Source organism: Pseudophryne corroboree, chromosome 2 (assembly GCF_028390025.1).
Source record: "Pseudophryne corroboree isolate aPseCor3 chromosome 2, aPseCor3.hap2, whole genome shotgun sequence".
Taxonomy (NCBI): domain Eukaryota; kingdom Metazoa; phylum Chordata; class Amphibia; order Anura; family Myobatrachidae; genus Pseudophryne; species Pseudophryne corroboree.
In genome coordinates this window covers 964,581,482-964,653,570 of record NC_086445.1, presented here as the reverse complement: position 1 = coordinate 964,653,570, position 72,089 = coordinate 964,581,482, and the positions used below count along the sequence as shown (strand labels likewise).

Genomic DNA, 72,089 nt, shown 5'->3' with positions numbered 1-72,089 from the left:
AACTGGAGGGAGGCAGGTTCAGGGGAATTTTAAGGAAAAATTACTTCACAGAAAGGGTAGTGGATAAGTGGAATAGCCTCCCATCAGAGGTTGTAGAGGCTAAGACTGTACAGCAATTTAAACATGCTTGGGCTAGGCATATGAATTTCCTTACAAAGAATTAACAAAGAATTAAGGTTCAAAAAGGGTTGAAATTACCTAAAGGATAAAAAAAAAAGGGGGCAGACTAGATGGGCCAAGTGGTTCTTATCTGCCGTCAAATTCTATGTTTCTATGTATGTATGAATCTGTGTGATACAGTGTGTATATATATATATATATATATGATTATACATCTACAGTATATCTAGATATATATATGTATCTATCTATCTATCTATCTATATATATATATATGTATCTATATATATATATATATATATATACACACACACAGTATATATATATATATATATATTTATTTATGGACAGGGGATGAGGTAATGAAAAGCGACCACTGGTGCAAAAACCATTTGCAAAACTAGGCAGTTATATAAAAAATTACATTTATTACAATATACAGCACTAAAAACAAACCGGGTATTTATGAAGTAAAAATAAGTAATAGAAGTACCATACATAAAAATACATATATAAAAAACGCATGGAAAGGCTAGAAAGCATAAAAGGGGTACATAGGACATAAAAATATGTGAGAATAAAAAAAATCAAAAAACAATTAAAAAGAGAGGAGTGAAGTATCTTAACTTAGTCACTGAGGTTAGATCAAGGCAGCACCCAACGCGTTTCGTCCTGTCTGGACTTCATCAAGGGGTGATTTTAGACTAGAGACAGATCCTATATATATACTCATCCTAAGGGGGAAGTGGTGGCTACATCACTTCCTGTAATTAATTATTTAATGTGATCATAAAACATCAAAGTTCCAGTATAATGAATCTCTATTGTGGCTACATTAGTAGAAACCTTGTGGCACCCAGCATGTTAAGGAATCCGGAAGCAAGAAACATCATGCCGAAATGTGTAGGCAGCTTCAAGTGTGGTAGATGTAATATCTGCAGACACCTTCATCAGAACAGGAAATCATTTTATAAGACCGACACCAACAAAGAATATTGCATCAAACAGTTTATCAACTGCAACACACCATCAGTGATATATCTCCTAGAGTGCCCGTGTAAAATTAAGTACATCGGCAAAACCAAGAGGGTCTTGAAACTCTGCATCAAGGAGCACGTAAGAAATATAAGGAACAACGTTTTAACACATACAGTTTCAAGACATTTCCATCAATACCATAATTCAGACCCAGAGGAACTAACCTACAAAGGCATCGAATTGGTATCCTTGGGAGACAGAGGAGGAGACCTTTCCAAACTCCTCTCCAGGAGAGAGATGTTCTGGATTTACAAACTGAACACCCTTCACCCAGATGGCCTCAATGAAGGATATGAGATAGCACCCTTCTTATAACATAAGCCATTCCATACATTTGCTCCCTCTGTCCCTCATCATGAAATGAAGTCCCGTCTCCTTATTAATATTACAGCCATATTCCGGCCGATCTTGGAAGCGAAGCAGTGTTGGGCCTGGCTAGTACCTGGTTGGGAGACCCCCAGGGGAGACCAGGTGCTGTAACCAATTAACTAAGGACGGGTTAGAGAATCCAATTCTGAACTACACAACTTAGGGTTCCCCACCCCCCACTCTCTCTTGCTCTTCACAGACGAAAGCAGGTTCTCACTGAGCACATGTGACAGACGTGACAGAGTCTGGAGTCGCCAGGGAGAATGTTCTGCTGCCTGCAACATCCTCCAGCATGACCGGTTTGGCAGTGGGTCAGTAATGGTGTGGGGTGGCATTTCTTTGAGGGGCCGCACAGCCCTCCATGTGCTCGCCAGAGGTAGCCTGACTGCCATTAGGTACCGAGATGAGATCCTCAGACCCCTTGTGAGACCATATGCTGGTGCGGTTGGCTCTGGGTTGTTCCTAATGCAAGACAATGCTAGACCTCATGTGGCTGGAGTGTGTCAGCAGTTCCTGCAAGATGAAGGCATTGATGCTATGGACTGGCCCACCCGTTCCCCAGACCTGAATCCAATTGAGCACATCTGGGACATCATATCTCGCTCCATCCACCAATGCCACGTTGCACCACAGACTGTCCAGGAGTTGGCGGATGCTTTAGTCCAGGTCTGGGAGGAGATCCCTCAGGAGACCATCTGCCACCTCATCAGGAGCATGCCCAGGCGTTGTAGAGAGGTCATACAGGCACGTGGAGGCCACACACACTACTGATCCTCATTTTGACTTGTTTTAAGGACATTACATCAAAGTTGGATCAGCCCGTAGTGTGTTTTTCCACTTTAATTTTGAGTGTGACTCCAAATCCAGACCTCCATGGGTTAATAAATTTGATTTCAATTGATAATTTTTGTGTGATTTTGTTGTCAGCACATTCAACTATGTAAAGAAGAAAGTATTTAATAAGAATATTTCATTCATTCAGATCTAGGATGTGTTATTTTAGTGTTCCCTTTATTTTTTTGAGCAGTGTATATATATATATATATATATATATATATACAGTGGGGTATATTTACTAAGATTCGTATTAGTACCGATTTGGAGTGAGAATCATCACGAATGACATCGAAAGTGTATTTGTGCAACTTTTTGAATTTGTTACGCCTCATTTACTAAGCTGTCGTATTTGTATTTTTCGTGTTTTACGATTTCGATGTCATTCATGGTTTTGTAAGGTATAATGCGGCCGATTTAGAGGTTTGTCGTCCGTGTTCTGAGGTTTTTGTTACGACTGCGTCACAGTTTGGTTATGGCAGTGTTTGTCCGTTCACTGCCGCGTTTTTTTCCTAAGTTTCGTTTTTGTCACTCGTCCGTGATTGGTTTGATTCGTGATGGAGGAGTGTCTGTGCACATTACTATAAAAACGCCCCAAACCGGCCGCACCTCGTGGGTTTAGCTAGTGGAGAGGAGAGAGGAAGGTGTGTTAGGAGTTGGAGAGTTTTGTGGAGTTTGTGGAGGATTTGAGGCGGAGTTTTGCGATTGTTGAGTGCTGTACTGTGTGTGTAAGTAGTCTTGTCATACTAGTTGTGTAGTTATTTAAAAGTCTCTCTAGTTTTTTTGTCTGTTTTTTTTGTTACGTCTATTGTCATTGTTTGTGAGTGAGTGAGTGTGTGTGTGTGTGTGTGTGTGTGTGTGTGTGTGTGTGTGTGTGTGTGTGTGTGGTGTGTAGTGGTAGTGGAGGAGTGTGTTATTTGTTTTATTTTCTCAGTGTTATTTGTTGTTTGTCCTGATTATGTCCCAGTCAAAAGTGAGTGTGGTGGAGGAGGTGAGTGAGGTGGAGGAGGTGAGTGAGGTGGAGGAGGTGAGTGAGAGGGAGGAGGTTAGTGAGGTGGAGGAGGTTAGTGAGGAGGAGGGGGAGGTTGCTGCAGCGGCTTCCACTAATAGTGATAGTGATGGTGTTGTGGCTCCGCAGCCACGCACCACTACAAAGACGGGCCGCAATGTTAAGTTCAGTTACGCTGAAAATATGGCTCTGGTGCGGGAGCTGATGAGGCATCATCGCCAGTTGTTTGGGTCTGATGCAGCAAAGGTGTCGACACGCAGGAAGACTGTTCTGTGGGGGAAGGTTGTTGCTGCTGTGAACAGTGAGGGTGTGGTGAGGCGGACCGAGGACACCTGTCGTAAGCGCTTCTACGACATCAAGCGCCGTGTGAAGGCAAAGATGGCGAAGGAGGCAAAATCTGTCTGCCAAACCGGGGGTGGACACCCCTTCCGAGCGTCTTATAGAGATTGGGAGGAGCCTGTTCGTACGCTAATTCCGCCTGAAGTGGTTTGTGCAACTCATGTCCGGGATTCGGACCGCCCAAGGCAGGATGGTGAGTTTTATCATTTTTTGCCATTATTTGTAACATCTGTGCTTTGTCCTTAGTTGTGTGAAATGTATTTGCGCTAATTGTGTTTGTTATTTGGTTATTTCTTCTAATGTGTTGGTGATGTAGTGCAGGCCTGGGCAACCTGTGGCTCTCCAGCTGTTGGAAAACGACAAGTCCCATCATGCCTTGCCACAGTTTTGAACTTAGTGAATGACAAATGTGTTGGCGGCCATGCTGGGATGTGTAGTTTCACTACATCTGGAGAGACACAGGTTGGCCAGGGCTGATGTAGTGTTACTCTTAATTCTGGTTTTTTTGGCATTATGTATTGTCAATGTTTCTGGTTGTGTTGGCCTTTTTCTGCTGTCTGCTTTTCCAAGTAAATGTTAGTCGGGGTTTTTTAATGAAGTGTGATGACTGTGTTTTATGCATATGTTTTCATATAATTTCATTTTCAAACGATGTATGCTTATTTTGTGGTGTTCTGGGTTATCATTTGTGTTGATTATGTGTATTTGCATGCATTTGTAGGTTTGATGATTTCATTTTAGGGCAGATATTTGTGGCTACTGTATTCTTGTTAGCGTAAAAAATTGGTAACTGAGCATGCAATATTGTGGCTGTGTAAAGCTACGACGTATGTGTTTTAAGTAGTTTAATATTGCGCATTATTTGGCTTTGTGTATGTATTGTATGGTTAATTTGTTTTGCATTTAAAGTATACACACCCAATGTAGTCATGCATTCAAGGCTAAGCATAGCTTAGCTTAAGTCACAGCAGCTACCACATATGTTTTCATCCCAAAAAGTTTTTGGCATAAACATAACAACCAAAGAGTATGTTCATATCGACATTTTTCATCTTTCTACAGTACGCCAGAGAAGCAGCACAGCCAGGCCACATTCAACACTGCCTAGAGCTGCAGATGGTGGGAATGCAGGTAAGATTTAACTGTAACCACATATTCTGCAAACACATAGAAACACAAAATGATAATGAAGATCTTATCACACAGGTTCTTCGTAGAGATGAGCGGGTTCGGTTTCTCTGAAACCGAACCCGCACGAACTTCATGTTTTTTTCACGGGTCCGAGCAGACTCGGATCCTCCCGCCTTGCTCGGTTAACCCGAGCGCGCCCGAACGTCATCATGACGCTGTCGGATTCTCGCGAGACTCGGATTCTATATAAGGAGCCGCGCGTCGCCGCCATTTTCACACGTGCATTGAGATTGATAGGGAGAGGACGTGGCTGGCGTCCTCTCCATTAGAAATTAGATTAGAAGAGAGAGAGAGAGATTGTGCAGAGTCAGACAGAGTTTACCACAGTGACCAGTGCAGTTGTTGTTAGTTAACTTTTATTTATTTTAATATATATCCGTTCTCTGCTATATCCGTTCTCTGCCTGAAAAAAAACGATACACAGCAGCAGCCAGTCACACAGTGTGACTCAGTCTGTGTGCACTCAGCTCAGCCCAGTGTGCTGCACATCAATGTATAAAAGGCAAAGCTTATAATAATTGTGGGGGAGACTGGGGAGCACTGCAGGTTGTTATAGCAGGAGCCCCCAGGAGTACATAATATTATATTAATTTAAAATTAAACAGTGCACACTTTTGCTGCAGGAGTGCCACTGCCAGTGTGACTAGTGGTGACCAGTGCCTGACCACCAGTATAGTAGTATATTCATTGTTGTATGTATTGTATACTATCTCTTTATCAACCAGTCTATATTAGCAGCAGACACAGTACAGTGCGGTAGTTCACGGCTGTGGCTACCTCTGTGTCGGCAGTCGGAACTCGGCAGGCAGTCCGTCCATCCATAATTGTATTACAATATATACCACCTAACCGTGGTATTTTTTTTTCTTTCTTTATACCGTCATAGTGTCATACTAGTTGTTACGAGTATACTACTATCTCTTTATCAACCAGTGTACAGTGCGGTAGTTCACGGCTGTGGCTACCTCTGTGTCGGCAGTCGGCAGGCAGTCCGTCCATCCATAATTGTATTATTATTATAATATATACCACCTAACCGTGGTTTTTTTTCCATTCTTTATACCGTCGTCATAGTGTCATACTAGTTTACGAGTATACTACTATCTCTTTATCAACCAGTGTACAGTGCGGTAGTTCACGGCTGTGGCTACCTCTGTGTCGGCAGTCGGCAGGCAGTCCGTCCATCCATAATTGTATTATTATTATAATATATACCACCTAACCGTGGTTTTTTTTCCATTCTTTATACCGTCGTCATAGTGTCATACTAGTTGTTACGAGTATACTACTATCTCTTTATCAACCAGTGTACAGTGCGGTAGTTCACGGCTGTGGCTACCTCTGTGTCGGCAGTCGGCAGGCAGTCCGTCCATCCATAATTGTATTATTATTATAATATATACCACCTAACCGTGGTTTTTTTTCCATTCTTTATACCGTCGTCATAGTGTCATACTAGTTGTTACGAGTATACTACTATCTCTTTATCAACCAGTGTACAGTGCGGTAGTTCACGGCTGTGGCTACCTCTGTGTCGGCAGTCGGCAGGCAGTCCGTCCATCCATAATTGTATTATTATTATAATATATACCACCTAACCGTGGTTTTTTTTCCATTCTTTATACCGTCGTCATAGTGTCATACTAGTTTACGAGTATACTACTATCTCTTTATCAACCAGTGTACAGTGCGGTAGTTCACGGCTGTGGCTACCTCTGTGTCGGCAGTCGGCAGGCAGTCCGTCCATCCATAATTGTATTATTATTATAATATATACCACCTAACCGTGGTTTTTTTTCCATTCTTTATACCGTCGTCATAGTGTCATACTAGTTGTTACGAGTATACTACTATCTCTTTATCAACCAGTGTACAGTGCGGTAGTTCACGGCTGTGGCTACCTCTGTGTCGGCAGTCGGCAGGCAGTCCGTCCATCCATAATTGTATTATTATTATAATATATACCACCTAACCGTGGTTTTTTTTCCATTCTTTATACCGTCGTCATAGTGTCATACTAGTTGTTACGAGTATACTACTATCTCTTTATCAACCAGTGTACAGTGCGGTAGTTCACGGCTGTGGCTACCTCTGTGTCGGCAGTCGGCAGGCAGTCCGTCCATCCATAATTGTATTATTATTATAATATATACCACCTAACCGTGGTTTTTTTTCCATTCTTTATACCGTCGTCATAGTGTCATACTAGTTGTTACGAGTATACTACTATCTCTTTATCAACCAGTGTACAGTGCGGTAGTTCACGGCTGTGGCTACCTCTGTGTCGGCAGTCGGCAGGCAGTCCGTCCATCCATAATTGTATTATTATTATAATATATACCACCTAACCGTGGTTTTTTTTCCATTCTTTATACCGTCGTCATAGTGTCATACTAGTTGTTACGAGTATACTACTATCTCTTTATCAACCAGTGTACAGTGCGGTAGTTCACGGCTGTGGCTACCTCTGTGTCGGCAGTCGGCAGGCAGTCCGTCCATCCATAATTGTATTATTATTATAATATATACCACCTAACCGTGGTTTTTTTTCCATTCTTTATACCGTCGTCATAGTGTCATACTAGTTGTTACGAGTATACTACTATCTCTTTATCAACCAGTGTACAGTGCGGTAGTTCACGGCTGTGGCTACCTCTGTGTCGGCAGTCGGCAGGCAGTCCGTCCATCCATAATTGTATTATTATTATAATATATACCACCTAACCGTGGTTTTTTTTCCATTCTTTATACCGTCGTCATAGTGTCATACTAGTTGTTACGAGTAAACTACTATCTCTTTATCAACCAGTGTACAGTGCGGTAGTTCACGGCTGTGGCTACCTCTGTGTCGGCAGTCGGCAGGCAGTCCGTCCATCCATAATTGTATTATTATTATAATATATACCACCTAACCGTGGTTTTTTTTCCATTCTTTATACCGTCGTCATAGTGTCATACTAGTTGTTACGAGTATACTACTATCTCTTTATCAACCAGTGTACAGTGCGGTAGTTCACGGCTGTGGCTACCTCTGTGTCGGCAGTCGGCAGGCAGTCCGTCCATCCATAATTGTATTATTATTATAATATATACCACCTAACCGTGGTTTTTTTATACCACCTAACCGTGGCAGTCCGTCCATAATTGTATACTAGTAAACTATCCAATCCATCCATCTCCATTGTTTACCTGAGGTGCCTTTTAGTTCTGCCTATAAAATATGGAGAACAAAAAAGTTGAGGTTCCAAAATTAGGGAAAGATCAAGATCCACTTCCACCTCGTGCTGAAGCTGCTGCCACTAGTCATGGCCGAGACGATGAAATGCCAGCAACGTCGTCTGCCAAGGCCGATGCCCAATGTCATAGTACAGAGCATGTCAAATCCAAAACACCAAATATCAGAAAAAAAAGGACTCCAAAACCTAAAATAAAATTGTCGGAGGAGAAGCGTAAACTTGCCAATATGCCATTTACCACACGGAGTGGCAAGGAACGGCTGAGGCCCTGGCCTATGTTCATGGCTAGTGGTTCAGCTTCACATGAGGATGGAAGCACTCAGCCTCTCGCTAGAAAACTGAAAAGACTCAAGCTGGCAAAAGCACCGCAAAGAACTGTGCGTTCTTTGAAATCCCAAATCCACAAGGAGAGTCCAATTGTGTCGTTTGCGATGCCTGACCTTCCCAACACTGGACGTGAAGAGCATGCGCCTTCCACTATTTGCATGCCCCCTGCAAGTGCTGGAAGGAGCACCCGCAGTCCAGTTCCTGATAGTCAGATTGAAGATGTCAGTGTTGAAGTACACCAGGATGAGGAGGATATGGGTGTTGCTGGCGCTGGGGAGGAAATTGACCAGGAGGATTCTGATGGTGAGGTGGTTTGTTTAAGTCAGGCACCCGGGGAGACACCTGTTGTCCGTGGGAGGAATATGGCCGTTGACATGCCAGGTGAAAATACCAAAAAAATCAGCTCTTCGGTGTGGAGGTATTTCACCAGAAATGCGGACAACAGGTGTCAAGCCGTGTGTTCCCTTTGTCAAGCTGTAATAAGTAGGGGTAAGGACGTTAACCACCTCGGAACATCCTCCCTTATACGTCACCTGCAGCGCATTCATAATAAGTCAGTGACAAGTTCAAAAACTTTGGGTGACAGCGGAAGCAGTCCACTGACCAGTAAATCCCTTCCTCTTGTAACCAAGCTCACGCAAACCACCCCACCAACTCCCTCAGTGTCAATTTCCTCCTTCCCCAGGAATGCCAATAGTCCTGCAGGCCATGTCACTGGCAAGTCTGACGAGTCCTTTCCTGCCTGGGATTCCTCCGATGCATCCTTGCGTGTAACGCCTACTGCTGCTGGCGCTGCTGTTGTTGCCGCTGGGAGTCGATGGTCATCCCAGAGGGGAAGTCGTAAGCCCACTTGTACTACTTCCAGTAAGCAATTGACTGTTCAACAGTCCTTTGCGAGGAAGATGAAATATCACAGCAGTCATCCTACTGCAAAGCGGATAACTGAGTCCTTGACAACTATGTTGGTGTTAGACGTGCGTCCGGTATCCGCCGTTAGTTCACAGGGAACTAGACAATTTATTGAGGCAGTGTGCCCCCGTTACCAAATACCATCTAGGTTCCACTTCTCTAGGCAGGCGATACCGAGAATGTACACGGACGTCAGAAAAAGACTCACCAGTGTCCTAAAAAATGCAGTTGTACCCAATGTCCACTTAACCACGGACATGTGGACAAGTGGAGCAGGGCAGGGTCAGGACTATATGACTGTGACAGCCCACTGGGTAGATGTATGGACTCCCGCCGCAAGAACAGCAGCGGCGGCACCAGTAGCAGCATCTCGCAAACGCCAACTCTTTCCTAGGCAGGCTACGCTTTGTATCACCGCTTTCCAGAATACGCACACAGCTGAAAACCTCTTACGGCAACTGAGGAAGATCATCGCGGAATGGCTTACCCCAATTGGACTCTCCTGTGGATTTGTGGCATCGGACAACGCCAGCAATATTGTGTGTGCATTAAATATGGGCAAATTCCAGCACGTCCCATGTTTTGCACATACCTTGAATTTGGTGGTGCAGAATTTTTTAAAAAACGACAGGGGCGTGCAAGAGATGCTGTCGGTGGCCAGAAAAATTGCGGGACACTTTCGGCGTACAGGCACCACGTACAGAAGACTGGAGCACCACCAAAAACTACTGAACCTGCCCTGCCATCATCTGAAGCAAGAAGTGGTAACGAGGTGGAATTCAACCCTCTATATGCTTCAGAGGTTGGAGGAGCAGCAAAAGGCCATTCAAGCCTATACAATTGAGCACGATATAGGAGATGGAATGCACCTGTCTCAAGTGCAGTGGAGAATGATTTCAACGTTGTGCAAGGTTCTGATGCCCTTTGAACTTGCCACACGTGAAGTCAGTTCAGACACTGCCAGCCTGAGTCAGGTCATTCCCCTCATCAGGCTTTTGCAGAAGAAGCTGGAGGCATTGAAGAAGGAGCTAACACGGAGCGATTCCGCTAGGCATGTGGGACTTGTGGATGCAGCCCTTAATTCGCTTAACAAGGATTCACGGGTGGTCAATCTGTTGAAATCAGAGCACTACATTTTGGCCACCGTGCTCGATCCTAGATTTAAAGCCTACCTTGGATCTCTCTTTCCGGCAGACACAGGTCTGCTGGGGTTGAAAGACCTGCTGGTGACAAAATTGTCAAGTCAAGCGGAACGCGACCTGTCAACATCTCCTCCTTCACATTCTCCCGCAACTGGGGGTGCGAGGAAAAGGCTCAGAATTCCGAGCCCACTCGCTGGCGGTGATGCAGGGCAGTCTGGAGCGACTGCTGATGCTGACATCTGGTCCGGACTGAAGGACCTGACAACGATTACGGACATGTCGTCTACTGTCACTGCATATGATTCTCTCAACATTGATAGAATGGTGGAGGATTATATGAGTGACCGCATCCAAGTAGGCACGTCACACAGTCCGTACTTATACTGGCAGGAAAAAGAGGCAATTTGGAGGCCCTTGCACAAACTGGCTTTATTCTACCTAAGTTGCCCTCCCACAAGTGTGTACTCCGAAAGAGTGTTTAGTGCCGCCGCTCACCTTGTCAGCAATCGGCGTACGAGGTTACATCCAGAAAATGTGGAGAAGATGATGTTCATTAAAATGAATTATAATCAATTCCTCCGCGGAGACATTGACCAGCAGCAATTGCCTCCACAAAGTACACAGGGAGCTGAGATGGTGGATTCCAGTGGGGACGAATTGATAATCTGTGAGGAGGGGGATGAACACGGTGATATATCGGAGGGTGAAGATGAGGTGGACATCTTGCCTCTGTAGAGCCAGTTTGTGCAAGGAGAGATTAATTGCTTCTTTTTTGGGGGGGGTCCAAACCAACCCGTCATATCAGTCACAGTCGTGTGGCAGACCCTGTCACTGAAATGATGGGTTGGTTAAAGTGTGCATGTCCTGTTTTGTTTATACAACATAAGGGTGGGTGGGAGGGCCCAAGGATAATTCCATCTTGCACCTCTTTTTTCTTTTCTTTTTCTTTGCATCATGTGCTGATTGGGGAGGGTTTTTTGGAAGGGACATCCTGCGTGACACTGCAGTGCCACTCCTAGATGGGCCCGGTGTTTGTGTCGGCCACTAGGGTCGCTAATCTTACTCACACAGCTACCTCATTGCGCCTCTTTTTTTCTTTGCGTCATGTGCTGTTTGGGGAGGGTTTTTTGGAAGGGACATCCTGCGTGACACTGCAGTGCCACTCCTAGATGTGCCCGGTGTTTGTGTCGGCCACTAGGGTCGCTAATCTTACTCACACAGTCAGCTACCTCATTGCGCCTCTTTTTTTCTTTGCGTCATGTGCTGTTTGGGGAGGGTTTTTTGGAAGGGCCATCCTGCGTGACACTGCAGTGCCACTCCTAGATGGGCCCGGTGTTTGTGTCGGCCACTAGGGTCGCTAATCTTACTCACACAGCTACCTCATTGCGCCTCTTTTTTTCTTTGCGTCATGTGCTGTTTGGGGAGGGTTTTTTGGAAGGGCCATCCTGCGTGACACTGCAGTGCCACTCCTAGATGGGCCCGGTGTTTGTGTCGGCCACTAGGGTCGCTAATCTTACTCACACAGCTACCTCATTGCGCCTCTTTTTTTCTTTGCGTCATGTGCTGTTTGGGGAGGGTTTTTTGGAAGGGACATCCTGCGTGACACTGCAGTGCCACTCCTAGATGGGCCCGGTGTTTGTGTCGGCCACTAGGGTCGCTTATCTTACTCACACAGCGACCTCGGTGCAAATTTTAGGACTAAAAATAATATTGTGAGGTGTGATGTGTTCAGAATAGGCTGAAAATGAGTGTAAATTATGTTTTTTGAGGTTAATAATACTTTGGGATCAAAATTACCCCCAAATTCTATGATTTAAGCTGTTTTTTAGGGTTTTTTGAAAAAAACACCCGAATCCAAAACACACCCGAATCCGACAAAAATAATTCGGTGAGGTTTTGCCAAAACGCGTTCGAACCCAAAACACGGCCGCGGAACCGAACCCAAAACCAAAACACAAAACCCGAAAAATTTCAGGCGCTCATCTTCTTCGTCTAATCCGCCTCCACTAAGGCGCCCATCACAGGGCACGGTTACTGTGGCTCCGAGGCCACCCAAGAGGCTCCGTGTTGAGGCTCCAGCTCCAGCACCAGCATCACCACCCCAAAGGTGCATCTCCGCAGTGTCTGCCGTGCCACCACTCGCACTTTTGGCCAGCCCCCAAAGTGAGGATCCACAATCCCCACAGTTGTCTGGTGAGTAAACCGAAAATTTTTGTGTAAATAAGTTAAAAAACAGTGGAGTAGATTTAATAACCTGGAGAAGGCATAAGGAAGTGAAAAAACACTGTTATGTGCAAGATGATAAAGGCAGCAGTACAAAAATCAAAACACTGTTAATGTACATTTTGGACCAGCTTGCCTTGTGCCTTTAGCACCTTGCACATATCACTGGTTTCTCACTTCCTTATGCCTTCTCCAGGTTTATACATCTGCACCACTGTTAGTACTGTAAAAACAAAACACAAAATGACCACTCATACTTGCAATAATAAACAACTACAAGCAGATGGTGTTAACGTATTTTTAGGATGTTAATTGTCAAATTTGATGTTGCCCATATCAACACATTTTCGCAATTGTTTTTTTGCAACCTAAAAAACAAACAAAAAAAAAAACAATTGTTTGACATGGGCAAAAATACCACTTCAAAACATAGGGCACCTTAAAAATTACAATAACATTGATAATGTGTACATTTTATTCCACTATATTAGTTAACGTTTTGGCCAGACCACTGACTGCCTTGACCAATGTTTGAGTGTATTGTTCCACACATTTTTTGATTTGTGTGTGTTGTTCCAAAGGAAGCTTCATAATCCAAATGAAAATGTAGTACTTTGATTTTGTTAGAGTTCATGGAGTTTAAACAGTAATTATGACTCGGAATCCTACTATTTCCACAAACTTTAAACAACTGAGTAGTATACGTTTGAAGCCACATCATTTAAAAAAAAGGTGACCAACATAGTTAAGTTTAGTCCACAATCTATTTAGCTATTACATTAATATTAAGAAGTAATGCATGTTGACGTAAAACTATCGTAAGACCAATGCGACATATGTACTAAATATTGCCTGTGTTCAACCCCATACAGACCCAGCCATCATGACCGAGGATGTCCAGCAGGACCGTGACCAGGAGACCTTCACACTCCACCTGCAGCCCATCGATCCAACACAGCCAAACATGCCTCAGGACATACCCCAACCACCACAAACATCCAAAAGCCCCCAAATGAGCACAACACAAGGCCCAACACAAATGGGCCCAGAGTTTTGGTCCAGTTGGTCCTCACAACAGGCACAACACTACGCATGCCTCACCACCCAAACCCAATACCTGTCAAGTCTGCCCCATCATTTGCCAAGACTGAGTCGCAACTCAGGCAGACTCATAGTGCAGGTGGGCCGAATTGCGAACTCTATGGAGCAGATGAGGGCAGACAACACCCAAATGCAGGCTAACCTACAACGCATCTTGGATGATCAGCAGCGGCAGCAACAAACACTTATCCAGATGATACAGCATAATCAATTGATCAATGACAATCTGTCTAGAATGATTGGAAACAACACAGCCGCTAATACGCAGCTAACGGCAAGTCTGAACATTCTTAGCCAAAGTCTAAGTGTGTTGGGCTCACACCATGTGACCTCGAGCTCAGGGACAACAACCCCAAGCCACACCCCAGTTCAATCACCAGTTCGACGCTCAAGTCGAAGCCGCGCCCACGAGCCAGCACAATCCTCCGCACCCAGCACCCAAAAAAGAAAAAAAATAATAATGACTGGCCAGAATATGGTGGCCATTTAATTTGTTTAATTTTCTGTTATGCCAAAATTGGTGTGTTCTTAAAAATAAATTGTTAACACCAAATATGTGTATTGCTTAATTAGCAACAAAAACAAGCACCACATTAGTGTCTAGGGCAGTGGCGTAACTAGAAATTTATCTCCCCCAAGCCAAAAAATTCTTCGGCGCCCCCCCCCCCCCCCCCCATAATTGGGAGCAATAAAGGGGTGAATATGCGCGCGCCTTCGGCGCGCGCAGCAAAAAAAAGGGTGTGGCTTCGTTGGAATGGGCGTGGCTTCGTTTGAATGGGCGTGGCATTGCAGGAAAAGACTACCTTATACCCCAGTTTTGCAACCTGCATGCCCAGACGTTAGCCACCACAGGAAAGAAAAATAATCCTGATTCATGCCCCTTACATTATTTGTCATTTTTCCTCCTTATAGTAATGCCCAGTATACATTATTCCACATACTGCAATGGCCCTTAGACATTATGCCGCACACAATAATGCACATGACACAATATGCACACACCATAATGCCCCCGGCACATTATGCCACACACTATAATGCCTGTGACACATTATGACAGGAATCGCAATGCCCGTTATACATTATGCTACACACTGCACTGCCCCTGATACATTATAGCACATACAATGTCTGTGACACATTATGACACACACTGCAATGTCCGTGATACATTATACCACACACTGCAATGCCCGATACATTATAGCACATACAATGCCTGTGACACATTATGCCACACACTGCAATCACCTTGAGACATTATACCACAATGCCAGTGATATAGTATACCATACACCGTAATGCCTGTGACACATATCGCAATGCCCGTTATACCCTATGCCACACACCGCAATGCCCGTTATATATTATGCCACACTGCAATGACCCTGAGACATTATACCACATACCACAATGCCCGTGATATAGTATACCACACACCGTAATGCCTGACACATTATGACACACACCGCAATGTCCGTGATACATTATGCCACACACTGCAATGACCCTGAGACATTATACCACATATCACAATGCCCGCGATATAGTATACCATACACCGTAATGCCTGTGACACATTATGACACACACCGCAATGTCCGTGATACATTATGCCACACACCGTAATGCCCATTACACATTAAGTCCTACAGTAAGGCTTCTAATTACTTTTCAATTACCTGCTCGTTGTCAGGGGTTTCATGCACTGGGTGTCATGCTCGTTGCCAGGGGTTTCATGCACTGGGTGTCATGCTCGTTGCCAGGGGTTTCATGCACTGGGTGTCATGCTCGTTGCCAGGGGTTTCATGCACTGGGTGTCATGCTCGTTGCTAGGAGGTAGTCCTTGTTGCTAGGGCTGTGCTCCCAGTGCCACATATGTCCCCAGTGCCAGATATTCCCCCACGGTGCCAGGTACTCACATGCCCCCAGTGCCAAATATAGCCCCCCCCCCATGTGCCAGGTACACATATACCCCCCCAGTGCCACATATGCCCCCAGTGCCAGATATTCCCCCACAGTGCCACATATGCCCCCAGTGCCAGATATCCCCCCCCCCCAGTGTTATATATGCCCCCAGTGCCACATATGCCCCAGTGCCAGATATTCCCCCCAGTGCCACATATGCCCCCAGTGCCAGATATCCCCCCCCCAGTGCCACATATCCCCCCCCCAGTGCCATATATGCCCCCCCAGTGCCAGATATTCCCCCCAGTGCCACATATGCCCAAGTGCCAGATATTCCCCACAGTGCCATATATGTCCCCAGTGCCAGATATTAACCCCCCCCCCTCCCTGCCAAATTTGCCCCCAGTGCCAGATATGCCCCCTCAGTGCGTCCCCCCCCCCCCGCTTCCTCCGCCGCCGCTCCCCCGCTGTTAGGAGGGACACGGAGGGCACAGCGCACGCCTCCCTGTGTCCCTCCTGGGTCTCCGGCGGCCCACGGCCACGGCTGCGCTGTGCCCTCCGTGTCCCTCCTAACAGCAGGGGAGGGAACGAGACCGCAGACTGACATGCGGACGCTCGTCCGCATGTCAGTCTGCACTAAATCAGTGGCGCCCCCGCAGTCCCTCGACCCCAAGCCACCGCGAGGGCTGCGGGGGCAGTAGTTACACCACTGGTCTAGGGCCAGATGAGTATTGGTATAAATATATTGCCTGCCCCTAGGTGTCCTCAGCTCACCGTATGTCTAATCTATGACACCCAGCACATTGGCCATGGCCGCAAGATCACATAAAGCTACCCTGACTGCAGGCCACTGCGACTCCTGGGTAGTGAAGCAGAGAGAGGCATCTATGTAGCCAGCCAAGACATCCAAATCCTGAGTGGCCCTTCAAAAATTAAAGGTGAGTGTCATGACCTGTAAGCAAGTCAAAATTGTGTTAAATTACATTACAGAAGCAACACTTAGACGTAGACGTGTATGTATGTTTTCAATCACCTGAATTACATATTTCTAGTAGGTGGCCTGTGAAATACTAATTACTTCGCCAGTCACAGGCTGGAAGCTGCCAGTAGCCATAAAGTGCAACACAGGAAGGAGTTTGTGCAGGCCTAAGACAGGGTGAGAGCGTGCTGTCTCAGGGTCTAGGGTCAGTTTGACCAGATCATACAGAGTGCAATTATTTATAACATTTAGTCTGAGCATCTGTATAACATGGTCATCAGCAATTTTGTTCTCGTTTAAACTACCACTAAAAAATAAAGGCATGCCCAGCCTACGCGGAACATGTACAACCTGCTGACCCTGTTGTTTTTCCTGGCCTGGGTTTATTGTAGCCTCATGGAGCAGTGTCAGGTATCCCCCAGCAAACAAGACAGCAGTACGACACACAGTAGCAGCCATTTCAGATTGAGAGTGTTGAGAAATGTGTTGGGGCCCCTTTTAAAGGGCAAAAACGTCAGGTGTGAGTAATATAGAATTGACAACACATGTAAACACGCTTCTCAAAAGCAGGTCTACTTTTTTTTAGGCTTTTTGTACGATTAGTACATTTTTACGACCGCAAAAGCATTTTCACGGTAGAAAATACAAATACGAATGCTTAGTAAATGACCGAGTTCTAAATCTAATCAGCCGCGTTTGACCGATGGTGTATTCATTCGTACTTTTACTACACAGCCGTAATAAAAATACGAATGCACTCTTCACTGCCGTAATTTGAGTTTAGTAAATTCCCGAGATGACACTTTGAAGAAAAAACACCATCTCGGTCAAAATCGGGAGCTTAGTAAATATACCCCAGTGTGTATATATATATATATATATATATATATATATATATATATATATACACACATATACACATAGTCATACAGTATACATGTACATATACATATATACATACATATACACACAGAAACCCCCCTGACTAAATCCTGTGTTTGCCCCTAGATGGGATGCTAAGGGGACCACCTACCCTTTCTCTCTCTCCAAGGCTTTATACATCTCCCCCCATAAAGTCTTAAAGATGTAATCGAAGACTATAACAAGACAAGCACATAAATATATAGTAATGCACTGACGTTGTGTTGGTGTCTACTGAAGAGCAATGACTCAGTAGTGGTGGGATAGCGGACTGGGCTCAGAAAATGAATAAAAGTAGCTAGAGTATGTAGACAGTCACCTGAAGACGTGCATTTTGTAAAGCGCATTTCCAGCTGCGTTTCAAGTGAGACCAGCACTTGAAAAGTTTTGCATAGAAATTATTCACGCAGCGGTTTGTTTTCACCATTAAAAACATCCAAATCAATTCAGCAGACCCTGTATAATTTGCTTATCCATCACCTTGTAGTGACAATGTTACATCTATTATCTAAAAACCTCTAAACATTCATCCTGCTCCTCGCGACCAGTCTCAATGTATTATGTCCTAGGAAACAAAAATGACTGATGTTGCTGAAGGCCGGGAAATCGACAGCACTGCTTCTTATAAAGAAGAAACCACGGAGTACACACCCAACCAACCCCCCTATCTCCACCACCACCACACATAGGGCATGATTCATTAGGGAGGCATTTGATATGCCGGCTGTCGAGATCCCAACAGACAGTATGCCGACAACTATTCTCCCTTTTGGGGTGTCCACGACACCGCTGGAGGGTGAATAAATAGCGCGGTGCGTGTAGTGCGCCACCGTTCCCGCAAGGGGCTGTTTTGCGCTCGCCCCACTGCCTGCATGCTGGTAGTCGGGATACCGATGCCTCTATGCTGAGCGCCGGGATCCCAAGCGCCGGCAAAACGTAGTAGACCCCTATCACTGACCTGGTTGGCGAGTGTTGTGGACTCGGGGCTTCTTCCGGTGACCGGGAAGAGGAACCGCTACTGGGTCGCAGTAGAGATGGCCGGATGTAGGTCTTCCTCATACAGGATAAAGATGGTAGGCAGGAGGCACGGAGGAATGCTTGAAGGTCTCCTGAAAGACAAGACTTGTAAAAGTGTTGAGTGCTGAGGCACAGAGGTGCTGGAGATATTGAGGTGCTGGAGGCACTGAGGTTCGTGGTGGCGCTCGGGCGCTTGGAGGCACTGATGTGCTTGGAGGCACGGAGGTGCGTGGTGGCGCTCGGGCGCTTGGAGGCACTGATGTGCTTGGAGGCACGGAGGTGCGTGGTGGCGCTCGGGCGCTTGGAGGCACTGATGTACTTGGAGGCACAGAGGTGCGTGGTGGCGCTCGGGCGCTTGGAGACACTGTAATGCTGGGAGGCACGGAGATGCTTGGGAACACTGAGATGCTGGAAACACAGATATGCTTGGAGACACAGAAGTAGCAGGAACAAGGGAGCTCTGGAGATCACGGTTTCTGACAGGCAGAATTGATGATACACAGGCGCCAGATCTCTGCCCGGCGTCTGACTTTAAACCTCCCGCCTTTGCCTGATTGGCGGAGCGGGCAGGTGATGTCAGCCCCGCTCCGCCTACCTGACCTCAGTCAACATGGCGGCGCCCTCGCTCCGGGAAGCCGCCGAGGAGACCCACCGACCCGACGCCGGAACCCCGAGACCGCCGGAGGAGAGAGGCGCCAGGCCATCCAGGACACCCGCAGAGGCAAGCGCGGCCGCCGCTGCCCGCGAGGTGTGACAGTACCCCCTCCTCCAGGAGTGGCCCCTGGACACTTTCCGGGCTTAGTTGGATGTCTGGAGTGGAAGATCCGAACCAGTCGGGGAGCCGTTACCTCAGTAGCATTGATCCAACTTCTCTCCTCAGGACCATAACCTTTCCACTCTACCAAGTACTGTAGTTTTTTATGAAGATAACGAGAGTCAAGAATAGCTTTGATTTCAAATTCTGTCCCAGCTTCAGACACTAAAGAAGTTGGCCTAGGGGATGCTGAGTGGAACCGATTCAGAATGAGGGGGCGGAGGAGAGAGACGTGAAAGGAGTTTGGAATTCGAAGGTGGGAAGGCAACCCTAATTTGCAAACGACCGGGTTCAAGACTTGCAGCACTGAGAAAGGACCAATGAACCTTGGGGCAAATTTCATAGTAGGTACTTTCAAACGAAGATTGCGGGTAGAGAGCTATACCTTGTCGCCAACCTTATATTGAGGAGCTGCTCGTCGCTTCCTATCCGCAAAGAATTTATAGCGACCGGAAACTCTCTTGAGATTGGCATGAACTCGACTCCAGATTTGGTTAAAATGTCGGAGAGTAGAGGCTGCAGCAGGAACTTCTTCTGGAGGACAAATGGGCAACTCCGGAACTTGGGGATGAAATCCATAATTAATAAAGAATGGAGACTCACCAGTTGAAGAATGATATAGATGGTTGTGGGCAAACTCGGCCCAAGGCAACAACTCCACCCAGTTATCTTGAGAAGGGGAAAGGTAAACACGGAGAAAAGTCTCTAGATCCTGATTGACACGTTCAGTTTGCCCATTAGTCTGTGGATGGTAAGCAGAAGAGAACTTGAGTTTAATTTGTAGAGTTGAACAGAGGGCTCTCCAGAATCTTGCTGTAAACTGTACCCCTTGATCTGAGACTATTTCTAGAGGTAACCCGTGCAGGCGGAAATGCTCCTGGATAAATAACAGGGCCAACTTGGAAGCGGATGGTAATCCGGTCAACGGAACAAAATGTGCCATCTTAGAGAATCGGTCAATAATCACCCAAATGGTGTTATGACCCTTAGAGAGAGGTAGTTCAGTAACAAAGTCCATCGAGATATGAGTCCAAGGCCTTTTAGGAATGGATAAAGGATGCAACAAGCCCGCAGGTGGCAGACGTGGAGTTTTGTGCTGAGCACATTGAGGACACGAATTAACATACTCTTGAACATCTTTTTTCATAGTGTCCCACCAGTACGATCTTCGCAGAAATTCCCACATTTTCTGAACTCCCGGATGACCAGAAAACTTAGAAGTGTGAGCCCACTGCAACAGTCTTGGTCGAAATTCAACTGGTACCGACATTCTTCCAGGAGGAGGGCCCAACCCAGTGGGAGCTGCAGAAATAGAGATGGGACTAAGGATTAATGCCTTCTCCATTGTATTCTCCTCATCCGAAGCCATCACTGAACGGGATAAGGCATCCGCCTTGGTATTAAGAGTTCCAGCCCGATACTTGATGATAAAGGAAAATCTGGCAAAGAAGAGCGCCCATCTTGCCTGACGGGGATTCAAACATTGGGCCGTCTTTAGGTACAGTAAATTCTTGTGATCCGTAAAAATTGTAATTAAGTGTTTAGCACCCTCCAGAAGATATCTCCATTCTTCTAAAGCAGATTTAATTGCCAGCAGCTCTTTGTCTCCAATGGTGTAATTAAATTCGCAGGGGAGAACTTGCGAGAATGGAAACCACACGGATGCAACTTCCCATCTGAGACGTACTGCGAAAGTACAGCACCTATGCCTACCGTGGAACATCAACCTCCAGAAAGAATGGTTTTAGGAAATCTGGCTGCTGAAGTACGGGAGCGGACATAAAGGCTGTCTTCAGCTGTTTGAACGCTGCTACTGCTTCAGAAGGCCAATTGCTTGGGTCAGCCCCTTTCTTAGTCAGAGCAGTAATAGGTGCCACGATAGTAGAGAAACCTCTTATAAATTTTCGATAATAATTCGCGAATCCTAGAAATCGTTGCACTGCTTTCAAGGAAAGAGGTTGAGTCCAATCTCGGATGGCCGAGAGTTTCTCCGGATCCATACGCAATTCAGTTCCAGAAATAATGTAGCCAAAAAATGAAATAGAAGGAACCTCAAAGGTGCACTTGGAGATTTTGCCATAAAGATGGTTCTCGTGCAACCGAAGGAGTACTTCCTTAACTTGTAGTCGGTGCTCAGAAAGATTCTTCGAAAATATCAGAATGTCATCCAAATAGACTACTACATTCAGATACAACATGTCCCGAAAAACTTCATTAATGAATCCCTGAAAGACGGCGGGAGCGTTGCTGAGGCCAAATGGCATTACCAGGTACTCGTAATGCCCATCTCTAGTATTGAAAGCCGTCTTCCACTCATCCCCTTGTCGAATACGTATCAGATTGTATGCTCCCCTTAAGTCAAGCTTAGTAAACACTCGAGCTCCACGCACTCTATCAAAAAGCTCTGTGATGAGCGGCAGAGGATACTTGTTCTTAATGGTGACTTCATTTAAACCACGATAGTCAATACATGGTCTCAGGCCTCCATCTTTTTTCTTTACAAAGAAGAAGCCAGCTCCCGCTGGGGAAGTGGAGGGACGGATGAACCCCTTCTGCAAATTCGACTTAATGTACTCTGACATAGCTTGTGTCTCTGGAACCGACAAAGGATAAGTGCGACCTCGGGGCGGCATTTTTCCAGTAATAAGCTCAATAGGACAGTCCCAGAGCCTATGCGGAGGTAATTTATCAGCTGCCTGTTCCGAGAAAACATCTAAAAATTCTCGGTAAGCCTCTGGAATAGACTCCACGTCCAACTTGGCCGATGCACGGAGTGGAACGACAGGAGCAAGACAATTCAATCGACAGAAAGGGCTCCAAGAAATTATTTGTGTCGACCCCCAGTCGACATGAGGGTTATGAAGCCTGAGCCAGGGAAGACCCAAAACGAGATCATGAGACATCTCCTGAATAACCAGAAACTCCAGTTGTTCTCGGTGCAAAGCTCCCACTTGTAGCTGAATTGACTCAGACTGACTCGTAATCAAGGCGTTAGGAATTTGAACACCGTTAATAGCTGTGATCGTAAGAGGTCGCTCGACCAACTGTAACTTCAAGCCCAAACTCTGGGCGCAGGAGAGAGAAATAAAATTCCCCGCAGCTCCTGAATCCAATAGAGCCATAACAGTTTTGACTTCTGTTTCAGTAGACAAAGATACTGAGAGTAAAGAATCCACTACTGGAGAAGATTGAGAAACCACACCCAGCTTGACTTCCCCGGAACAGGCTAGGACTGCCCGTTTCCCGGGCGAGACTTGCAAAGCTTGAGAAAGTGATCCGCGGCTCCACAGTAGAGGCAAAGTCTATTCTCACGCCGACGCTGTCGCTCCTCTGGAGACAGTCGAGACCGATTAATCTGCATGGGTTCGTCTGGAGCTGTCGTAACCGATTGTTTAGACGGAGGAGCCCGGAATCTGCATCGATCAGACCGAGAACGTTCGCCGACTCGTTCCTGCATGCGGAGATCCACTTTCACACAGAGCGAGATCAACTGTTCCAAAGAATCTGGCAAATCCCTTGTAATCAATTCGTCTTTAAGACGGTCGGACAGCCCGTTCCAGAAAGCGGCCCGTAAGGCATCATTATTCCAGCGCAATTCGGAGGCTATGGTCTGAAAATGAATCACATACTGACCTACTGAACGGGAGCCTTGTCGAACTCGGAGTAGATCTGAAGAGGCAGCGGTCGTTCTGCCAGGCTCATCAAAGATCCTGCGGAAAGATGAGATGAAATTGGTGTCGCTGGAAACCAAAGGATCCGATCGCTCCCATAACGGAGACACCCATTCCAGCGCTGACCCATTCCGTGGGGAAGTTGTGTGCGAGGAGTTCAAACTGTACCTCGCACTGGTTAAGAAAACCACGGCAATTCTTCGGGTTGCCGTTGTAGCGAGAGGGAGTGGGAAGCTGAAGGCGTGACCTGGTTCCGGACACAGCGTGAGCATTATCGGGAGCGAGTACCGGAGCGGGCCCTGGAGCTGGAACCGGAACTACTGAAGCCAGGGAAACCTGAATTTGATCCAGCCTGCCGGATAGTTCTTGGAGATACCGCATCACCTGGTTTTGCGCCGCCTCTTGACTCTGAACACGGGAAGCCAGATCTTGGATGGCACTCGCTTCTGGGTTCCGATTCCCCGGGTCCATGTGGCCTGTGTATACTATCACTGACCTGGTTGGAGAGTGTTGTGGACTCGGGGCTTCTTCCGGTGACCGGGAAGAGGAACCGCTACTGGGTCGCAGTAGAGATGGCCGGATGTAGGTCTTCCTCATACAGGATAAAGATGGTAGGCAGGAGGCACGGAGGAATGCTTGAAGGTCTCCTGAAAGACAAGACTTGTAAAAGTGTTGAGTGCTGAGGCACAGAGGTGCTGGAGATAGTGAGGTGCTGGAGGCACTGAGGTTCGTGGTGGCGCTCGGGCGCACTGATGTGCTTGGAGGCACGGAGGTGCGTGGTGGCGCTCGGGCGCTTGGAGGCACTGATGTGCTTGGAGGCACGGAGGTGCGTGGTGGCACTCGGGCGCTTGGAGGCACTGATGTGCTTGGAGGCACGGAGGTGCGTGGTGGCGCTCGGAGGCACTGATGTGCTTGGAGGCACGGAGGTGCGTGGTGGCGCTCGGGCGCTTGGAGACACTGTAATGCTGGGAGGCACGGAGATGCTTGGGAACACTGAGATGCTGGAAACACAGATATGCTTGGAGACACAGAAGTAGCAGGAACAAGGGAGCTTTGGAGATCACGGTTTCTGACAGGCAGAATTGATGTTACACAGGCGCCGGATCTCTGCCCGGCGTCTGACTTTAAACCTCCCGCCTTTGCCTGATTGGCCGAGCGGGCAGGTGACGTCAGCCCCGCTCCGCCTACCTGACCTCAGTCAACATGGCGGCGCCCTCGCTCCGGGAAGCCGCCGAGGAGACCCACCGACCCGACGCCGGAACCCCGAGACCGCCGGAGGAGAGAGGCGCCAGGCCATCCAGGACACCCGCAGAGGCAAGCGCGGCCGCCGCTGCCCGCGAGGTGTGACAACCCCATTAGGGAGGCATTTGATGCTCATAATAAATGACTTTTCATACAGTACGTTTTGATTACATTAATATTTTGTTGACAAAGAGGAGTTACTGATGAACTAGTGTTTGCCAATCTGGGATTATTAACATGATTCAGTAGATGTTTTCTGCGCCTGCCCCAAATATATTCATCAGAACCAAAGTTGATCAACACGAAGGCAAGTACAAATAAAAAGAGGCGCAGGAGACCAAAGAAAGCCAAACCCTCTGTACACTGGCCAACCAAAGGCGAAAGTCTGCAAGGCCATAGGTGGAAGGAGTATCTTCTACAGATGTTCCTTACATTAGGTACCATAGGGGTCATTGTATTATCATGCCTCCTTTCTCAGTGCTAAGAGACATTCTGCCTCGCCGTTTATTATTTACAGTTTCTTATATATAGCAGCATATTCCATTGTGCTCTACAATTGGAAACAGTGATAACACACACTGGCTAATAACAGACAGACATAGAGGTAGGAAGGCCCTGCTCGCAATCTTACAATCTATAGGGAATAAGGAAGAATACACAATGATAGGCACTATCTATAGCATAGCGGGCCCACAAGACAACAGAGACAGTCCTGATGGGATGCAATTAGATATGACTGCTTCTGAAGGTCATGTGGGCGGTTCAGGAATTTGATAGGCTTGCCTGAAGAGGTGAGTTTTCAGGGAACGCTTGAAAGTTTGGAGGCTAGAGGAGAGTCTTATTTTTGTCCCTTAGGGGTCTATTTACTAAGCCTTGGATGGAGATAAAGTAGCTGGAGATAAAGTACCATCCAATCGGCTCCAAGCTGTCATTTTTCAAACACAGCCTGTGGAATAGCAGTTAGGAGCCGATTGGCTGGTACTTTATCTCCAGCGACTTTATATCCATCCAAGGCTTAGTAAATAGAGCCCGTCTGGAATATCAGTTTAAAAACAGATGAATGTTTCCACTTTACAGGACTTGGCTTCATAATATAGGAAATAAATATACATTTCTAACACCAACTCACATTCATAATTAAAAAGCGTTTATTAGCCGAGAAATACCGAACAGATCCCAGGAGCCGGGTAACCATACATCTTCATTGTTTTTGTTAGCCAACATTTGGGTTTCTTTGTAGAAATTGGAATCAATAATTAACTCAATCGGCTGCATAACGGCTGCTAGTTACTATCACTGTGGAGAAAGATAAAGTACCAACCAATCAGCTCCTGTCATATCACAGGCTGTGTTTGAAAAATGACAGGAGCTGGTTGGTTGGTTGGTTGGTTGGTTGGTAGTTTCTCTCTCTCCAAGGCTTAGTAAATCTGCCCCTTAATTAGTTGGGCTCTTTCCATTTTGGATGCATAGGAAATTGCAAAGATTTGAGCAACCACCAGATATTCATGTGTTCACAATGCCTGACACACAGAAGACATTACAGTCCTGTCTCCCATAAACTTGTGGCAGTGGGTTCTGTACATCTAGGATGTTTTCAGTTCTTTGCAAGTGTAGGATCTGTACTGTAAAAGTGCAGATCTCTATCTGTGGCACACGGCCAGCATTACAGAAAACATAGGGGGTGGGGGTGTTGGCCCCGTTCACTGGCCATGTAGAGTTCAGACCCGGCAAGCATGAAAACTCCCGCATATGATCCGGAGCTGCAGCAGCGGACCACAGAAGCCGGCAGGAGGCGTCTATTTACACAAGCAGCCTCCTGCTGCATCAGTATATTATCACACAGCCGCTGCGTATAAAGACGTCTCCCGTCACCATTGGCATCTTGGACCACGCACTGGCCTCATGCTATAGAAACAACGTCCGATCTCTGTCCATGTGCTACGATCACACATAGAAGTTAAATTGCTCACCCATGACACTCCCATGAAACGGATCTTTCCCTTGCAAATGCATGGTCGCCATCTAGTTACTGGCCAGAAATGCCCCTAAACACAGTGTCTTCTGATTTTTACATCTCCTATATATTTGCCTTGTGTGTGCCTGGCCCTCTAACGCTGGGCGGAGTTAGAGGCCTGGGTGGAGTTACCAGCTCCTGCCCAGAACTGAGCAGCACACACGTCATCCCACCACCATCTCCAACCAGGTACGCAGCACGTCTCAGACCACAGGCCACCCTCCCCACAAGACCAAGGTACACTCTCTTCCCCCCCTGCAGTGTGTACAGCCGCCGGCATCCCTCTACACGGCGCGGCTACATTCACCCCACTAATTACCTCACACTCACACACTCCGGCCGCACAGCGGACTTCTCCCCCCCGCACAGTCTACACACAAGCCGGACTGCCGCTACACGCCACCCCACATACTTCGGCCGCACTGCGGACTTCTCCCCCCCCCCCCCGCTAATTACCTCACACACTCCGGCTGACTTCTCCCCCCCCCCCCCCCCCCCCGCTAATTACCTCACACACTCCCGCAGCACAGCGGACTTCTCCCCCCCCCCGGTAATTACCTCACACACTCCGGCCGCACTGCTGACTTCTCCCCCCCCGCTAATTACCTCACACACTCCGGCCGCACAGCGGACTTCTCCCCCCCGCCACCCTTGCTAATTGCCTCACACACTCCGGCCGCACTGCTGATTCCCCCCCCCCCTAATTACCTCACACACTCCGGCCGCACAGCGGACTTCTCCCCCCCGCTAATTACCTCACACACACTCCCGCAGCACAGCGGACTTCTCCCCCCCCCCCCCCGGTAATTACCTCACACACTCCGGCCCCACACTGCTGACTTCTTCCCCCCCCCTCCCTAATTACCTCACACACTCCGGCCGCACAGCGGACTTCTTCCCCCCCCGCTAATTACCTCACACACTCCGGCCGCACTGCTGACTTCTCCCCCCCCTCTAATTACCTCACACACTCCGGCCGCACAGCGGACTTCTCCCCCCCCCCCCCCGCTAATTACCGCACACACTCCCGCAGCACAGCGGACTTCTCCCCCCCCCCCCGGTAATTACCTCACACACTCCGGCCCCACACTGCTGACTTCTTCCCCCCCCCTCCCTAATTACCTCACACACTCCGGCCGCACAGCGGACTTCTTCCCCCCTCCCCCCCCCTGCTAATTACCTCACACACTCCGGCCGCACTGCTGACTTCTCCCCCCCCTCTAATTACCTCACACACTCCGGCCGCACAGCGGACTTCTCCCCCCCCCCCCCCCCCTAGTCTGGACAGACGCCGGCCTCCCGCTCCATGCCCCTGCTACATTCACCCCCCCTAATATCTCACACACCTCAGCCATGGCACCCCCACACAGTCCCGCAGCACGCCCACCGACAGCACGGACGCACACACTCCTCAACACCGCCTCCTGTCCACTGTGCACTATGCCCACATCGTCTCGCAGCACACCGCCCGCAGCACGGACGCACATATTCCCCAGCATGGTCGACCACAGGCCACCCTCCACACAAACACTGTCTTCCCTCCCTGCACACTCTGTACAGCCGCTTAACCCCCTGCCAGCCCGCGCCCACACAATCTCGCAGCACTACGCACACACCACACTTGCATACAGACCCCAGCACGCACGCACAGCGGACACCCTCCCCACAAGCCCCACACACACTACCTTCCATCCCTGCACACTGTGTGCCACCGGACCCCCTCCCCACACCACTAATACATGCACCACCACCATCTGACACACTACAGCCACGGCACACCCACAGAGTCCCGCAGCACACCCGCACACACTCCCCAACACCCCCACACACAGACTACTTTCCCCACAAGCCCAACACAAACTGTCTGCCGACCCTGCACACTGTGTTACGCCCCGTTCACACACCTAGCCTACAAACCACCCTCTCCAACATCGCTCACACTACATCCACATAGTCCCGCACCATGCCGCACACGCACATTCCCCAGCACCCCCGTACAACGGCCACCACATTCCCCACAACCACAACATACACTGTCTTCCATGTGCCACCTGACACCCACATACTTTACTTACCCAACCATGTTCACTATACATGTCATTTCCTTCCACATTCTATACACCCTCCCCTGCAGACACTGTTCACCCACTCACAAGACCCTGAACCCCATTCACCATGACATTCCCTTTTGTCATACTACATCTATCCACGAACAAACCTCCTATTCCACCAATACAAACTATACAACTACTATTCTACACCTTAACTTTTCTGGAGAGATTACGGGGGCGTAGCCCCTTACGACGGTGTGAAGAGCGCCCGTAGGGCGCGATGAATCACCTAGTTTTCTCTGACGTCCTAGTGGATGCTGGGACTCCGTAAGGACCATGGGGATTAGCGGCTCCGCAGGAGACAGGGCACAAAATAAAAGCTTAAGGATCAGGTGGTGTGCACTGGCTCCTCCCCCTATGACCCTCCTCCAAGCCTCAGTTAGATTTTTGTGCCCGGCCGAGAAGGGTGCAATCTAGGTGGCTCTCCTGAGCTGCTTAGAATAAAAGTTTAGTTAGGTTTTTTTATTTTCAGTGAGTCCTGCTGGCAACAGGCTCACTGCATCGTGGGACTAAGGGGAGAAGAAACGGACTCACCTGAGTGCAGAGTGGATCAGGTTTCTTAGGCTACTGGACACTAGCTCCAGAGGGACGATCACAGGTTCAGCCTGGATGGGTCACCGGAGCCGCGCCGCCGTCCCCCTTACAGAGCCAGAAGAGACGAAGAGGTCCGGTGAAATCGGCGGCAGAAGACATCCTGTCTTCAGACTAAGGTAGCGCACAGCACCGCAGCTGTGCGCCATTGCTCTCAGCATACTTCACACTCCGGTCACTGAGGGTGCAGGGCGCTGGGGGGGGAGCGCCCTGAGACGCAATATAACAGAATACCTTAGGTGGCAAAACAGAATACATCACATATAGCTCCTGGGCTATATGGATGTATTTTAATCCCCTGCCATTTTACACAAAAAAGCGGGAGATAAGGACGTCGTGAAGGGGCGGAGCCTATCTCCTCAGCACACAAGCGCCATTTTCCCTCACAGCTCCGCTGGAAGGACGGCTCCCTGACTCTCCCCTGCAGTCCTGCTTCAGAATCAGGGTAAAAAAGAGAAGGGGGGGGCACGTTTGGCAGCAAATAAATATATTAACAGCAGCTATAAGGGAGTAACACTTATATAAGGTTATCCCTGTATATATATATATATATATTTCTCTATCGTCCTTGTGGATGCTGGGGTTCCTGAAAGGACCATGGGGAATAGCGGCTCCGCAGGAGACAGGGCACAAAAAGTAAAGCTTTCCGATCAGGTGGTGTGCACTGGCTCCTCCCCCCATGACCCTCCTCCAGACTCCAGTTAGATTTTTGTGCCCGGCCGAGAAGGGTGCAATCTAGGTGGCTCTCCTAAAGAGCTGCTTAGAGAAAGTTTAGCTTAGGTTTTTTATTTTACAGTGAGTCCTGCTGGCAACAGGATCACTGCAACGAGGGACTTAGGGGAGAAGGAGTGAACTCACCTGCGTGCAGGATGGATTGGCTTCTTGGCTACTGGACATCAGATCCAGAGGGACGATCACAGGTACAGCCTGGATGGTCACCGGAGCCGCGCCGCCGGCCCCCTTGCAGATGCTGAAGTAAGAAGAGGTCCAGAATCGGCGGCTGAAGACTCCTGCAGTCTTCTAAAGGTAGCGCACAGCACTGCAGCTGTGCGCCATTTTCCTCTCAGCACACTTCACACGGCAGTCACTGAGGGTGCAGGGCGCTGGGAGGGGGGCGCCCTGGGAGGCAAATGAAAACCTTTTTTGGCGAAAAATACCTCACATATAGCCCCCAGAGGCTATATGGAGATATTTAACCCCTGCCAAGATTCACTAAATAGCGGGAGACGAGCCCGCCGAAAAAGGGGCGGGGCCTATCTCCTCAGCACACAGCGCCATTTTCTCTCACAGAAAGCCTGGAGAGAAGGCTCCCAGGCTCTCCCCTGCACTGCACTACAGAAACAGGGTTAAAACAGAGAGGGGGGGCACTGATTTTGGCGATATTGAGATATATATAAAGATGCTATAAGGGAAAACACTTATATAAGGTTGTCCCTATATAATTATAGCGTTTTGGTGTGTGCTGGCAAACTCTCCCTCTGTCTCCCCAAAGGGCTAGTGTGGGTCCTGTCCTCTGTCAGAGCATTCCCGGTGTGTGTGCTGTGTGTCGGTACGTGTGTGTCGACATGTATGAGGACGATGTTGGTGAGGAGGCGGAGAAATTGCCTGTAATGGTGATGTCACTCTAGGGAGTCGACACCGGAATGGATGGCTTATTTAGGGAATTACGTGAGAATGTCAACACGCTGCAAGGTCGGTTGACGACGTGAGACGGCCGACAAACTATTAGTACCGGTCCAGGCGTCTCAGAAACACCGTCAGGGGCGTTAAAAACGCCCATTTACCTCAGTCGGTCGACACAGACACGGACACTGAATCCAGTGTCGACGGTGAATAAACAAACGTATTTCTCATTAGGGCCACACGTTAAGGGCAATGAAGGAGGTGTTGCATATTTCTGATACTACAAGTACCACAAAAAAGGGTATTATGTGGGAGTGAAAAAACTACCTGTAGTTTTTCCTGAATCAGATAAAATAAAATGAAGTGTGTGATGATGCGTGGGGTTACCCCGATAGCAAATATTGGCGTTATACCCTTTCCCGCCAGAAATTAGGGCGCGTTGGGAAACACCCCTTAGGGTGATAAGGCGCTCACACGCTTATCAAGTGGCGTTACCGTCTCCAGATACGGCCGCCCTCAAGGAGCCAGCTGATAGGAAGCTGGAAAGATATCCTAAAAAGTATATACACACATACGGTGGTTATACTGCGACCAGCGATCGCCATCAGCCTGGAGATGCAGTGCTGGGTTGGTTTGGTCGGATTCCCTGACTGAAAATATTTTATTCATATAGAGCATTTAATAGGATGCATTCTATATATATGTACGTGAGATGCACAGAGGGATATTTGCTCTCTGGCATCAAGATAAGTACGTTGTCCATATCACCCAGAAGATGTCATGGACACGACAGTGGTCAGGTGATACAGATCCCATACGGCACATGGAAGTATTGCCGTATAAAGGGAAGGAGTTAGTTGGGGTCGGTCCATCGGACCTGGGGACCACGGCAACAGCTGGGAAATCCAACCTTTTTACCCCAAGTTACATCTCAGCTGAAAAAGACACCGTCTTTTCAGTCTCAATCCTTCCTTTCCCATGAGGGCATGCAGGCAAAAGGCCAGTCATATCTGCCCAGACATAGAGGTAAGGGAAGTAGACTGCAGCAGGCAGCCCCTTCCCAGGAAAAGAAGCCCTCCACCGCGTCAGCCAAGTCCTCAGCATGACGCTGGGGCCATGCAAGCGGACTCAAGGTGGGGGGGTAGTCTCAAGAGTCTCAGCGCGCAGTGGGATCACTCGCAGGTTGACCCCTAGATAGTACAAGTATTATCCCAGGGGTACAGATTGGAGAGTCGAGACATCTTCTCCTCGCAGGTTTCTGAAGTCTGCTTTACCAACGGCTCCCTCCGACAGGGAGGCAGCATTGGTAACAATTCACAAGCTGTATATCCAGCAGGTGATAATCAAAGTACCCCTCCTACAACAAGGAAAAGGGTATTATTTTTCCACACTATATTGTGGTACTGACGCCAGACGGCTTGGTGAGACATAGTCTAAACTGAAATCTTTGAACACTTACATAAAAGGTTCAAATCGAGATGGAGTCACTCAGAGCAGTGATAGCGAACCGGAAAAAAGGGGACTATATGGTGTCCCTGGACATCAAGGATTACCTCCATGTCCAAATTTGCCCTTCTCAACAAGGGTACCTCTGGTTCGTGGTACAGAACTGTCAATATCAGTTTCAGACGATGCCGTTTGAATTATCCACGGCACCCCGGGCCTTTTACCAAGGTAATGGCCGAAAAGATGTTTCTTCAAAGAAAAAAGGCATCTAAATTATCCCTTACTTGGACGATATCCTGAAAAGGGCAAGTTCCAGAGAACAGTTGGAGGTCGGAAGAGCACTATCTAAAGTAGTTCTACGACAGCACGACTGGATTCTAAATATTCCAAGAATCGCAGCTGTTTTCCGACGATACGTCTGCTGTTCCTAGGAATGATTCTGGGCATAGTCCAGAAAAAGGTGTTCCTCCGGGAGGAAAAAGCCAAGGAGTTATTCGACCTAGTCAGAAACCTCCTAAAACCAGGCCAAGTATCAGTGCATCAATGCACAGGAGTCCTGGGAAAAATGGTGGCTTCTTACGAAGCGATTCCATTCGGCAGATCTCAGGGGATTTGCTGGACGAATGGTCCGGATCGCATTTTCAGATGCATCAGCGGATAATCCTGTCTCCAAGGACAAGGGTGTCTCTTCTGTGGGGGCTGCAGAGTGCTCATCTTTTAGAGGGCAGCACACTCAGCATTCAGGACTGTGTTCTGGGGACCACGGATACCAGCCTGAGAGGCTGGGGAGTAGTCACACAGGGAAAAAATTTCCAAGGAAGTGTGGTCAAGTCTGGAGACTTCTCTCCACATGAATATACTGGAGCTAAGGGCAATTTACAATGCTCTGAGCCTAGGAAGACTCCTGCTTCAAAGTCAACCGGTGGGACATCATCATGGCGGTCGCCCACGTTATCAGACGGGGCGACACAAGAAGCAGGAGGGCAATGACAGCAAGGATTCTTCGCTGGGCGGAAAATCATGTGATAACACTGTCAGCAGTGTTCATTCCGGGAGTGGGCAACTGGGAAGATTTCCTCAGCATAAATGAATTCCACCCGGAAAAGTGGAAACTTAATCTGGAAGTTTCCACATGATTGTAAACCGTTGGGAAAGACCAAAGGTGGTTATGATGGCGTCCCACCTGAAGCGCCAGGTCAAGAGACACTCAGGCAATAGCTGGGACGCTCTGGTAACACCGTCGGTGTACCAGTCGGTGTATGTGTTCCATCCTCTGCTTTTCATACCCAATGTATTGAAAATGATAGGAAGGAGAGGAGTAAGAACTATACTCGTGGCTCCGGTTTGGCCAAGAAGGACTTGGTTCCCGGAACTTCAAGAGATACTAAGAAGGGTCTTGATTCGGCAAGAACCGTGTCTGTTCCGGGACTTACCGCAGCTGCGTTGACGCCAAGGCGGGTGAACGCCGGATCCTAAGGGAAAGAGGCATTCCGGAAGAGGTCATCCCTACCCTGGTCAGAGCCAGGAAGGAGGTGACCGCACAACATTATCACCACTTAGGTGAAAATATGTGCCAGGGTGTGAGTCCAGGAAGGCTCCACGGAAGAATTTCAACTAGGTTAATTTCTACATTTCCTGCAAACAGGAGTGTCTATGGGTCTCAAATTGGGTCCATTAAGGTTCAAATTTCGGCCTGTTGATTTTCTTCCAGAAAGAAATTGGCTTCAGTTCCTGAAGTCCAGAAGTTGTTAAGGGAGTACTGCATATACAGCCCCTTTGATGTCTCCAGTGGCACTGGGCGATCTCAACGTAGTTTTGGGATTCCTAAAAAATCACATTGGTTTAAACAACTCAAATCTGTGGATTTGATATATCTCACATGGAAAATGACCATGCTGTTGGTCCTGGCCTCGGCCAGGCGAGTGTCAGAATTGGCGGCTTTATCTCACAAAGCCATATCTGATTGTCCATTCGGACAGAGCAAAGCTGCGGACTCGTCCCCAGTTTCTCCTTAAGGTGGTGTCAGCGTTTCACCTGAACCAGCTTATTGTGGTACCTGCGGCTACTAGGGACTTGGAGGACTCCAAGTTGCTGGATGTTATCAGGGCCCTGAAAATATAGTTTCCAGGTTGGCTGGAGTCAGGAAATCTGACTTGCTGTTTATCCTGTATGCACCCAACAATGCTGGGTGCTTCTGCTTCTAAGCAGTCGATTGCTCGTGGGATTGGTAGCACAATTCAACTTGCACATTCTGTGGCAGGCCTGCCACAGTCTAAATCTGTTAAGGCCCATTCCACAAGGAAGGTGGGCTCATCTTGGGCGGCTGCCCGAGGGGTCTCGGCATTACAACTTTACCGAGCAGCTACGTGGTCGGGGGAGAACACGTTTGTAAAATTCTACAAATTTGATACCCTGGCAAAAGAGGACCTGGAGTTCTCTCATTCGGTGCTGCAGAGTCATCCGCACTCTCCCGCCCGTTTGGGAGCTTTGGTATAATCCCCATGGTCCTTTCAGGAACCCCAGCATCCACAAGGACGATAGAGAAAATAAGAATTTACTTACCGATAATTCTATTTCTCGGAGTCCGTAGTGGATGCTGGGCGCCCATCCCAAGTGCGGATTATCTGCAATACTTGTACATAGTTATTGCTAACTAAATCGGGTTATTGTTGTTGTGAGCCATCTTTTCAGAGGCTCCGCTGTTATCATACTGTTAACTGGGTTCAGATCACAGGTTGTACAGTGTGATTGGTGTGGCTGGTATGAGTCTTACCCGGGATTCAAAATTCCTCCCTTATTGTGTACGCTCGTCCGGGCACAGTACCTGGCTGGAGTCTGGAGGAGGGTCATGGGGGGAGGAGCCAGTGCACACCACCTGATCGGAAAGCTTTACTTTTTGTGCCCTGTCTCCTGCGGAGCCGCTATTCCCCATGGTCCTTTCAGGAACCCCAGCATCCACTACGGACTCCGAGAAATAGAATTATCGGTAAGTAAATTCTTATTATATATATATATATATATATATAGCGCTGGGTGTGTGCTGGCAGACTCTCCCTCTGTCTCTCCAAAGGGCTAAGTGGGGTCCTGTCCTCTATCAGAGCATTCCCGGTGTGTGTGCTGTGTGTCGGTACGCGTGTGTCGACATGTATGAGGAGGAAAATTATGTGGAGGCGGAGCAGTTGCCTGTGTTGGTGATGTCACCCCCTAGGGAGTCGACACCTGACTGGATGATTGTATTTAAACAATTAAGTGATAATGTCAGCAATTTGCAAAAAACTGTTGACGACATGAGACAGCCGGCAAATCAATTAGTGCCTGTCCAGGCGTCTCAGACACCGTCAGGGGCGCTAAAACGCCCGTTACCTCAGTGGGTCGACACAGACCCTGACACAGATACTGAGTCTAGTGTCGACGGTGACGAGACAAACGTAATGTCCAGTAGGGCCACACGTTACATGATCACGGCAATGAAAGAGGCATTGAACCTTTCTGACACTACAAGTACCACAAAGAAGGGTATTATGTGGGGTGAGAAAAAACTACCAATATTTTTTCCTGAGTCAGAGGAAATAAATGAGGTGTGTGAAAAAGCGTGGGTTTCCCCCGATAAAAAACAGCTAATTTCTAAAAAATTATTAGCATTATATCCTTTCCCGCCAGAGGTTAGGGCGCGTTGGGAAACACCCCCTAGGGTAGATAAGGCGCTCACACGTTTATCAAAACAAGTAGCGTTACCGTCTCCTGATACGGCTACCCTCAAAGAACCAGCTGATAGAAGGCTGGAAAATATCCTAAAAAGTATATACACACATACTGGTGTTATACTGCGACCAGCAATCGCCTCAGCCTGGATGTGCAGTGCTGGAGTCGCATGGTCGGATTCCCTGACCGAGAATATTGATACCCTGGATAGGGACAATATTTTGTTAACTATAGAACATTTAAAGGATGCATTACTATATATGCGTGATGCACAGAGGGATATTTGCACCCTGGCATCAAGAGTAAGTGCTATGTCCATCTCTGCCAGAAGAGCGTTATGGACGCGACAGTGGTCAGGGGATGCGGATTCCAAACGGCACATGGAAGTATTGCCGTATAAAGGGGAGGAGTTATTTGGGGCTGGTCTATCGGACCTGGTGGCCACGGCAACGGCTGGAAAATCCACCTTTTTACCCCAGGTCACTCCACATCAGCAGAAAAAGACACCATCTTTTCAAACTCAGTCCTTTCGTTCCCATAAGTACAAGCGAGCAAAAAGCCATTCTTTTCTGCCCCGGGGCAGAGGAAGAGGAAAAAGACTGCACCATGCAGCCGCTTCACAGGAGCAGAAGCCCTCCCCTGCTTCTGCCAAGTCTTCAGCATGACGCTGGGGCTTTACAAGCAGACTCAGATATGGTGGGGGCCCGTCTCAAGAATTTCAACGCGTAGTGGGCTCACTCGCAAGTGGATCCCTGGATTCTACAGGTAGTATCGCAGGGGTACAAACTGGAATTCGAGGCGTTTCCCCCTCGTCGTTTCCTGAAGTCTGCTTTACCAAAGTCTCCCGACAGGGAGGCAGTTTTGGAAGCCATTCACAAGCTGTATTCCCAGCAGGTGATAATCAAGGTACCCCTCCTGCAACAAGGAAAGGGGTATTATTCCACGCTGTTTGTGGTACCGAAGCCGGACGGCTCGGTGAGACCAATTTTAAATCTGAAATCCTTGAACACTTACATAAAAAGGTTCAAATTCAAGATGGAGTCACTCAGAGCAGTGATAGCAAACCTGGAAGAAGGGGACTATATGGTGTCTCTGGACATCAAGGATGCTTATCTCCACGTCCCGATATACCCTTCTCACCAAGGGTACCTCAGGTTTGTAGTACAAAACTGTCATTATCAGTTTCAGACGCTGCCGTTTGGATTGTCCACGGCACCTCGGGTCTTTACCAAGGTAATGGCCGAAATGATGATTCTTCTACGAAGAAAAGGCATTTTAATTATCCCTTACTTGGACGATCTCCTGATAAGGGCAAGATCCAGGGAACAGTTAGAAGTCGGAGTAGCACTATCTCAGGTAGTGTTACGTCAGCACGGGTGGATTCTAAATATTCCAAAATCGCAGCTGATTCCAACGACACGTCTACTGTTCCTAGGAATGATTCTGGACACAGTCCAGAAGAAGGTGTTTCTCCCGGAGGAGAAGGCCAGGGAGTTATCCGAGCTAGTCAGGAACCTCCTAAAACCAGGACAGGTCTCAGTGCATCAGTGCACGAGGGTCCTGGGGAAAATGGTGGCTTCTTACGAAGCGATTCCATCGGAAGATTCCATGCAAGAACATTTCAGTGGGATCTACTGGACAAATGGTCCGGATCGCATCTGCAGATGCATCAGCGGATAACCCTGTCGCCAAGGACAAGGGTGTCTCTCCTGTGGTGGCTGCAGAGTGCTCATCTACTAGAGGGCCGCAGATTTGGCATTCAGGATTGGATCCTGGTAACCACGGATGCCAGCCTGAGAGGCTGTGGAGCAGTCACACAGGGAAGGAATTTCCAGGGCCTGTGGTCAAGCTTGGAAACGTCTCTTCATATAAACATTCTGGAACTAAGGGACATTTACAATGCCCTAAGTCAAGCAAAACCTCTGCTTCAGGGTCAGGCGGTGTTGATCCAATCGGACAACATCACGTCAGTCGCCCACGTAAACAGACAGGGCGGCACGAGAAGCAGGAGGGCAATGGCAGAAGCTGCAAGGATTCTTTGCTGGGCGGAAAATCATGTGATAGCACTGTCAGCAGTATTCATTCCGGGAGTGGACAACTGGGAAGCAGACTTCCTCAGCAGACACGACCTTCACCCGGGAGAGTGGGGACTTCACCCAGAAGTCTTCCACCTGATTGTAAACCGTTGGGAAAAACCAAAGGTGGACATGATGGCGTCACGTCTAAACAAAAAACTGGACAGATATTGCGCCAGGTCAAGGGACCCTCAGGCAATAGCAGTGGACGCTCTGGTAATGCCGTGGGTGTACCAGTCAGTGTATGTGTTCCCTCCTCTGCCTCTCATACCAAAAGTACTGAGAATCATAAGAAGGAGAGGAGTAAGAACTATACTCGTGGTTCCGGATTGGCCAAGACGGACTTGGTACCCGGAACTTCAAGAGATGCTCACGGACGAACCGTGGCCTCTACCTCTGAGAGGACCTGCTACTGCAGGGGCCTTGTCTGTTCCAGGACTTACCGCGGCTGCGTTTGACGGCATGGCGGTTGAACGCCGGATCCTGAGGGAAAAAGGCATTCCAGAAGAAGTCATCCCTACTCTGGTCAAAGCCAGGAAGGACGTAACCGCAAAACATTATCACCGCATTTGCGTGGTGTGAGGCCAAGAAGGCCCCTACAGAGGAATTTCAACTGGGTCGTTTCCTTCATTTCCTGCAAACAGGACTGTCTATGGGCCTAAAATTAGGGTCCATTAAGGTTCAAATTTCGGCCCTGTCGATTTTCTTCCAGAAAGAACTGGCTTCAGTACCTGAAGTTCAGACATTTGTAAAAGGGGTGCTGCACATACAGCCTCCTTTTGTGCCTCCAGTGGCACCTTGGGATCTCAATGTGGTGTTGAGTTTTCTAAAGTCACATTGGTTTGAACCACTTTCCACTGTGGACTTAAAATATCTCACATGGAAGGTGTCGATGCTGTTAGCCTTGGCTTCAGCCAGGCGTGTGTCAGAATTGGCGGCTTTATCATATAAAAGCCCTTACTTAATTTTTCATTCTGACAGGGCGGAATTGAGGACTCGTCCTCAATTTCTACCTAAGGTGGTTTCTGCATTTCACATGAACCAACCTATTGTGGTACCTGCGGCTACCAGGGACTTAGAGGACTCTAAGTTGCTTGACGTTGTCAGGGCCTTGAAAATATATGTTTCCAGGACGGCTGGAGTCAGAAAATCTGACTCGCTGTTTATCCTGTATGCACCCAACAAGCTGGGTGCTCCTGCTTCTAAGCAGACGATTGCTCGTTGGATTTGTAGTACAATTCAGCTTGCACATTCTGTGGCAGGATTGCCACAGCCAAAATCAGTAAAAGCCCATTCCACAAGGAAAGTGGGCTCATCTTGGGCGGCTGCCCGAGGGGTCTCGGCTTTACAACTTTGCCGAGCAGCTACTTGGTCAGGGGCAAACACGTTTGCTAAATTCTACAAATTTGATACCCTGGCTGAGGAGGACCTGGAGTTCTCTCATTCGGTGCTGCAGAGTCATCCGCACTCTCCCGCCCGTTTGGGAGCTTTGGTATAATCCCCATGGTCCTTACGGAGTCCCAGCATCCACTAGGACGTCAGAGAAAATAAGATTTTACTTACCGATAAATCTATTTCTCGTAGTCCGTAGTGGATGCTGGGCGCCCATCCCTAGTGCGGATTGTCTGCAATACTTGTATATAGTTATTGTTACAAAGATTCGGGTTATTATTGTTGTGAGCCATCTTTTCAGAGGCTCCTTTGCGTTTATCATACTGTTAACTGGGTTCAGATCACAAGTTGTACGGTGTGGCTGGTATGAGTCTTACCCGGGATTCAATATCCTTCCTTATTATGTACGCTCGTCCGGGCACAGTATCCTAACTGAGGCTTGGAGGAGGGTCATAGGGGGAGGAGCCAGTGCACACCACCTGATCCTTAAGCTTTTATTTTGTGCCCTGTCTCCTGCGGAGCCGCTAATCCCCATGGTCCTTACGGAGTCCCAGCATCCTCTACGGACTACGAGAAATAGATTTATCGGTAAGTAAAATCTTATTATTAATAAATGAATTACAATAGTAACTGAGCAAACTTGCAGTAATACCAAAAGTCTACTTTACAGGAAAATGTTCAAAGTCATGGAATAGAACCACTGAAGTGCATTTGGGAATGAGGACTCTGAAAACCATTTCAGTTCTGAGAAAGTGTGTAATCAGGGAACATATAACTTTCAACATTACAGTAGGTAATTGAATTTGTTGTTGGACGCAGCATTCCTCAGTTTAAATCCGGGGATATTGTTAGAAGATGTTCATTTAGAATGTAAGCTCTCACGAGTAGGGCCCTCTTCCCTCATGTGCTTATCCTTTTCTTACTTTAATAATCCTCATCTGCCCAAATTCTGCAGTTTTCGGCCACCTTGATACTTCGCTCAGTGTCGTCTACTGATGTAGTAATGCTTAGCTACCCTGTACTTGTCCTATATTGTCTTCAACTGTAAGTCACAGTTTTCCTGTTTTGATTATGTGCATATGTACTCTGTAATTGGCGCCCTGGAACCCTTGTGGCGCCATATAAATGATAATAATAATAATAATAATTTACTATATGAGCAGTTGCTTCTGCAACAAACATCCAGCACATGTAGCTCAAACAGCAACTCTAAAAGGGTTTTATAGTAAATATAAACACAGTCGTAACAAACATCCGTGGATCTTTGTAGTACAGAGCACAAAACAATTGGGGCAGGCACAGTATATCTTATCTATGATCAAAAATACAATACAACAAAACATAAAAGTGGATAAAGGTCAATTACATTAATGGCACAGTTGAAGTATTTTGTGGATATTAAAAAAACAAAACAAAAAGAAAAAAACATTTTGGGGAAAGGTATGACATTTTTTTTCCCGTTACCATGCTCATATATTTGCAAACTATGGCCCTCATTCCGAGTTGATCGGTCGGTCGCAAGGCGAATTTAGCAGAGTTACACACGCTTAGTCTACGCCTACTGGGAGTGTATCTTAGCATCTTAAAAGTGCGAACGAAGTTTACGCAATATTGCGAACAAAAAAAACTTAGCAGTTTTAGAGTAGCTCCAGACTTACTCTGCCTGTGCGATCAGTTCAGTGCTTGTCGTTCCTGGTTTGACGTCACAAACACTCCCAGCGTTCGCCCAGACACTCCCCCGTTTCTCCGGCCACTCCTGCGTTTTTTCCGGAAACGGTAGCGTTTTCAGCCACACGCCCATAAAACGCCGTGTTTCCGCCCAGTAACACCCATTTCCTGTCAATCACACTACGTTCGCCGGTGCGAACAAAAAGCCGTGAGTAAAAATCCTTTCTTCATAGCAGAATTACTTAGCGCAGTCGCAGTGCGAACATTGCGCATGCGCTCTAAGCTGATTTTCACTGCGATGCGAAAAAAAAGAACGAGCGAACGACTCGGAATGAGGGCCTATGTTTTCTCTATCGTCCTAAGTGGATGCTGGGGTTCCTGAAAGGACCATGGGGAATAGCGGCTCCGCAGGAGACAGGGCACAAAAAAGTAAAGCTTTACTAGGTCAGGTGGTGTGCACTGGCTCCTCCCCCTATGACCCTCCTCCAGACTCCAGTTAGATTTTGTGCCCGAACGAGAAGGGTGCAATCTAGGTGGCTCTCCTAAAGAGCTGCTTAGAGAAAGTTTAGTTTAGGTTTTTTTTTCTTTACAGTGAGTCCTGCTGGCAACAGGATCACTGCAACGTGGGACTTAGGGGGAAAGTAGTAAACTCACCTGCATGCAGAGTGGATTTGCTGCTTGGCTACTGGACACCATTAGCTCCAGAGGGATCGAACACAGGCCCAGCCGTGGAGTCCGGTCCCGGAGCCGCGCCGCCGACCCCCTTGCAGATGCTGAAGCGTGAAGAGGTCCGGAAACCGGCGGCTGAAGACTCCTCAGTCTTCATAAGGTAGCGCACAGCACTGCAGCTGTGCGCCATTTTCCTCTCAGCACACTTCACTGGGCAGTCACTGAGGGTGCAGAGCGCTGGGGGGGGGCGCTCTGAGAGGCAAATATAAACCTTATACAAGGCTAAAAATACCTCACATATAGCCCATAGGGGCTATATGGAGATATTTAACCCCTGCCTGACTGGAAAAATAGCGGGAGAAGAACCCGCCGAAAAAGGGGCGGGGCCTATCTCCTCAGCACACGGCGCCATTTTCTGTCACAGCTCCGCTGGTCAGAACGGCTCCCAGGTCTCTCCCCTGCACTGCACTACAGAAACAGGGTAAAACAGAGAGGGGGGGCACATTAATGGCTATATATATATATATTAAAGCAGCTATAAGGGAGCACTTAATATAAGGATATCCCTTGTATATATAGCGCTTTGTGGTGTGTGCTGGCAGACTCTCCCTCTGTCTCCCCAAAAGGGCTAGTGGGTCCTGTCTTCATTAGAGCATTCCCTGTGAGTTTGCGGTGTGTGTCGGTACGTGGTGTCGACATGTATGAGGACGATATTGGTGTGGAGGCGGAGCAATTGCCAAATATGCAGATGTCACCCCCCAGGGGGTCGACACCAGAATGGATGCCTTTATTTGTGGAATTACGTGATGGTTTATCTTCCCTTAAACAGTCAGTTGAGGACATGAGGCGGCCGGACAATCAATTAATGCCTGTCCAGGCGCCTCAAACACCGTCAGGGGCTGTAAAACGCCCTTTGCCTCAGTCGGTCGACACAGACCCAGACACGGGCACTGATTCCAGTGACGACGGTAGAAATTCAAACGTATTTTCCAGTAGGGCCACACGTTATATGATTTTGGCAATGAAGGAGACGTTACATTTAGCTGATACTACAGATACCGTAAAACAGGGTATTATGTATGGTGTGAAAAAAACTACAAACAGTTTTTCCTGAATCAGAAGAATTAAATGACGTGTGTGATGAAGCGTGGGTTGCTCCTGATAAAAAGTTGATAATTTCAAAAAAGTTATTGGCATTATACCCTTTCCCGCCAGAGGTTAGGGCGCGCTGGGAAACACCCCCTAAGGTGGACAAGGCGCTCACACGCTTATCCAAACAAGTGGCGTTACCCTCTCCTGAGACGGCCGCACTTAAGGATCCATCAGATAGAAAGATGGAAGTTATTCAAAAGAATATATACACACATGCAGGTGTTATACTACGACCAGCTATAGCAACTGCCTGGATGTGCAGTGCTGGAGTAGTTTGGTCAGAATCCCTGATTGAAAATATTGATACCCTAGATAGGGACAATGTTTTACTGTCGTTAGAACAAATAAAGGATGCATTTATCTATATGCGTGATGCACAGAGGGATATTTGCACACTGGCATCTCGGGTGAGTGCTATGTCCATTTCAGCCAGAAGAGCCTTATGGACACGACAGTGGACAGGCGATGCGGATTCAAAACGTCACATGGAGGTTTTGCCGTATAAAGGGGAGGAGTTATTTGGAGTTGGTCTATCAGACTTGGTGGCCACGGCTACTGCCGGGAAATCCACTTTTTTACCTCAAGTCACTCCCCAACAGAGAAAGGCACCGACCTTTCAACCGCAGCCTTTTCGCTCCTACAAAAATAAGAGAGCAAAGGGCTTGTCGTACCTGCCACGAGGCAGAGGAAGAGGGAAGAGACACCAACAGGCAGCTCCTTCCCAGGAACAGAAGCCCTCCCCGGCTCCTGCAAAAACCTCAGCATGACGCTGGGGCCTCTCAAGCGGACTCGGGGACAGTGGGGGGCCGTCTCAAAAATTACAGCGCGCAGTGGGCTCACTCGCAGGTAGACCCCTGGATCCTGCAGATAATATCTCAGGGGTACAGGTTGGAATTAGAGACGGATCCTCCTCATCGTTTCCTGAAGTCTGCCTTACCAACCGTCTCTTCCGAAAGGGAGAGGGTGTTGGAAGCCATTCACAAGGTGATAGTCAAAGTACCCCTATTACAACAAGGAAAGGGGTATTATTCCACTCTAATTGTGGTACCGAAGCCGGATGGCTCGGTAAGGCCTATTCTAAATCTGAAGTCCTTGAACCTCTACATAAAAAAGTTCAAGTTCAAGATGGAGTCACTCAGAGCAGTGATAGCGAACCTGGAAGAAGGGGACTTTATGGTATCCTTGGACATCAAGGATGCGTATCTACACGTTCCGATTTACCCCGCACACCAGGGGTACCTCAGGTTCATTGTTCAAAACTGTCACTATCAGTTTCAGACGCTGCCGTTCGGATTGTCCACGGCGCCTCGGGTCTTTACCAAGGTAATGGCCGAGATGATGATTCTTCTTCGAAGAAAAGGCGTATTAGTTATCCCATACTTGGACGATCTCCTAATAAGGGCAAGGTCCAGAGAACAGCTGGAGACAGCTTTAGCACTATCTCAAGAGGTGCTAAGACAACACGGGTGGATTCTGAATATTCCAAAATCCCATTTAATCCCGACAACTCGTCTGCTGTTCCTAGGAATGATTCTGGACACGGTTCAGAAAAAGGTTTTCCTTCCAGAGGAAAAAGCCAAGGAGTTATCCGATCTGGTCAGGAACCTCCTAAAACCAGGAAAAGTGTCAGTACATCAATGCACAAGAGTCCTGGGAAAAATGGTGGCTTCTTACGAAGCAATTCCATTCGGCAGATTCCATGCAAGAATATTCCAAAGGGATCTGTTGGACAAATGGTCAGGGTCGCATCTGCAGATGCACCTGCGAATAACCCTGTCACCAAAGACAAGGGTGTCACTTCTGTGGTGGTTGCAGAAGGCTCACCTATTAGAAGGCCGCAGATTCGGCATTCAGGATTGGATCCTGGTGACCACGGACGCCAGCCTGAGAGGCTGGGGAGCAGTCACACAAGGAAGAAACTTCCAGGGAGTGTGGTCGAGCCTGGAAAAGTCTCTTCACATAAACATTCTGGAACTAAGAGCAATCTACAATGCTCTAAGCCAGGCGGAACTTCTCCTGCAAGGAAAGCCGGTGTTGATTCAGTCGGACAACATCACGGCGGTCGCCCATGTAAACAGGCAGGGCGGCACAAGAAGCAGGAGTGCAATGGCAGAAGCTGCCAAGATTCTTCGCTGGGCGGAGAATCACGTGATAGCACTGTCAGCAGTGTTCATCCCGGGCGTGGACAACTGGGAAGCAGACTTCCTCAGCAGACACGATCTTCATCCGGGAGAGTGGGGTCTACATCCAGAAGTCTTCAACATGTTAATAGACCGTTGGGAAAGACCAATTGTAGACATGATGGCGTCTCGCCTCAACAAGAAACTGGACAAATATTGCGCCAGGTCAAGAGATCCACAGGCAATAGCTGTGGACGCACTGGTAACTCCTTGGGTGTACCAGTCAGTGTATGTGTTTCCTCCTCTGCCGCTCATACCAAAGGTATTGAAGATCATACGGCAAAGAAGAGTAAGAACAATACTAGTGGTTCCGGATTGGCCGAGAAGGACTTGGTATCCGGAACTTCAAGAGATGCTCACGGACGAACCGTGGCCTCTACCTCTGAGAAGGGACCTGCTACAGCAGGGTCCCTGTCTTTTTCAAGACTTACCGCGGCTGCGTTTGACGGCATGGCGGTTGAACGCCAGATCCTAAAAGGGAAAGGCATTCCAGAAGAAGTCATTCCTACCTTGATTAAGGCACGGAAGGAAGTCACCGTGAAACATTATCACCGCATTTGGCGAAAATATGTAGCGTGGTGCGAGGATCGGAGGGTTCCGACGGAGGAATTCCAACTGGGTCGTTTCCTACATTTCCTGCAATCAGGATTATCTATGGGTCTCAAATTGGGATCCATTAAGGTTCAAATTTCGGCCCTGTCAATATTCTTCCAAAAAGAATTGGCCTCTGTCCCTGAGGTCCAGACTTTTGTCAAGGGAGTACTGCATATACAGCCTCCTGTGGTGCCTCCGGTGGCACCGTGGGATCTAAATGTAGTTTTAGATTTCCTCAAATCCCATTGGTTTGAACCATTGAAAAAGGTGGATTTGAAATATCTCACATTGAAAGTGACTATGTTACTAGCCCTGGCCTCTGCCAGGAGAGTATCTGAATTGGCGGCTTTATCTTATAAAAGTCCTTATCTAATCTTCCATTCGGATAGGGCAGAACTGCGGACTCGTCCGCATTTTCTCCCTAAAGTGGTATCAGCATTTCATCTGAACCAACCTATTGTGGTGCCTGCGGCCACTAGCGACTTGGAGGACTCCAAGTTGTTCGACGTTGTCAGAGCCTTAAAAATATACATTGCAAGGACGGCTGGAGTCAGAAAATCTGACTCGCTGTTTATATTGTATGCACCCAACAAGTTGGGCGCACCTGCTTCTAAGCAGTCGATTGCTCGTTGGATTTGTAACACAATTCAACTTGCACATTCTGTGGCAGGCCTGCCACAGCCTAAAACTGTAAAAGCCCACTCCACAAGGAAGGTGGGCTCATCTTGGGCGGCTGCCCGAGGGGTCTCGGCATTACAACTCTGCCGAGCAGCTACGTGGTCGGGGGAGAACACGTTTGTAAAATTTTACAAATTTGATACCCTGGCCAAGGAGGACCTGGAGTTCTCTCATTCGGTGCTGCAGAGTCATCCGCACTCTCCCGCCCGTTTGGGAGCTTTGGTATAATCCCCATGGTCCTTTCAGGAACCCCAGCATCCACTTAGGACGATAGAGAAAATAAGAATTTACTTACCGATAATTCTATTTCTCGGAGTCCGTAGTGGATGCTGGGCGCCCATCCCAAGTGCGGATTATCTGCAATACTTGTACATAGTTATTGTTAACTAATTCGGGTTATTGTTAAGGAGCCATCTTTAAGAGGCCCTTTCTGTTGTCATACTGTTAACTGGGTTTAGATCACAAGTTGTACGGTGTGATTGGTGTGGCTGGTATGAGTCTTACCCGGGATTCAAAATGCCTCCCTTATTGTGTATGCTCGTCCGGGCACAGTACCTAACTGGAGTCTGGAGGAGGGTCATAGGGGGAGGAGCCAGTGCACACCACCTGACCTAGTAAAGCTTTACTTTTTTGTGCCCTGTCTCCTGCGGAGCCGCTATTCCCCATGGTCCTTTCAGGAACCCCAGCATCCACTACGGACTCCGAGAAATAGAATTATCGGTAAGTAAATTCTTATTTTATCCTATTAAAATCAGCTAAACGAATGTAATTGGTTACCAATGGCATATTTACTGTATATTAAAAAAAAAGCCAAGCAACAGTAGCATCTTTGTGTTTTATCACATGATTAATGAAATAATAAATAATAAAAATATGAGAATGTTGGAAATAGCATCCAGGATGATGTTTTTGTACTTTCATGCACTTAAAAAGTTATCTAGTTAGATATTAAACATGTTATCAAGCATAGAGGAGAGAAACAAATAATAATAATAATACATTTTTTTTATCTGATTTTACTTTGTAGAGTTTTCGAAAAATAAAATAACTCCCGATAAAAAAAATGAAAAAAAATGTTGTACAGGTTGAGTATCCCATATCCAAATATCCGAAATACGGAATATTCCGATATACAGACTTTTTTGAGCGAGAGTGAGATAGTGAAACTTTTGTTTTCTGATGGCTCAATGTACACAAACTTTGTTTAATACACACAGTTATTAAAAATATTGTATTAAATTACCTTCAGACTGTGTATATAAGGTGTATATGAAACATAAATGAATTGTGTGAATGTAGACACACTTTGTTTAATGCACAAAGTTATAACAAATATTGGCTAAAATGACCTTCAGGCTGTGTGTATAAGGTGCATATAAAACATAAATGCATTCTGTGCTTAAATTTAGGTCCCATTGCCATGATATCTCATTATGGTATGCAATTATTCCAAAATACGGAAAAATCCCATATCCAAAATACCTCTGGTCCCAAGCATTTTGGATAAGGGATACTCAACCTGTAATTACACTACCTCATACAGAAAATGTCAGAATACAATCAAAGTAGAGAAATATAAGTGGTTTTTCAGCCTTTACTGTACTTAGCCTGTACTTAAACTGTACGAAAACTGAAAGAAAACAACGAGCACCAACAACTACAAATTTATTTTTATTTATTATTTATTAGCAGTTTCTTATATAGCGCAGCATATTCCGTTGCACTTTACAATTAGACTAATGTATGTATATGTGTAATGATTGCCTTGTAATTGGCATTGCATGTGTGCGGAAGTTGCACAGTGAAACAGTTTATTATTGCATGCTCTATGGTGTTTACCTCCTTTGATCATTTGGCCATTGTGGTCAGGATACCATATCTTTACATTTACTGAGGTGTAGTCGTGGTGTACAGGAAAGAGGGGGTAATTCCAAGTTGATCGCAGCAAGATTTTTGTTAGCAGTTGGGCAAAACCATGTGCACTGCAGGGGAGGCAGATATAACATGTGCAGAGAGAGTTAGATTTGGGTGGGTTATTTTGTTTCTGTGCAGGGTAAACACTGGCTGCTTTATTTTTACACTGCAATTTAGATTGCAGATTGAACACACCCCACCCAAATCTAACTCTCTCTGCACATGTTAAATCTGCCTCCTCTGCAGTGCACATGGTTTTGCCCAATTGCTAAAAAATTTCCTGCTGCGATCAACTTGGAATTACCCCCCAGAGTGTGATTCCTGATTAGTAAAAAAACAAACACTGAGCAACATCCCCAAACAGGTAATTTCAACTTTAAACTTGTCATTTATTTTGAACTGTCTGGACATGGCTACTAATAACAAATGCACAGACAAAATTCTTAAAGCTATGTGTGCAAATGCTAGGAGCTTAGGAGACAAAATTCCAGAGCTAATTGCAATAATGATAACCTGGATTTTGTGGCAATTACAGAGTCATGGTGCAATGAGAATCATGACTGGGACATAGTTATACCAGGATACAATTTATTTAGGTAGGATAGAATAGGAAAAATGGGAGGAGGGGTAGCAATGTATGTGTAAAAAAGCATAAATGCTACTTTAATACAAAATATTGAAAACAAAACTGAGGCCCTTTGGATTACCATAGAAACCGCAGAGAAGGACATTATTCGCATTGGGGTGATCTATAGTCCACCAGGCCAGGATTTGGACAGGAACCTATTGTTGGACATCACTAAAATGGCTTTAAAGGGAGAAGTCATAATCATGGGAGACTTTAATTTACCTGATATAAATTGGGAGGGGTCTTTTGCTAGTTCAGCTACAAGTGCCACATTTCTACATTCCTTACAGGGTGCATCTCTCAAGCAATTGGTGAAGGAGCCCACTCGCAAAGACTCAATATTAGATTTAATTCTTACAAATGGTGATAGGATATCCGACACATATGTGGGTGAGCACCTGGGATCCAGTGATCATCAAGCAGTATGGTTTAGTATAAAGACAGGATCCAACTCCTGTCACACAAAAACAAAGGTGTTGGAGTTTAGAAATGCTGACTTTGCAAAAATGGGGAGATGTTTAAGTGTTTCATTGGCAGACTGGAGGAACTTGGAAGGAGTGCAGGTGAGGTGGGAAAAACTGAAAAGTGCAATACTAAGTGCAACAGACGTTTGTATCAAAAGGGTTAGGAAAAGCACCAGGAAAAGGAAACTAGTGTGGTTCACAAAAGAAGTATCAACTAGTGTGAAGTAGTGATGAGCGGGTTCGGTTCCTCGAGATCCGAACCCCCCCGAACTTCAACCATTTTAAACGGTTCCGAGGTAGACTCGGATCTTCCCGCCTTGCTCGGTTAACCCGAGCGCGCCCGAACGTCATCATCCCGCTGTCGGATTCTCGCGAGATTCGTATTCTATATAAGGAGACGCGCGTCGCCGCCATTTTCACTCGTGCATTGGAGATGATAGCGAGAGGACGTGCAGCGTTCTCTCAGTTTCTGTGTTCAGTGTGCTGCAAATATCTGTGCTCAGTGTGCTTGCAAATATCTGTGCTCAGTGTGCTGAAAATATCTACGTTCTCTGCAGTGGCGTCACAATGTGGGTGCGGGGGGTGCGGCCCGCACTCGGGTGTTACCCTCTGAGGGGTGACACCAAAGTGCCGGCTCCTGCTCAGTGGCAGGAGCTGGATGCTGCAACCCAGCTCCTGTCACAGTGCAGAAGCCAGCACCGCAGATTCAGCAGTCTCCGGGTGAAGCCCGCATCCCCCGGACCCGCAATGTGCCGAAAACGGGGGTCGGAACGCAAAGCCACGCCCTTTCCATGAAGCCACACCCCCTTTCACCCGCAACCGCACCAGGTGTTTTAAAAGTAAGTGACGCCTCTGGTTCTCTGCCTGAAAAACGCTCCATATCTGTGCTGCATTGTAGTATATAGTAGGAGGATAGTGCAGAATTTTGCTGACCACCAGTATTATATAGCAGTACGGTACAGTAGTCCACTGCTCTACCTACCTCTGTGTCGTCAAGTATACTATCCATCCATACCTGTGCTGCTTTTTAGTTGTGCGCAGTATATATAGTAGGAGGACAGTGCAAAATTTAGCTGACCACCAGTATATATATAGCAGTACGGTACAGTAGTCCACTGCTCTACCTACCTCTGTGTCGTCAAGTATACTATCCATCCATACCTGTGCTGCATTTTAGTTGTGCGCAGTATATATAGTAGGAGGACAGTGCAGAATTTAGCTGACCACCAGTATATATATAGCAGTACGGTACAGTAGTCCACTGCTCTACCTACCTCTGTGTCGTCAAGTATACGATCCATCCATACCTGTGCTGCATTTTAGTTGTGCGCAGTACATATAGTAGGAGGAAAGTGCAGAATTTTGCTGACCACGAGTATATATATAGCAGTACGGTACAGTAGGCCATTGCTATTGATATATTACTGGCATATAATTCCACACATTAAAAAATGGAGAACAAAAATGTGGAGGGTAAAATAGGGAAAGATCAAGATCCACTTCCACCTCGTGCTGAAGCTGCTGCCACTAGTCATGGCCGAGACGATGAAATGCCATCAACGTCGTCTGCCAAGGCCGATGCCCAATGTCATAGTAGAGAGCATGTAAAATCCCCCCAAAAAAAGTTCAGTGAAATGACCCAAAAATCAAAATTAAAAGCGTATGAGGAGAAGCGTAAACTTGCCAATATGCCATTTACGACACGGCAAGGAACGGCTGAGGCCCTGGCCTATGTTCATGGCTAGTGGTTCAGATTCACATGAGGATGGAAGCACTCATCGTCTCGCTAGAAAAATGAAAAGACTTAAGCTGGCAAAAGCACAGCAAAGAACTGTGCGTTCTTCTAAATCACAAATCCCCAAGGAGAGTCCAATTGTGTCGATTGCGATGCCTGACCTTCCCAACACTGGACGGGAAGAGGTGGCACCTTCCACCATTTGCACGCCCCCTGCAAGTGCTGGAAGGAGCACCCACAGTCCAGTTCCTGATAGTCAAATTGAAGATATCACTGTTGAAGTACATCAGGATGAGGATATGGGTGTTGCTGGCGCTGAGGAGTTAATTGACAAGGAGGATTCTGATGGTGAGGTGGTTTGTTTAAGTCAGGCACCCGGGGAGACACCTGTTGTCCGTGGGACGAATATGGCCATTGACATGCCTGGTCAAATTACAAAAAAAATCACCTCTTTGGTGTGGAATTATTTTAACAGAAATGCGGACAACAGGTGTCAAGCCGTGTGTTGCCTTTGTCAAGCTGTAATAAGTAGGGGTAAGGACGTTAACCACCTAGGAACATCCTCCCTTATACGTCACTTGGAGAGCATTCATAAGAAGTCATTGACAAATTCAAAAACTTTGGGTGACAGCGGAAGCAGTCCACTGACAACTAAATCCCTTCCTCTTGTAACCAAGCTCCTGCAAACCACACCACCAACTCCCTCAGTGTGAATTTCCTCCTTAGACAGGAAAGCCAATAGTCCTGCAGGCCATGTCACTGGCAAGTCTGACGAGTCCTCTCCTCCTGGGATTCCTCCGATGAATCCTTGAGTGTAACGCATACTGCTGCTGGCGCTGCTGTTGTTGCTGCTGGGAGTCGATCGTCATCCCAGAGGGGAAGTCGGAAGACCACTTGTACTACTTCCAGTAAGCAACTGACTGTCCAACAGTCCTTTGCGAGGAAGATGAAATATCACAGCAGTCATCCTGCTGCAAAGCAGATAACTCAGGCCTTGGCAGCCTGGGTGGTGTTAAACGTGTGTCCGGTATCCACCGTTAATTCACAGGGAATTAGAGAATTTATTGAGTTAGTGTGTCCCCGGTACCAAATACCATCTAGGTTCCACTTCCCTAGGCAGGCGATACCGAGAATGTACAGTGTCCTAAAAAATGCAGTTGTACCCAATGTCCACTTAACCACGGACATGTGAACAAGCCACCTTCAGGTGAAACGGCCGTCTGTGTTTAGTGGTGCTGAACAGTGCACGGTTCAGCCCACTCATCCCCTGGTATTGTATATTGGACAAAAAATTTTTTTTGACTATCTAATTATTTAATATTTTTTAAGTCTGCTATATTACTATGTAACCACAGTGTCTAAATTTCATACATGTTCAGTGATCACTCTTTAGTCTTACGTTTATGTTCTAAATCATGCTGTATAGATGGATAATTTATACCTGTAAACCATAACACCTTGTCAGAAAAATGTCTTTCTGATTATGTAATATTTCTAATAGGGGATTCTTTTGTTATCTATTCTTTTGTTCTCCTTTTTTATACCCCTAGGGGGCATTATTAAAATCAAATTTGAAATTTGGATATATACCTTTTATAGGAAACTTTAAGATACCTGTGTAATTTCACACTAATTTTCAATAGGCCCAGGTAACCCGCCTCTCTCATCCACTGTCCGCTATATTATCATATGACGGTGGACAGCAGAAGACGGGCCCTGAACCTATACGTTTCCTGTATCTTGCCTTTTTCAGTACTTTCTCATCCTGATGCCGGTCATTAAATTTCTCTGCAATGCAAAAGTAACAGAGACTGTGCATATTAACCACGGCCGTAACTACGGGGGGGCTAGGGGGGCATGTGACCTGGGCGCAGGATAGGAGGGGGCGCAGAGAGGATCAGTTTAATCCCCCTAACACCCCCTCCCTATGCGCTGCGGTTCCTTAGAGCCGAGTCAGCCGACGGAGCACAAGCTCCAGACTCTCACTCTACTAGTTTCCGCGGCCGCATTGCTGTGATTAAACTGAAAATAAACTACAGCTCCCAGCAGCCCTTGCTGCGGGAGCTGTAGTTTACTTTCAGTTTCTTCTGGTCACGTGTAGTGCCTGCAGGGCACAGGGAACAAGATGACTCCCCAGCCTCCCCCCCCCCCGCTGCCATTAATCATCGCAGCAGTGCACTACTATAGTGCACTGCTGAGCTGGAAAAGAAGAGGCAGCCGTAGGTCCGAAAAGGGGGCGGGGCTACACGGCACTGTGCTGTACACGGTGCCAGGCCAGCCAGCAGCATCATTGGGAGAGCTCACTATCCAGGACAAGGAGCAGAAGAGCCTAAGTAGTGAGTGTTAGGGAAGGGGCACTGTGTGTGTGTGACTACCAGTACCATATAGAGGGTGGGATGTACTAAGCGGAAAAAGCGGTAAACTCCCTGTTTACCGCATTTTCCTGATGTACTAACCCCCGGCCGGCAGGACAGCGCCGCGGCGGGGGGCGTACGTCCATAGAAGCCTATGGGCTTCTCTCCGCGGCGCTGTGTGAGGGATCCGATCGGATCCCTCCCAGCATGCCCTGCGGCCGCCCCCGTCACCCCGCGCATGCGCAGACTGACTCCTGGGGCCGAATCCCGGAAGTCAGGCTGCCGCTGCGCATCGCGGAGGACAGCTCTTATCGGAAGAGCTGTCCTCCGCAATACTGATCGCATATGTTAGTACATATGCGATCAGCATCGTGGCGCAGGGCGGCGATGTACATTAGTACATCCCGCCCAGAGTATGTGTGTCTCTATGAGTGTGTGCATGTGTGTGACTGTATGTGAAAAGGTGTATGACTGACTACATAGCTGTATGTGTGCTTGTGTCTCACTATATGTAAGTATGTATATATGTTTGACTCTATATATGTATGTATACAGGTGTGTGACTATGTGTATATATATATATGAGCGAGTGAGTGAATGTATGCATGCATGTATATATTCAGGTGTGTGACAGTATGCATGTGTATAGGTGTGTGATTTTATGTATGTTTCAAGGTATGAGTATTTATTTCCTTTTCTCTATCGTCCTAAGTGGATGCTGGGGTTCCTGAAAGGACCATGGGGAATAGCGGCTCCGCAGGAGACAGGGCACAAAAAAGTAAAGCTTTACTAGGTCAGGTGGTGTGCACTGGCTCCTCCCCCTATGACCCTCCTCCAGACTCCAGTTAGATTTTGTGCCCGAACGAGAAGGGTGCAATCTAGGTGGCTCTCCTAAAGAGCTGCTTAGAGAAAGTTTAGTTTAGGTTTTTTTCTTTACAGTGAGTCCTGCTGGCAACAGGATCACTGCAACGTGGGACTTAGGGGGAAAGTAGTAAACTCACCTGCATGCAGAGTGGATTTGCTGCTTGGCTACTGGACACCATTAGCTCCAGAGGGATCGAACACAGGCCCAGCCGTGGAGTCCGGTCCCGGAGCCGCGCCGCCGACCCCCTTGCAGATGCTGAAGCGTGAAGAGGTCCGGAAACCGGCGGCTGAAGACTCCTCAGTCTTCATAAGGTAGCGCACAGCACTGCAGCTGTGCGCCATTTTCCTCTCAGCACACTTCACAGGGCAGTCACTGAGGGTGCAGAGCGCTGGGGGAAGGCGCTCTGAGAGGCAAATATAAACCTTATACAAGGCTAAAAATACCTCACATATAGCCCATAGGGGCTATATGGAGATATTTAACCCCTGCCTGACTGGAAAAATAGCGGGAGAAGAACCCGCCGAAAAAGGGGCGGGGCCTATCTCCTCAGCACACGGCGCCATTTTCTGTCACAGCTCCGCTGGTCAGAACGGCTCCCAGGTCTCTCCCCTGCACTGCACTACAGAAACAGGGTAAAACAGAGAGGGGGGGCACATTAATGGCTATATATATATATATTAAAGCAGCTATAAGGGAGCACTTAATATAAGGATATCCCTTGTATATATAGCGCTTTGTGGTGTGTGCTGGCAGACTCTCCCTCTGTCTCCCCAAAAGGGCTAGTGGGTCCTGTCTTCATTAGAGCATTCCCTGTGAGTTTGCGGTGTGTGTCGGTACGTGGTGTCGACATGTATGAGGACGATATTGTTGTGGAGGCGGAGCAATTGCCAAATATGCAGATGTCACCCCCCAGGGGGTCGACACCAGAATGGATGCCTTTATTTGTGGAATTACGTGATGGTTTATCTTCCCTTAAACAGTCAGTTGAGGACATGAGGCGGCCGGACAATCAATTAATGCCTGTCCAGGCGCCTCAAACACCGTCAGGGGCTGTAAAACGCCCTTTGCCTCAGTCGGTCGACACAGACCCAGACACGGGCACTGATTCCAGTGACGACGGTAGAAATTCAAACGTATTTTCCAGTAGGGCCACACGTTATATGATTTTGGCAATGAAGGAGACGTTACATTTAGCTGATACTACAGATACCGTAAAACAGGGTATTATGTATGGTGTGAAAAAACTACAAACAGTTTTTCCTGAATCAGAAGAATTAAATGACGTGTGTGATGAAGCGTGGGTTGCTCCTGATAAAAAGTTGATAATTTCAAAAAAGTTATTGGCATTATACCCTTTCCCGCCAGAGGTTAGGGCGCGCTGGGAAACACCCCCTAAGGTGGACAAGGCGCTCACACGCTTATCCAAACAAGTGGCGTTACCCTCTCCTGAGACGGCCGCACTTAAGGATCCATCAGATAGAAAGATGGAAGTTATTCAAAAGAATATATACACACATGCAGGTGTTATACTACGACCAGCTATAGCAACTGCCTGGATGTGCAGTGCTGGAGTAGTTTGGTCAGAATCCCTGATTGAAAATATTGATACCCTAGATAGGGACAATGTTTTACTGTCGTTAGAACAAATAAAGGATGCATTTATCTATATGCGTGATGCACAGAGGGATATTTGCACACTGGCATCTCGGGTGAGTGCTATGTCCATTTCAGCCAGAAGAGCCTTATGGACACGACAGTGGACAGGCGATGCGGATTCAAAACGTCACATGGAGGTTTTGCCGTATAAAGGGGAGGAGTTATTTGGAGTTGGTCTATCAGACTTGGTGGCCACGGCTACTGCCGGGAAATCCACTTTTTTACCTCAAGTCACTCCCCAACAGAGAAAGGCACCGACCTTTCAACCGCAGCCTTTTCGCTCCTACAAAAATAAGAGAGCAAAGGGCTTGTCGTACCTGCCACGAGGCAGAGGAAGAGGGAAGAGACACCAACAGGCAGCTCCTTCCCAGGAACAGAAGCCCTCCCCGGCTCCTGCAAAAACCTCAGCATGACGCTGGGGCCTCTCAAGCGGACTCGGGGACAGTGGGGGGCCGTCTCAAAAATTACAGCGCGCAGTGGGCTCACTCGCAGGTAGACCCCTGGATCCTGCAGATAATATCTCAGGGGTACAGGTTGGAATTAGAGACGGATCCTCCTCATCGTTTCCTGAAGTCTGCCTTACCAACCGTCTCTTCCGAAAGGGAGAGGGTGTTGGAAGCCATTCACAAGCTGTACGCTCAGCAGGTGATAGTCAAAGTACCCCTATTACAACAAGGAAAGGGGTATTATTCCACTCTATTTGTGGTACCGAAGCCGGATGGCTCGGTAAGGCCTATTCTAAATCTGAAGTCCTTGAACCTCTACATAAAAAAGTTCAAGTTCAAGATGGAGTCACTCAGAGCAGTGATAGCGAACCTGGAAGAAGGGGACTTTATGGTATCCTTGGACATCAAGGATGCGTATCTACACGTTCCGATTTACCCCGCACACCAGGGGTACCTCAGGTTCATTGTTCAAAACTGTCACTATCAGTTTCAGACGCTGCCGTTCGGATTGTCCACGGCGCCTCGGGTCTTTACCAAGGTAATGGCCGAGATGATGATTCTTCTTCGAAGAAAAGGCGTATTAGTTATCCCATACTTGGACGATCTCCTAATAAGGGCAAGGTCCAGAGAACAGCTGGAGACAGCTTTAGCACTATCTCAAGAGGTGCTAAGACAACACGGGTGGATTCTGAATATTCCAAAATCCCATTTAATCCCGACAACTCGTCTGCTGTTCCTAGGAATGATTCTGGACACGGTTCAGAAAAAGGTTTTCCTTCCAGAGGAAAAAGCCAAGGAGTTATCCGATCTGGTCAGGAACCTCCTAAAACCAGGGAAAGTGTCAGTACATCAATGCACAAGAGTCCTGGGAAAAATGGTGGCTTCTTACGAAGCAATTCCATTCGGCAGATTCCATGCAAGAATATTCCAAAGGGATCTGTTGGACAAATGGTCAGGGTCGCATCTGCAGATGCACCTGCGAATAACCCTGTCACCAAAGACAAGGGTGTCACTTCTGTGGTGGTTGCAGAAGGCTCACCTATTAGAAGGCCGCAGATTCGGCATTCAGGATTGGATCCTGGTGACCACGGACGCCAGCCTGAGAGGCTGGGGAGCAGTCACACAAGGAAGAAACTTCCAGGGAGTATGGACGAGTCTGGAAAAGTCTCTTCACATAAACATTCTGGAACTAAGAGCAATCTACAATGCTCTAAGCCAGGCGGAACTTCTCCTGCAAGGAAAGCCGGTGTTGATTCAGTCGGACAACATCACGGCGGTCGCCCATGTAAACAGGCAGGGCGGCACAAGAAGCAGGAGTGCAATGGCAGAAGCTGCCAAGATTCTTCGCTGGGCGGAGAATCACGTGATAGCACTGTCAGCAGTGTTCATCCCGGGCGTGGACAACTGGGAAGCAGACTTCCTCAGCAGACACGATCTTCATCCGGGAGAGTGGGGTCTACATCCAGAAGTCTTCAACATGTTAATAGACCGTTGGGAAAGACCAATTGTAGACATGATGGCGTCTCGCCTCAACAAGAAACTGGACAAATATTGCGCCAGGTCAAGAGATCCACAGGCAATAGCTGTGGACGCACTGGTAACTCCTTGGGTGTACCAGTCAGTGTATGTGTTTCCTCCTCTGCCGCTCATACCAAAGGTATTGAAGATCATACGGCAAAGAAGAGTAAGAACAATACTAGTGGTTCCGGATTGGCCGAGAAGGACTTGGTATCCGGAACTTCAAGAGATGCTCACGGACGAACCGTGGCCTCTACCTCTGAGAAGGGACCTGCTACAGCAGGGTCCCTGTCTTTTTCAAGACTTACCGCGGCTGCGTTTGACGGCATGGCGGTTGAACGCCAGATCCTAAAAGGGAAAGGCATTCCAGAAGAAGTCATTCCTACCTTGATTAAGGCACGGAAGGAAGTCACCGTGAAACATTATCACCGCATTTGGCGAAAATATGTAGCGTGGTGCGAGGATCGGAGGGTTCCGACGGAGGAATTCCAACTGGGTCGTTTCCTACATTTCCTGCAATCAGGATTATCTATGGGTCTCAAATTGGGATCCATTAAGGTTCAAATTTCGGCCCTGTCAATATTCTTCCAAAAAGAATTGGCCTCTGTCCCTGAGGTCCAGACTTTTGTCAAGGGAGTACTGCATATACAGCCTCCTGTGGTGCCTCCGGTGGCACCGTGGGATCTAAATGTAGTTTTAGATTTCCTCAAATCCCATTGGTTTGAACCATTGAAAAAGGTGGATTTGAAATATCTCACATTGAAAGTGACTATGTTACTAGCCCTGGCCTCTGCCAGGAGAGTATCTGAATTGGCGGCTTTATCTTATAAAAGTCCTTATCTAATCTTCCATTCGGATAGGGCAGAACTGCGGACTCGTCCGCATTTTTTCCCTAAAGTGGTATCAGCATTTCATCTGAACCAACCTATTGTGGTGCCTGCGGCCACTAGCGACTTGGAGGACTCCAAGTTGTTGGACGTTGTCAGAGCCTTAAAAATATACATTGCAAGGACGGCTGGAGTCAGAAAATCTGACTCGCTGTTTATATTGTATGCACCCAACAAGTTGGGCGCACCTGCTTCTAAGCAGTCGATTGCTCGTTGGATTTGTAACACAATTCAACTTGCACATTCTGTGGCAGGCCTGCCACAGCCTAAAACTGTAAAAGCCCACTCCACAAGGAAGGTGGGCTCATCTTGGGCGGCTGCCCGAGGGGTCTCGGCATTACAACTCTGCCGAGCAGCTACGTGGTCGGGGGAGAACACGTTTGTAAAATTTTACAAATTTGATACCCTGGCAAAGGAGGACCTGGAGTTCTCTCATTCGGTGCTGCAGAGTCATCCGCACTCTCCCGCCCGTTTGGGAGCTTTGGTATAATCCCCATGGTCCTTTCAGGAACCCCAGCATCCACTTAGGACGATAGAGAAAATAAGAATTTACTTACCGATAATTCTATTTCTCGGAGTCCGTAGTGGATGCTGGGCGCCCATCCCAAGTGCGGATTATCTGCAATACTTGTACATAGTTATTGTTAACTAATTCGGGTTATTGTTAAGGAGCCATCTTTAAGAGGCCCTTTCTGTTGTCATACTGTTAACTGGGTTTAGATCACAAGTTGTACGGTGTGATTGGTGTGGCTGGTATGAGTCTTACCCGGGATTCAAAATGCCTCCCTTATTGTGTATGCTCGTCCGGGCACAGTACCTAACTGGAGTCTGGAGGAGGGTCATAGGGGGAGGAGCCAGTGCACACCACCTGACCTAGTAAAGCTTTACTTTTTTGTGCCCTGTCTCCTGCGGAGCCGCTATTCCCCATGGTCCTTTCAGGAACCCCAGCATCCACTACGGACTCCGAGAAATAGAATTATCGGTAAGTAAATTCTTATTTTTTTATTTATCCCTAGGCCAAATAAATTTCTAGCCATCCCCTCGATAAAAATCTTTACAGCAGCTACCAGCCCTTATGGAGTTCACACTCACACACACACACACACTCAGAGTGTCCACAGCAGGATGTGTACTGCTCAGGTACCTTCCCCAGGGAGGTCACCCGCCACGATATGATTGGAGGCTGTCAATCACAGAAAACGTGTAATGGTGCAATCAACGTTTCGGGGACCACCTCCCCTTCATCAGGATGATTGCATCATTACACGCTTTATGTGATTGACAGCCTCTGAGTGCCGCCTCGTTTTTCCAAGCACAATATATATATATATATATATATCACTCACTCACTCACTCACTCACACTCTTACAATGAAGGGGAGGGGGGGCGCCAACTTACTGTCTTGCCCCAGGTGTCAAAGATCCTAGTTTCGGCCCTGATATTAACGGATAGTAGGAGTACCTTTTCTGGTATGTGCCAATGACCAGACACCCTCTCATTCACAATTTATGTGATAATACTGCCATATCTCACTGGTTACGCCCAATCTCGCCAGATCTTGGAAGCTAAGCAGTGAAGAGCCTGATCAGTACCTAGATGGGAGACTGCTAGGGAATATTAGGTGCAGTAGTAAATATCTCTGTTTCCATGTGAAAAGCAGAAGTGTTGGAGCAACCTTTGACCCTTACCGACTTTACATCTTTTTTCATTCGCCCATCTGTTCTTTGTCTAATTTGGATATTCTTCTTTCACTGTACATGTTGACTAGTATTTAACAATAGCAGATTATCAGATACCAGGTTACATTATCATAACAGGCATTGGCTATTGGACAAATTTTTTTTTTAATCTAAATTGCCATATCAAATGCCTATGTGTCATATGTCGGAAACCTTTTTTCCTGTTATGTTGAAATTGAATTTCTGATATTTTCATCGCGGGTGTCACTGTCACCGTACAATACTTAAAGAATTTGGAGACCTGATACTCCTATTCAACAATTTCTCCCCTTTTTTATTATTAATAAATGAGAATCTGCTCTTAGATTCAAAAATACAAGCAGAGGAAGGTTAAAAACTCTTTAAAGCCTTCTCATTAAGTATTATATGTGTGTGTTTGTTTGTGTACCACAATCTTAATACATTATAATTAAAAGTTACGTTTTATTTCTTAAGCGTGCCCGAACACAGAGTCTCTCTTTTTTCTCTGAAATATTGTAACAAGTGGAGCAGGGCAGACTCAGGACTATATGACTGTGACAGCCCACTGGGTAGATGTATTGCCTCCCGCAGCAAGAACAGCAGCAACGGCACCAGTAGCAGCATCTCGCAAATGCCAACTCGTTCCTAGGCAGGCTACGCTTTGTATCACCGCTTTCCATAAGAGGCACACAGCTGACAACCTCTTACGGAAACTGAGGAACATCATCGCAGAATGGCTTACCCCAATTGGACTCTCCTGGGGATTTGTGACATCGGACAACGCCACCAATATTGTGCGTGCATTACATGTGGGCAAATTCCAGCACGTCCCATGTTTTGTACATACATTGAATTTGGTGGTGCAGAAGTTTTTAAAAAACGACAGGGGCGTGCAAGAGATGCTGTCGGTGGCCCGAAGAATTGCGGGCCACTTTTGGCATTCAGCCACCGCGTGCTGAAGACTGGAGCATCAGCAAACACTCCTGAACCTGCCCCGCCATCTGAAGCAAGAAGTAGTAACGAGGTGGAATTCAACCCTCTATATGCTTCAGAGGATGGAGGAGCAGCAAAAGGCCATTCAAGACTATACAGCTACCTAAGTTTTAGGCAAAGGAGGGGGAATGCACCTGACTCAAGCGCAGTGGAGAATGATTTCGACGTTGTGCAAGGTTCTGCAACCCTTTGAACTTGCCACACGTGAAGTCAGTTCAGACACTGCCAGCCTGAGTCAGGTCATTCCCCTCATCAGGCTTTTGCAGAAGAAACTGGAGAGACTGAAGGAGGAGCTAAAACAGAGCGATTCCGCTAGGCATGTGGGACTTGTGGTTGGAGCCCTTAATTCGCTTAACCAGGATTCATGAGTGGTCAATCTGTTGAAATCAGAGCACTACATTTTGGCCACCGTGCTCGATCCTAGATTTAAAACCTACGTTGTATCTCTCTTTCTGGCAGACACAAGTCTGCAGAGGTTCAAAGACCTGCTGGTGAGAAAATTGTCAAGTCAAGCGGAACGTGACCCAACTACTCCTCCTTCACATTCTCCCGCAACTGGGGCTGCGAGGAAAAGGCTAAGAATTCCGAGCCCACCCGCTGGCGGTGATGCAGGGCAGTCTGGAGCGAGTGCTGACATCTGGTCCGGACTGAAGGACCTGCCAACGATTACTGACATGTCGTCTACTGTCACTGCATATGATTCTGTCACCATTGAAAGAATGGTGGAGGATTATATGAGTGACCGCATACAATTAGGCACGTCAGACAGTCCGTACGTATACTGGCAGGAAAAAGAGGCAATTTGGAGGCCTTTGCAGAAACTGGCTTTATTTTACCTAAGTTGCCCCCCCTCCAGTGTGTACTCCGAAAGAGTGTTTAGTGCAGCCGCTCACCTTGTCAGCAATCGGCGTACGAGGTTACTTCCAGAAAATGTGGAGAAGATGATGTTCATCAAAATGAATTATAATCAATTCCTCCGTGGAGACATTCACCAGCAATTGCCTCCAGAAAGTACACAGGGAGCTGAGATGGTGGATTCCAGTGGGGACGAATTAATAATCTGTGAGGAGGGGGATGTACACAGTGAAAGGGGTGAGGAATCGGACGATGAGGAGGTGGACATCTTGCCTCTGTAGAGCCAGTTTGTGCAAGGAGAGATTGCTTCTTTTTTGGTGGGGGCCCAAACCAACCAGTCATTTCAGTCACAGTCGTGTGGCAGACCCTGTCGCTGAAATTATGGGTTTGTTAAAGTGTACATGTCCTGATTATACAACATAAGGGTGGGTGGGAGGGCCCAAGGAAAATTCCAACTTGCACCTCTTTTTTCTTTTATTTATCTTTGCATCATGTGCTGTTTGGGGACTATTTTTTGAAGTGCCATCCTGCCTGACACTGCAGTGCCACTCCTAGATGGGCCAGGTGTTTGTGTCGGCCACTTGTGTCGCTTAGCTTAGTCACACAGCGACCTTGGTGCGCCTCTTTTTTTTCTTTGCATCATGTGCTGTTTGGGGACTATTTTTTTGAAGTGCCATCCTGCCTGACACTGCAGTGCCACTCCTAGATGGGCCAGGTGTTTGTGTCGGCCACTTGTATCGCTTAGCTTAGCCATCCAGCTGTAGAGATGTGCCCTACGGGCACATCGGCAGCGCTGGGTGCGTGGCGGCGGCGGGTGTCCGGTACAGGGATTACCCTTTACCCTGCACCGGACCAGAGGCTGGGTTTGAATGTTGGCGCCCTCCGGGAGCCAATCGCGGCTCCCGGAGCGGCAGCCAATCAGGGAGAGACGCGGCGAGCCAATCGGCGCTCGCCGCGTCATAGGCCCCGCCCCCGGCGTCTGACGCCGGGCGGGACCGGGAAGAGAGACCGCGCGCGCGGAAGAGCGCGAAGAAAGAAGACGGGCGGGAGAAGAAGAAAGAAGACGCCGCGCGGAGGAGCCAGAAGAAGTCGTCGCGGTCGGAGTTCGGGTGGCCGCGGAAGAGGCCTGAAGACGTCCGGCGGCAGGAGGATGTCCAGCGGCGGCTGGACGCGGCGAGGCGACGGCGGCGCTGCTGGCCAGGACGGGCCAGTGGCCGAAGAGGGCACCGAAGATCCCTGGAGCAGGTGAGGCCTCAGTGAGGCAACTTCACCCCCTCCCCTCTTCCTCCCTCGACCACCAGGGACGGGCATTAGGCCCGAGGGCACAATTCAGGCACTAGGCCTGTTGCGCAGATAGGAGGTTTGGGGGCCAATATTTGATTAGGTGGTTTGGGCATTAGGCCCAAGCCACCCTATCCCTGTGCGCAGTTAGGCGGGCTCTAGGCCCGGGGGCAAATCAGGCAATAGGCCTGTGGGACAGATAGAGGGCATTAGGCCCTAGTGTATTTTGGCCAAGTAGGTACATATAAGGTGACCCTGGGCACAAGGCCCAGGTCACCCAACGGGCAACAAGTTAGGCGGGCACTAGGCCCGTGGGTGAAATCAGGCCTCCGGCCTGTGTGCAGCTAGGGGGCGCTAGGCCCAGTGAATAAGAGCCCCCGAGGTGAGTACAGGTGGCCCTGGGCACTAGGCCCAGGCCACCCCGAGGTATTTAGGAAGGCAGAGCTGAGGCCCACATGAGGGAAGGCACAGGAGGTGGGTAGGCCGTGCGGTGCCCACCCCCTTCCAGCGGCAGGTAGGGATTAAAAAAGGGACAGCACCGTTTGATCTTGTATTCCGATAGTGTGATGTATGTTGTTACCGTGCAGGGCAAAGTGTATGTGTTGTTTAAGTTGTGCATAGTTGTGTCGCACCACCCACACAAGCTAGTTTGAGGGCTCTGTTTATGTAGCTAGTGTAGCGGACGCACACTAGGTTAGAGTTAGGCCCTGCACGGCTGTTTCTCTTTGCCTCCTTACAGGGACCTGTAAGTGGAGAAGATCGGAGTGCAAGACTTGTGACGGTGAGTAGCATCCGTGTACGTTTGTCCCTTGTCTGTCCCCGAGCGCCAGAGTCAGGATTGCTCACGGACGTGAGAATCCCTTTCATCACACTACGTGCGAGAGCGCGAGTGTGTGAAAGCTGGGTGGCTGAGGCTTTGTGCCAGTGATGACCTTTCACCCAACCGGTGAAGGTCGCGGTCACCCCTGGGGTATCCCCTGTTCCAGTGGAAGAAGGGTCGATACCCCCCTTAAGGTAAACCTTTCTCTCCTCAGCTCGCTCGTCGGTCAGCTCCGAGAGGGAATCGCCGTGTCCGGATCCGACTGAAGATTTCCAGGTCCGTTGGAGGTTCCGGTACCTGAAGGTGAGAGAGAGCGGCGCCTGGTGAGTACAGAGTCTACACCTGCACGGCAGCAGGCACCACACGCACAGCAGCCGCACCTCTCACACTTGGCGTAGTCGGCAGGATCAAAGAGACCGGATCACGGACACGATGTGGAACGCCACCAAGAAGACCTCCCTGCGGACGGCTCCGGAGAAGACTCACCCCCGGATGTGTGCGGACCAGAGCGACTGGGTGACGGTGTCTGGGGCGGACATCCTGAAGATGGTGCAGCGGTCGGTCCAGCGTGGAAAAGAAGAGCGCCGGGAGAAGGGGCGCAAGAAAGCCGCTGTGACGCCCTGCAAGAGATGTCAGCAAGCAGGGCACTTTGCCAGCGAGTGTACTTGGCGAGAGACGTCCCCAAAGAAGGTGGTCCAGGAAGCGGACCGAAGACGTCAGAAGGGCCAATCGAAGAAGGAGTCCTGGTGTTTGCTCTGCGGAAACTACGGGCATGAGCACAACAGTTGTCCTTGGGACGAAGAGTTGAGCGAAGACGAGGTTGATTCCCGGTGTGAAAGCTGTGGAGATCCCCGACATCGGCTCCTGGAGTGTCCATGGACGGAAGACAGGACGGACTACGAGGCCACGGTGAAGCAGATGACGGAGTCTCGTCAGCAGCTTTGGGACCGGGTGGCTGCAGAGCCTGTGTGTGCGCTCTGCGAGGCGAGAGGACATGCGCTTCCCGATTGTCCGTGGAATGAAGACCAGATGATTGCGGATGGTCGTGCCCAGAGATGGGAGGAGGAAACCAGGGAAATGGAGCGGAAGGCCTTGCTTGAAGTTAGTTCGCAGGTGCCCATTTCCTCTGAGCCGGAACCAACGGGTGAAGATTCCCCAGTGAAGGAGGTGGACCAGGAACCCGTCTTGGAGAAGGTGGCAGTGGCCCTCCCTTGTTGGAAGTGTCGGCGACCAGGACATGCGGCCAGTGAGTGCCCCTGGGAAGATGCCACGGACCTACTCTGTCCCAGGAAAGTGACCCCAGTAAGGCAGAATCCTTTCCCGCATGAGGCAGAGGTGGACGACTGGGAGGTGAAGAGACCACGCTGCGAAGAAAAGCGTGAAGACCCAGTGACGGAGACGTCCGGAATCTCCCCGCGATGGAACCGTCCACGACCAGGACGTGCGGAACAGGTGTGTCCTGGGTACCTAGAGATGCCAGCGGAAGCAAAGGAGTACGCTGAGGAAGTAACGATGCCAGCGGAAGCGAAGGAGTACGCTGAGGAAGCAGAGGTGCCAGCGGAAGCGAAGAAGTACGCTGAGGAGGAAAGTAATACCCCAGTCCAGATATCGGAGGAGGACTCAGACTACGGTGAGCTGTCCGCCGACGAATCCCTCCCAGAACAGATGGAGGACGACTCTGGCATCGGAAGCGCCGACGAGAGTGACTGGCAGGATCGAGTGGAGTCATGCTCCCAGTTGAATGCCCTCCGTGAAGAGGAGGAGATAGTCCTGGAGCAAGAGTACCTGCCGGGAGTGCCGAAATGGACCGACGTACGGGGACAGGACTGTGATGCCGTGGGAGGACCCGTTCCAGAGGAAGACACAGGACCTTTGGAGATGCCCCACGAGGAAATGCGACATATGGTGGCTGTTGCCCGGGAGGGAACAGATGCCCCGGAGGATTCCGCTGTTGGGTGGTGGTCGATACCACACCCGGAAGACAGGGACGAAGCCACAGACGATATAGGAGGTCGAGAGTGGGTGACTGTTGTCCCCGTGGAGGAAGATTCCCCTTGGCCAACGTCGAGTGACCGTGAGGAGATGCCACTCCCCCAGAGGATCCGCCGATGGAGGTCAGGACGCAAGAGGAACCCGGAGCTGGAGGAGGAAGGATGTGGGATCACAGCTGGTCCAGGCTGGGCCCCCGAATGCACCTTCGCCGGAAGGACCTTGGAATTCCCTGACCCGCGGACAATGGACGTCGTGGAGACCTTTGTAGGGACTACAAAGGAGAAAGGGGGGGGAAATGTAGAGATGTGCCCTACGGGCACATCGGCAGCGCTGGGTGCGTGGCGGCGGCGGGTGTCCGGTGCAGGGATTACCCGGAAGAGCGCGAAGAAAGAAGACGGGCGGGAGAAGAAGAAAGAAGACGCCGCGCGGAGGAGCCAGAAGAAGTCATCGCGGTCGGAGTTCGGGTGGCCGCGGAAGAGGCCTGAAGACGTCCGGCGGCAGGAGGATGTCCAGCGGCGGCTGGACGCGGCGAGGCGACGGCGGCGCCGCTGGCCAGGATGGGCCAGCGGCCGAAAAGGGCACCGAAGATCCCTGGAGCAGGTGAGGCCTCAGTGAGGCAACTTCACCCCCTCCCCTCTTCCTCCCTCGACCACCAGGGACGGGCATTAGGCCCGAGGGCACAATTCAGGCACTAGGCCTGTTGCGCAGATAGGAGGTTTGGGGGCCAATATTTGATTAGGTGGTTTGGGCATTAGGCCCAAGCCACCCTATCCCTGTGCGCAGTTAGGCGGGCACTAGGCCCGGGGGCAAATCAGGCAATAGGCCTGTGGGACAGATAGAGGGCATTAGGCCCTAGTGTATTTTGGCCAAGTAGGTACATATAAGGTGACCCTGGGCACAAGGCCCAGGTCACCCAACGGGCAACAAGTTAGGCGGGCACTAGGCCCGTGGGTGAAATCAGGCCTCCGGCCTGTGTGCAGCTAGGGGGCGCTAGGCCCAGTGAATAAGAGCCCCCGAGGTGAGTACAGGTGGCCCTGGGCACTAGGCCCAGGCCACCCCGAGGTATTTAGGAAGGCAGAGCTGAGGCCCACATGAGGGAAGGCACAGGAGGTGGGTAGGCCGTGCGGTGCCCACCCCCTTCCAGCGGCAGGTAGGGATTAAAAAAGGGACAGCACCGTTTGATCTTGTATTCCGATAGTGTGATGTATGTTGTTACCGTGCAAGGCAAAGTGTATGTGTTGTTTAAGTTGTGCATAGTTGTGTCGCACCACCCACACGAGCTAGTTTGAGGGCTCTGTTTATGTAGCTAGTGTAGCGGACGCACACTAGGTTAGAGTTAGGCCCTGCACGGCTGTTTCTCTTTGCCTCCTTACAGGGACCTGTAAGTGGAGAAGATCGGAGTGCAAGACTTGTGACGGTGAGTAGCATCCGTGTACGTTTGTCCCTTGTCTGTCCCCGAGCGCCGGAGTCAGGATTGCTCACGGACGTGAGAATCCCTTTCATCACACTACGTGCGAGAGCGCGAGTGTGTGAAAGCTGGGTGGCTGAGGCTTTGTGCCAGTGATGACCTTTCACCCAACCGGTGAAGGTCGCGGTCACCCCTGGGGTATCCCCTGTTCCAGTGGAAGAAGGGTCGATACCCCCCTTAAGGTAAACCTTTCTCTCCTCAGCTCGCTCGTCGGTCAGCTCCGAGAGGGAATCGCCGTGTCCGGATCCGACTGAAGATTTCCAGGTCCGTTGGAGGTTCCGGTACCTGAAGGTGAGAGAGAGCGGCGCCTGGTGAGTACAGAGTCTACACCTGCACGGCAGCAGGCACCACACGCACAGCAGCCGCACCTCTCACACAGCGACCTCGGTGCAAATTTTAGGACTAAAAATAATATTGTGAGGTGTTCAGAATATACTGGAAATGAGTGGAAATTATGGTTATTGAGGTTAATAATACTATGGGATCAAAATGACCCCCAAATTCTATGATTTAAGCTGTTTTTGAGTTTTTTTTGTAAAAAAAAACACCCGAATCCGACAAAAAATTTTCAGGAAGATTTTGCCAAAACGCGTCCGAATCCAAAACACGGCAGCGGAACCAAATCCAAAACCAAAACCCGAAAAATTTCCGGTGCACATCACTAGTGTGAAGTCAAAAAAGATGGCTTTTAGAAAATACAAACAGACTCAAAATAATAACGACAAAGAGGTGTATCTAGACAGATGGAAGGATGCTAAGAAAGTTATAAGACATGCAAAGGCAGAAGCTGGGGAGAAAATGGCCCAGTCAGTAGATAAAGGGGGCGAAACTTTTTTTAAGTATATAAGTGAAAGGAGAAAATCAAATGGAGGAATAATAGGACTTAAGGCAGATAGTGAGCATTTGGTGGAGGGAGATAAGGCAATAGCATATCACCTAAATAATTATTTTTGCTCAGTATTTACTACAGAAGAAGGTATGGGGCCACAGTTAAGTTGCAAGGACATTCATAAAAATCTGGTAGATGAAAGTACATTTACAGAGGAGAAGGTCCTAGCAGAACTTTCAAAACTAAAAGTGGATAAATCAATGGGGCCAGATGGGATACACCCAAGGATACTCAAAGAGCTAAAAGATGTGCTGGTTACACCTTTAACAGAATTATTTAACCAGTCTCTAAGTACAGGTGCCATTCCAGAGGACTGGAAAAGAGCAAATGTAGTTCCACTGCACAAGAGTGGAACCAGGGAAGAAGCAGGCAACTTCAGACCAGTAAGCCTTACATCAGTAGTGGGGAAAGTAATGGAAAAACTATTAAAAGAAAGAGTTGTGGAATATCTTAAATCAAACAACTTACAGGATCCAAAACAGCATGGATTTACTGGTGGGAGATCATGCCAAACAAATCTTATTGACTTTTTCGACTCTGTGACGAAAATAATAGATCAAGTGGGAGCTGTAGATGTAGCATATCTAGACTTTAGTAAGGCATTTGACACTGTCCTACATCGCAGACTGCTAAATAAACTTGAAAGCGTGGGGGTGGATTATAAAACCGTTAAATGGATAAGAAACTGGTTGCAGGATAGGAAATAGACAGTTGTAGTTAATGGAGTGCAATCTATGGAGGGAAATGTTACCAGTGGAGTACCCCAGGGATCTGTACTTGGTCCAGTTCTCTTTAATATCTTTGTTGGTGACATTGCAAATGGTATTGAAGGGAAGGTATGCCTTTTTGCAGATGACACAAAGATATGCAACAGGGTAGACACACCGGGAGGGGTAAAACAAATGATTGATGACCTAGGTAGGCTTGAGAAATGGTCAAGAACGTGGCAACTACAGTTTAATGCTAAAAAATGCAAAATCATGCACTTGGGTCTCAAAAACCCAAAGGCTAAATATAGTATCAAGAGTACTATAATGGAAACTACTGCGGAGGAAAGGGATTTAGGAGCCACTATTTCAAGTGACTTGAAGGCAGGAAAGCAATGCAACAAAGCAATGAGAAAGGCAAGTCAGATGCTTGGTTGCATAGGCAGAGGAATCAGTAGCAGGAAAAAATAAGTGATAATGCCACTATATAGGTCATTGGTACGGCCCCATCTGGAATACTGTGTCCAGTTCTGGAGACCATATCTCCAGAAGGATATAAATACATTAGAGAGTGTACAAAGAAAGGCAACTAAAATGGTGCATGGCCTACATCACAAAACTTACCCGGAAAGGCTAAAAGATCTTAACATGTATAGTTTGGAGGAGAGAAGGGAAAGGGGGGACATGATAGAAACTTTCAAATATATCAAGGGTCTTAATAAAGTTCAGGAGGGAAACATTCTTCAAAGGAAGAGAAGTATTAGAACTCGAGCACATACACTGAGACTGGAGGGGGGGAGGTTCAGGGGAAATTTAAGGAACAATTACTTCACAGAAAGGGTAGTGGATAAGTGGAATAGCCTCCCATCAGAGGTGGTAGAGGCTAAGACTGTAGAGCAATTTAAACATGCTTGGGATAGGTATATGAATATCCTTACAAAGAATTAAGGTTCAAAAAGGGTTGAGATTGCGTAAAGGAAAAAAAAAAAGGGGCAGACTAGATGGGCCAAGTGGTTCTTATCTGCCGTCAAATTCTATGTTTCTATGTTACAAAGAAAAAAAAAGTAATTACAATGTGGTCACTTTGCACAACCTAAGTGTATGCATTATATTTATTACATATAACTCAGCGCTTTACAGAGAATTGTCATTCACATCAGTCTCTGCCCCAGTGGAGCTTTCAATCTATGGTGGGAAATGTAACAAACCTCCCAAAAAGGACAGGTAAAGAAGTTGCCCATAGCAACCAACCAATCAGCTTCTTGCTATAATTTTATAAAATGTACTTAAAATGCCAGAATTTTCAGACATTTCTGTCTGAAAAGGGTATTTAAGTGCCGGGTAGTTGCCTGTCCCCCCTTTCACACAGACAAACAAATTACCTGATCAAGAATTTCTACCCAGTAATTTGCGGACCTACACGGATATTTCATCTGTGTAAAAGGGTCAAATTGGGTAGAAATTCCCAGGTCTCCGACCCTGGTAAATTCCTGGGTCAAAGTCCCGGAAATTTCAACCTAGGTTGACCCTTTCACACAGAAAAAGGACCCGAGTTAATCTGCAAATTACTGGGTAGAAATTCTTGACTCTGTAATTTTACTTTCTGTCTGAAAAGGGTATAAATGATAGCTAGGTGATTGGTTACTATCACAGCTGATAAATCTTTCACATCTTGACTATGAGTGTATTTTTTCACAAAAGCATCACTTGCCCAGGGCATACCATTCCACTTCACTGCACCACAGTTTCCTCCACTTGTGCAGATCTCCAAGAAATTGGCTCAGACACCATTTTCCCAGTGACTTCCATGCCCACTGACAGAGAGGTTAATATAGTGTATGGGTGGCGGTGCACGGTGTGTGGTGGTGCCCCTTCCCACCTCATGCCGGTCCCAGATCCCTCTTCACCCTGCACTCATTATATATATATGCCCATGTTCTCTCTGATGGAATCTGGTTGGGAGAGATTTAAATTACCCATAGGGTATTCTAGGAATATTAGACAGACATCAGAGCGTGTATGGCAAAACGGACTTCCATCCTATTTTATCAACATATAATACAAATAGATTGGTATGTAAAGTACAGGATAAAAACAAGATCAATGTGGCTGATAATGCACATGAGAAAAATAGGACAATCCTTCACCATTCAGAACAAGAAGGAATTTCTCGTAGCCATGAATGAAGTGCCTGTTCCATAGAACATTAGACCAAATGGGAGGTGGGACGAATCCTTGGCAAGAAATACAGATGTCTTTTTTTATACACCTATACAGGTTGCAAGTGAAGATTGACGAGGTTGGTGGCTGCAAAATGCCGTTTCAAGTTTGCAGGCATAAGCAAGAATGGACTCCCCCACCTCGCCCTCAGGTGAGTGCAAATCTGCCCCGTTCTGTGCTTCACTGATTGGATCAAACAAATTCTTTCTCCAAAACCATTGTATAACACAAAAAGGCTTTACAATAACTACAAGTAACTTTTCCTAAACTTTTAGTTAATTGTATATAATGTAGACCAACTTAATCAATATCCTCATGTACAACATCTGAGTAAAGTTCTGTGGTCTTTAAAAAAATTTAACAGGAAAATTCCAGTTTATTATTATTATTTAGGCCTATTTCACATACAAG

General features: G+C 47.9%; 1 long non-coding RNA gene and 1 pseudogene across 1 annotated transcript; both read left to right on the top strand.

The window, feature by feature from the left end:
- Window positions 1-26,489: 26,489 nt before the first annotated feature.
- LOC134987294 (uncharacterized) lies at window positions 26,490-71,823 on the top strand. The gene is made up of 3 exons (XR_010192969.1): window positions 26,490-26,593; window positions 40,015-40,137; window positions 71,736-71,823. It is a non-coding gene; the product is annotated as an uncharacterized LOC134987294 (long non-coding RNA).
- Window positions 60,268-60,386, top strand: LOC135054371 (5S ribosomal RNA; annotated as a pseudogene).
- Window positions 71,824-72,089: the final 266 nt, after the last annotated feature.